Source organism: Bos taurus, chromosome 29 (assembly GCF_002263795.3).
Source record: "Bos taurus isolate L1 Dominette 01449 registration number 42190680 breed Hereford chromosome 29, ARS-UCD2.0, whole genome shotgun sequence".
Taxonomy (NCBI): domain Eukaryota; kingdom Metazoa; phylum Chordata; class Mammalia; order Artiodactyla; family Bovidae; genus Bos; species Bos taurus.
Genome location: NC_037356.1, coordinates 38,081,467 through 38,153,555, shown reverse-complemented (window position 1 = coordinate 38,153,555; position 72,089 = coordinate 38,081,467). Strand labels below are relative to the sequence as shown.

Sequence of the window (72,089 nt, the reverse complement as noted above, 5' to 3'; positions counted from 1 at the left end):
AGAGACACATAAAAACATGCATAGCTAGTCATAGACACACACACAGAGACACATAAAAACACACATACAAACAAGCACACAAGCACATGGATACACAAGCAACCCATGGGTTCATAATCCCCAGGCCTTCTGAGCAAGGCTCTGACCAGGGTCCTAAAAGGGTCTAGAGAGGTCTGTGCAGCTGGGAGAGGGCTGCACCCACTGCCCTTTGAGGTGGGGAGCATGATTAGAGGACTTTACAGTGTGGTGAACAGAGAATCAGGGAGAATTTCACCAGCCTGAACAGAGTTATGATAAGATGACCAACAGTCCAGGGCTACCTAGGACATAGGAAGTTCACAGTATAGTTAAATGTCATTTTAAAAACAGGGACAGCCCTCAGAAAATGGGAAAATCTGGTCTTCTTAAGGATCAGCTACCCAGCACCAGTGGAGAGAGGTTGGCTGTAGTCTTAAGATGTGAAACCAACTAATTAAAAAGGCACCCCACGTTCTTGGGCACATAATGGGACAGGGGATATAACAGAGAATCAGGAAGGGGGGATCCAGGAGTGACCTGAGGACAAGAGGCATAATTGATAGGATTCTGTGTGATACCCTCAGACAAAAGCTGACCTATTCTTTGGAGTTTCTGTGGGCTAGTCATGTATTTCCTGGCCAGGGTCTCAGGGTCTGAGCTGGTTGTAGGAGCAGTGCTGGAAGACACCCTCTCCCAGAGGAGCTCCTCTCTCCCCCTACTATGAGAATCTGCTGCCCTGCAAAACTCCATCTTCACTCTGCATGCAACCTGTTATTTGTTCCCCACCAGCTACAACTTTCTGGATGTTTCTCATTGTTTTATCAGTCTTCATTCACTCATTGAACAGACAAGCATTGGGCATTCACTGTGTGCCAGGCACTTTAGGGAGGAAAGGAGAATAAAACGCCCTCACATCTAAGAAGGCAGATGTACATGAAGTGACTCACCCACATAGTGAATGGTAATGTTGGTACATCCTAGACATGAAGAGGAGAAGACAGTGGCAACCCACTGCAGTACTCTTGCCTGGAAAATCCCAGGGATGATGGAGCCTGGTGGGCTTCCCTCTATGAGGTCACATAGAGTCGGACACGACTGAAGTGAGTTAGCAGCAGCAGCAGACATGAGGAAGGGTCTACAGAGAGTGACCAAGACAGGAGACTGATAAACATCAGGGGAAAGACTTCCCAAAAACAGTACAATTAAGGTGGAATCTGGAAGACAAGAATAAATTTGCTAGTCAAAGTGGAGTGGAGTCTTCTAGGAAGGAAGACCAGGTTGTGTGAAGGTGCAAAAAATCCTGGTGTATTCAAGTACTGCATTCGAGGATGTCAAGAAAGGTGCTGTGTCGAGAGAAAAGGAAAAGAGGGCAAGAAATGAAGGGCTGTTTAGGAAACAGTCGGGAAGGGGACAACTCTCAGAAGACTCAGAGTGACCTTGATGTCTGCTTTCTTCCATTGTCTCTCAGCATTTCCATGGGAAGAAAGGTTATTGCTTATTCTAGCGGCTGTGAGGCCATTGTTGACACTTGGACATCACTGATCCAAGGCCCAAGAAGACTGGTCAATAACATGCAGAAGCTCTTCGGCACCGCGCCACGGGTTCCAAGGTGAAGAGTCATACCCCAGGGTCACCCCCAGTCTCCACACACAACAAGGATCTCCAGGGCCAACCTCTCACCCCCTCTCTCTAACAGCACTACATTTCATGTTCTGTGGTCAATACCCTGCCCTCTATTATCTTCACCATCAACAGCATCAACTACCCGGTGATGGCTCGGGCCTACATCCTCAAGGTGAGGGGACAATACTGAGGGTTGGTTCTCAAACTGGAGCTTGCAGGAACCCTTGGGCTGCTGCTGGGAGGAGGGTGCCCTCTGCAGGCCATGTCATACCATTGTAGATACTGCTGAGCCCTGTGGCTGGGCCAGTGCCTCCCACAAAACCAATCACTTGGGAGTAAAGGGCTGTGTGGGACACAGATCTTCCTGAAATAAATGTGGAGACGCCACACCGTGCTGGCATGGTGGAAGTCAGAAGGGGAGGGGAACACTAAGGTCCTCAGTCCTCAAAGAGCTTCAATTCAATCTGAACCCTTAGGTGCATGAACATGAAATTCAGTTCTAGCAGTCCCTGAAATAGGCCATCTTACAAGGAGAATGGCTGGGGACAGTTTCAGTATGATGTTCCAGCATAAGTTAACAGTTTCCCTTCCTTTCTCAGTTTTCCTGGTTTGGATGATGAATTACATGGTCAGCCTAGTTCTCGGCTGCATTTTCCCCTTGCTCCGGCTTGGTGCCTCCTTTGTGAGTTGGAATACCCGACCCCTCTGTGGGGAGGTTGGATGCTAATGTTATTAAAGGGTGCTCAGTGACTGCTCAGCCCCAGCACAGGGTGGAGGTTTCATGTCAGCTCCCTGTGGGAGTTCACAGCAAGCTGATGTGAATTTCAGGAATTCTAAAACCACAACTCATAGAGCCATATGGAGGGTTGTTTGGTTCTAGGCAAAACTGAACTGGATTCCATGCAAATGGCATCTCAAGGTGGTCTGCACTGGGGCACTCGGGACTTACTAGGGGTGATGAGGGTTACGGATGGACCAGTGAGGATGGGGAACCAGAGTAAGTTTCCCAGCCAAACCTGGAGAGGCCAAAGAGGGTGAGACTGGCAGATGGTCTAGGCCATGGAAGAGTTTGTGATGACCCACCAACTCCACCACCTCCTAATTCAGAGGAATTAATTATAAGGGGTAATGAAATAGATTCTCTTCGTCCCATCTCAGATGATCTTATCACTGGGCTTTTCCTCCAGGGGATTTTGGCAGAGGTACTTCAGCAGAGCTTGTTCCCTCTTGTTCCCACACCCCAGTCACCAGCTCTATGCCACAAATGCCTGCTCTGTCCTTTCCAGTCCTACTTGGTAAGTGGTGGCACTAGTGGATCCCTGAGCCATCCCACACCTCCAGGGGCCAGAATGCCCCTTCTTTGACATTCAATGCTGCTGGGGAGAATGCAGCGCATGTATCAGGGGACCCAGGGTACACAGAGCCTTCAGCCTTTCTGAGCTTCCTCCAGGGGTGGAGCTACAAACTATTTAATTGGCGCTGCCATGGTTAGGCACTTTTGCAGTGGAAGCATCCCTTCTTTCCACCTGGAGGCCCTCAGTACATGCCTCAGCTGAGTCAGCAGGGGTCAGAGGTTGATTTCCTTTCAGATTGACTGGTTTGATTTCCTTGTTTTATAAGGGACTCTCAAGAATCTTCTCAAGAACCACAGTTCAAAAGCTCAGTTCTTTGGCATTCACCCTTTCTTATGGTCCAGATCACACATCTGTACATGATTACTGGAAAAATCCTAGCTTTGACACTACAGACCTCTGTAGCATAGTGAGTCTCTGGTTTTTAATACACTGTCCAGGTTTTTCATAGCCTTTATTCCTTCCAAGGAGCAAGAGTCTTTTAATTTTGTGGCTGTAGTCAAGGTCCATGGTGGTTTTGGAGCCCAAGAAAATAAAATCTGCCCCTATTTCCACTTTTTCCTCATCTATATGACATGATGTGGTGGGACCAGATGCCATGAATGTTGAGTATATTTTTGTGAATAGTTTTTTGAATGTTGAGTTTTAAGCCAGTCTTTGCATATCTTCTCCTCAAGAGGCCCTTTAGTTCTTCTTTTCTTTCTGCCATTAGGGCAGTGTCATCTTCATATCTGTGGTTTGTTGATAATTCTCTCAGCAATCTGTATTCCAGCTTGGTAATTATGCAGTCCAGCATATCAAATGATGTATCCTATATAGAAGTTAAATAACCAGAGTGAGAATGTACACCTTGTCATGCTTCTTTCCCAATTTTAAACCTTTCAGTTGTTCTGTGTCTGATTCTAACTCTCGCTTTTTGGCCTACATACAGATTTTTCAGGAGACAGGTAAGGTGATCTGGTACTCCCATTTCCTTAAGAATTTTCCACAGTTTGTTGTGGTCCACACAGTGAAAGGCTTTGGCATAGTCAGTGAAGCAGATGGAAATGTTTTCAGGGATTCCCTTGCTTTCTCTATGATCCAATAGATGTTGGCAATTTGATCTCTGGTTCCTCAAACCAGTTTGTATATCCAGAAGTTTTCAGTTCATGTAGTGTTGAAGCTTAGGTAGAAGGATATTGAGCATTACCTTGTTAGCAAGTGAGATGAGCGCAATTACATAATAGTTTGAACATTCTTTGGAATTGCCTTTCTTTTGAACTGGAATGAAAACTGACCTTTTCCAGCACTGTGGCCACTGCTGAGTTTTCCAAATTTGCTGACATACTGAATGCAGCAATTTTACAGTCTCATTCTTTAGGATTTTTAAATAGCTCAGCTGGAATTCCATCACCTCTCCTATCATTGTTTGTAGTGATGCTTCCTAAGGCCCATTTGAATTCATAATCCAGTATATCTGGCTTTACATGAGTGACCCAAGCATCATCTCTTTCCCGGTCTTTATGACCATTTTTGTTCAATTCTTCCGTGCATTCCTGCTACCTCTTCTTAATCTCATCTCCTTCTGTTAGGTCTTTGACTTTTATGTCCTTTAGTGTGCCCATCCTTGCATGAAATGTTCCTCTGGTAGCTCCAATTTTCCTGAAGTGATCTACACTCTTTACAATTCTATTATTTTCCTCTAATTCTTGCACTTTTCACTCACAAGGACTTTCTTATATCCCCTTGCTATTCTCTGGAAGTCTGCATTCCATTGAGGACATCTTTCCCTTTCTCCTTTGCCTTTCACTTCTCTTATTTTCTCAGCTGTTTTTATGGCCTCCTCAGGCAACCCCTTTTCCTTCTCACATTTGTTTTTCTTGGGGATGGTTTTGATGACCACCTTCTGTACAATGATACAAACCTCCATCCATAGTTCTTCAGGCTACCAAACCTGATCCCTTGAATCTATTTTTCATCTCCACTATAAAATCCTAAGGGATTTGATTTATGTCATAGCTGAATATTCTACTGGTTTTCCTTACTTACTTCAATTTAAGCCTGAATACTGCTTTCTTCTGCCTAAGCATTCGTGCCAGATCACCACCCACCACTCCCAGTGGATGTGGAGCAAAAACACACAATTTGAGGACTGTTACCCTGGATTTGTGCATGGCTTTTCACGTGCTTAGCTGTTTGACCTTCATCAAGTCCCTTAACCTCAGTTTTCTCACCTGAAAAATGGGCACCATGATGATACTTCAACCTTTTAGATTGCATATGTGCCTGCAAAGAGCAGCTGGCCCTGAGACGCCTTTCTGTGTTCCTGAGTCTGGAACAAATATGAATTATTCTGCCACCTGGGGAGAAGGAAATCTTCTGTTTAGAGGTTATGGCTGCCATCACCAAGGCTAAATATTGATTCAAGCCAAATGGCATCTATCTCTGAACCCTGACCAAAACTCTGACTGAGCTGATGCTTCTGTTATCAGGGCCCCAACAAGAGCTAATGATTACTGGCTCATATTCCTCCCTTCTTCAGCCTTACCAGTCAGCCTTTCCTTGTCAACTACTTCTAGCCTGAAACCACCCTGCAAGGAGAATTGTAAGGCTTTTTGTCTCTTTTCAGTTTCCCACATCTCCAGCATAGCAAAAAGTAGCTGTTATTGCTACTTGTCATAGCAACAACTATGGCAACCTGTACAGTCCAGTCTCAGCCTGTTAAATGAACCTGTCCCCATTTGGACCCTCATGTTTTAATTACCTACAGCTGCCTTAGAAACCTTCCTATGCTTGCTGTTTAATGACCAAATATGTGTGGACTTGATATAGTTTTCTTTCCCAAGTATGATTCCAACCATGCAATGAAGTAACCAGACATTTAGTCATCTAACTACCCACAGGAATTGGCAAAAGCAAACCACCCATCCATTTCTTGCTTGCCCCAAAACAACATTAAAGTGATCTGCTGAAACAATGTGATATATTGGCATGTACACTCCAGAAGGGACAGTTTTTCTGGATTCGTTTACCACCTACTGCAGAATGTTTATCACAAACCTTGCCCTCTAGCAGCTGGTCACCTGGTTTTTGCAGACTCAGCCCACTCCTGATCCCTTCGACATCCCTCAGTAAAATCTAGAGAACAAACTCAGTTAAAGCTCTCTCTCCTGTAGAAAACAGTTTTTTGTTTTTTCAGAAAACAGTGTTTGGTAACACATTCAAAATATTGTGCTCCTTGCCTTGGGTTCAAGGACCTGCACCAGAGAATGGGAAGGCTCCCCTTCCAACTCAATTTTTCTCCACTCCAACAAGGACAAGAGCCTTCACTGGACCCTGTGTCCTCATTGGTATTGTTCAGTTGCTAAGTCAAGTCTGACTCTTTGTGATTACATGTTTGGCAACAGAACAGACTTCCCTGTCTTTCACTACTTGTGTACTTTCCTCAAACTCATGTCCTTTGAGTATGCGATGCCATCTCACAATCTCATCCTATTGTTCCCTATTCTTCTGCCCACAGTCTTTCCCAGCGTTAGGGTCTCTTCGAATGATCTGAGTCTTCACATCATTGGCCTAAATGTTGGAGCTTCATCTTCCTCATCAGTCCTTCCATTGAATATTTCTCTACCACTTCCAAAACAAAACTCATGTTTCCAATCACCTAACAGTATTGGGCATTGGTAAAGTTTAATAGAAAAGGGATCTAGTCCTCTGAGAAATCCCAGCACTGCCGCCCTGCCTTTCTCTTACCATTCTCTCCCCCTGGCATAGAATTGCTTCCCTACAGCTTCTCCAGCTTGAAATGTCCTGTTGACAGAAAATCGTCAACTATCCAGGAATTTTTCCTTCCTCCTTCCTTAAAGACTTCTGCCTGTTCCCTGATTGTCCTCTGTACATCAGTTCAGTTCAGTCTCTCATTAATGTCCAACTCTTTGCTATATCATGGGGTTCAGCATGCCAGGTTTCCCTGTCCATCACCAACTCCCGGAGCTTGCTCAAAAACTCATGTTCATCAAGTTGATGATGCCACCCAACAATTTCATCTTCTGTCTTCCCCTTTGTCTCCTGCCTTTAATCTTTCCCAGCATCGGGGTCTTTTATAATAAGTCAGTTTTACCCATCAATTGCCCAAAGTAATGGAGGTTCAGCTTTAGCATCAGTCCTTCCAATTTATATTCAGGACTGATTTCCTTTAGGAAGGACAGACTGGATCTCCTTGCAGTCCAAGGGACTCTCAAGAGTCTTGTCCAACACCACAGTTCAAAAACATCAGTTCTTTGATGCTCAGCTTTCTTTATGGTCCAACTCTCACATCCACTCACAACTTCTGGAAAAACCATAGCTTTTACTATACAGACTTTTTTAGTAAAATAATGTCTCTGCTTTTCAGTATCCTGTCAAGGTTTTTTGTAGCTTTTCTTCCAAGGACCAAGTGTCTTTTTTTTTTTTTTTTCCCACAGCTGCAGTCACTATCTGCAGTGATTTTGGAGCCCAGGGAAATAAAGTCTGTCACTGCTTTCATTGTCTCTCCATGTTTTTGCCATGAAATAATGGAACTGGATGCAGTGATATTTGTTTTTTGATCGGTATGTACCTCATTAAGACCATCCCCAAAAAAATGAAATGCAAAAAGGCAAAATGGTTGTCTGAGGGTGCCTTAGAAATAACTTAGAAAACAAGAGAAGCAAAAGGCAAAAGAGAAAAGAAACACATACCAATCTGAATGCAGAGTTCAAAAGATAGCAAGAAGAGATTTATAAAAAGCCTTCCTAAGTGATCAGTGCATAGATATAGAGGAAAACAATAGAATGGGAAAGACTAGAGATCTGCTCAAGAAAATTAGAGGTAGGGAAGGATCATTGCATTCAAAGATGGGACAAATAAAAGAAAGAAATGGCATGGACCTAAGAGAAGCAGAATATATTAAGAAGAGGTTGAAAGAATATATAGAAGAACTATACAAAAAGGATATTAATGACCCAGATAACCACAATGGTGTTATCACTCACTTAGACCTTAGACATCGTGAAATGTGAAGTCAAGAGGACCTAAAAAAGTATCACTACGAGTAAAGCTAGTGGAGGTGATGGAATTGCAGTTGAGCTATTTCAAATCCTAAAAGATGATGCTGTTTAAGTGATGCACTTAATATGCTAGCAAATTTGGAAAACTCAGCAGTGCCCGCAGGATTGGAAAGGTCATTTTCATTGTAATCCCAAAGAAAGGTGATTTCAAAGAATGTTCAACTACCACACAGTTGCACTAATCTCACATACAACCAAAGTAATTTCTCCAAGCAAGTCTTGAACAGTACATGCACTGTGAAATTCTGTATGTTCAAGCTGGATTTAGAAAAGGCAGAGGAACCAGAGATCAAATTGCCATCATCCACTGGATCATAGGAAAAGCAAGAGATTTCCAGAAATACACCTACTTCTTCTTTATTGACCATGCAAAAACCTTTGACAGTGTGGATCACAACAAACTGTAGAAAACTTACTGAGATTGGAATACCAGAGCATCTTACCTGCCTTCTGAGAAATCTGTATGCAGGTTAAGAAGCAACAGTTAGAACTTAACATGGAACAGCTGACTGGTTCCAAATCAGGAAAGGAGTACATAAAGGCTGTATATTATCACCCTGCTTATTTAAATTATATGCTGAGTACATCATGCGAAATGCCCAACTGGATGAAGCACAAACTGGAATCATGGTTGCTGGGAGAAATGTCAATAACCTCAGATATGCAGAAGACACCATTCTCATGGCAGAATGTGAAGGGAAACTAAAGAGCCTCTTGATGAATGTTAAAGAGGAGAATGAAACATCTGGCTTAAACTCCCCATTCAGAAAAATGAAGATCATGGCATTTTGTCCCATCACTTCACAGCAAATAGATGGAGAAACAATGGAAACAAGGGGAGACTTTATTATGGGGGGGGGGGGGCTCCAAAATCACTGCAGATGATGACTGCAGCCATGAAATTAAAAGATGCTTGCTTGTTTGAAGAAAAGCTATGACAAGCCTAGCAACATTTTTAAAAGCAGAGACATGACTTTTCTGAAAAAGTTCAGTATAATCAAAGTTATAATTTTGCCAGTTGTCAGGTATGGATGTGACAGTTGGAGCATAAAGAATGGTGAGTAATGAAGAATTGAACCTTTTGAACTGTGGTGTTGGACAAGACTCTTGAGAGTCCCTTGGACTACAAGGAGATCCAACAAGTCCATGCTAAAGGAAATCAATCCTGAATATTCATTGGAAGGACTGATGCTGAAGCTGAACTCCAATACTTTGGCCAACTGATGTGAAGAACTTACTAATTAGAAAAGACCCTATTACTGGGAAAGATTGAAGGCAGGAGGAGAAGAGGACGATAGAGGATGAGATGGTTGGATGGCATCACCGACTCAGTGATGTGAGTTTGTGCAAGATCCAGGAGTTGGTGAAGGACTGAGAAGCCTGGCATGCTGCATTCCGTGGGGTTGCAAACAGTCGGACATGACTGAGCGACTGAACTGAATTGAACATACCCCATAGCAAATGCTATTTGTAATTGTCATGTTTCTCCAGCAAGATGGGGCTCCCCAAAGCCCCAACACATATCCTTAGTCAGCACCCATGCACAGAAGTCAGTGCCTAGCATTCACAAGATATTCAGTGAGTTCTGATTGCAGGGGGACCTCCATTTTGGTAGACGTAGAGGAGCAAAGGACACATTTATCCTCCTGTCTCAAACAACTTGAAAGTAGAAGAGATAAATGAAAGAGCAGTTTTACATCAAATGTCAGGCAGCAGAGAATGGATTCCTGAGGCGGGGAGTAAGCACGGTGAATTCTACAATTGCCCCAACTCTAGAAATAGTTTCCAACACATACATGGAAGGGCTATCTAGGCAGAGACAAATGGTCCCCTCAAGAAGAGAGATTTGAGACTCTAGGTAGTTAGAGTTTACAGGAGAGAGCTACACACAGAGAACTGTGGGAGTGTACAGGTGATACCTTTCCAGTTTACAGCAGAGAGTTGATAGTGCTGGTCAGTATTATAGGGAACAATCCTTGAGTCTCAAATTGAGCCAAGTCTAATGGTGTCCCCACCCACCAGCATGGAAATTACTCATAATTCCCATGACATCACTATGGCCCTGAAGACAATATTGCCTCACTAGTGGGGAATAGTAAACCTGGTCTAAAGACTGGTCTTATATCAGCTAAAAAACCTGAACAGCAAGCCTTGAAAAAATATAATTGTTTCCAAGAAATTAACAGTGTTTGCAAACAGTTCCAGGAATAATTTATAAAAATAAAAAGTATCCAGCAACCAAAGGGTAAAAATTGCCATATCCAATATCCAATTTAAATTTTCCGTATGAATTGTGAAAATATTTGTCCTAGGTCAATCAAAATATTGTAAAGTAATTATCCTCTAATTAAGATAAATTTATCAATTTAAGAAGGAAAAAAGTTCCAATCTGAAAAGAAGCAAGAAAATATCCATAATGAGGGGAAAATCAATTAGTAAAAACACAGTTAAAATATATATTACATAATTAGTAGGGAAGGACATTAAAATGCTTCTTAGAATAATAATCTTTATATTCATGAAGCTGGAGACTATCGAGTATGTTAAATAGAGACATGGAAAATAAGAATGAAAAGACTATGGGAAAAAATTAATTGTCTATAAGAATACTGAAATATATGTAAATGGAATCCCACAGGAAGTAAAAGAAGAATAGAGAAAAGAACTTCATAATTCCTAGCTGAAAATTTTCTAGATATGATGAAAGCTTTAAACCCATTAACACAGAAGTTCAATTAACTCAAGTACAAGAAATATGACAATTATTCAAAGGTGCATGATAATTCATTGTTTAAAACAATCAACCAAAGAAATGTAACCAGAAGGAAAAACAGACACAGTAGAACAAAAAATGGGAAAGACAGCAGATTAGGATATGAAACAATGTTAGGCAGAGGACACTGTCTTAGAGTGCTGAGAGAAATAGAATTGACTCAGAATTCTATACCCAAGAAAAATATATATCAAAAACAAGATAAAATACTTTCTCAGACTTAGAACAACTATGAGACTGCATAACCACCAACAGACCAATGTAACAAGAAATTTTTTTAACGCCTCAAATGTGAAATCTCCATAATTCTAGCCATCTCAGTCCTTCAAAAGACCTTGATCAGAGCAGATCAGTCACTCAGTCATGTCCGACTCTTTGTGACCCCATGAATTGCAGCATGCCAGGCCTCCCTGTCCAACACCAACTCCTGGAGTTCACTCAGACTCACGTTCATCGAGTCAGTGATGCCATCCAGCCATCTCATCCTCTGTCGTCCCCTTCTCCTCCTGCCCCCAATCCCTCCCAGCATCAGAGTCTTTTCCAATGAGTCAACTCTTCGCATGAGGTGGCCAAAGTACTGGAGTTTCAGCTTTAGCATCAATCCTTCCAAAGAAATCCCAGGGCTGATCTCCTTCAGAATGGACTGGTTGGATCTCCTTGCAGTCCAAGGGACTCTCAAGAGTCTTCTTCAACACCACAGTTCAAAAGCATCAATTCTTCGGCGCTCAGCCTTCTTCACAGTCCAACTCTCACATCCATACATCACCACAGGAAAAACCATAGCCTTGACTAGACGACCTTTGTTGGCAAAGTAATGTCTCTGCTTTTTAATATGCTATCTAGGTTGGTTATAACCTTCCTTCCAAGGAGTAAGCGTCTTTTAATTTCATGGCTGCAGTCACCATCTGTAGTGATTTTGGAGCCCAGAAATAAAGTCTGACACTGTTTCCCCATCTATTTCCCATGAAGTGGTGGGACCGGATGCCATGATCTTCATTTTCTGAATGTTGAGCTTTAAACCAACTTTTTCACTCTCCACTTTCACTTTCGTCAAGAGGCTTTTTAGTTCCTCTTCACTTTCTGCCATAAGGGTGGTGTCATCTGCATATCTAAGGTTATTGATATTTCTCTCGGCAATCTTGATTCCAGCTTGTGTTTCTTGCAGTCCAGCGTTTCTCATGATGTACTCTGCATATAAGTTAAATAAAACAGGGTGACAATATACAGCCTTGACGTACTCCTTTTCCTATTTGGAACCAGTCTGTTATTCCATGTCCAGCTCTAACTGTTGCTTCCTGACCTGCATACAGATTTCTCAAGAGGCAGATCAGGTGGTCTGGTATTCCCATCTCTTTCAGAATTTTCCAGTTTATTGTGATCCACACAGTCAAAGACTTTGGCATAGTCAATAAAGCAGAAATAGATGTTTTTCTGGAACTCTCTTGCTTTTTCCATGATCCAGTGGATGTTGGCAATTTGATCTCTGGTTCCTCTGCCTTTTCTAAAACCAGCTTGAACATCAGGAAGTTCACGGTTCACATATTGCTGAAACCTGGCTTGGAGAATTTTGAGCATTACTTTACTAACGTGTGAGATGAGTGCAATGGTGTGTAGTTTGAGCATTCTTTGGCATTGCCTTTCTTTGGGATTGGAATGAAAACTGACCTTTTCCAGTCCTGTGGTCACTGCCGAGTTTTCCAAATTTGCTGGCATATTGAGTGCAGCACTTTCACAGCATCATCTTTCAGGATTTGCAATAGTTCAACTGGAATTCCATCACCTTCACTAGCTTTGTTCGTAGTGATACTTTCTAAGGCCCACTTGACTTCACATTCCAGGATATCTGGCTCTAGGTCAGTGATCACACAATCGTGATTATCTGGGTCATGAAGATCTTTTTTGTACAGTTCTTCTGTGTATTCTTGCCATCTCTTCTTAATATCTTCTGCTTCTGTTAGGTCCATACCATTTCTGTCCTTTATCGAGCTCATCTTTGCATGAAATGTTCCTTTGGTATCTCTGATTTTCTTGAAGAGATCCCTAGTCTTTCCCATTCTGTTGTTTTCCTCTATTTCTTTGCATTGATTGCTGAAGAAGGCTTTTTTATCTCTTCTTGCTATTCTTTGGAACTCTGCATTCAGATGTTTATATCTTTCCTTTTCTCCTTTGCTTTTCGCTTCTCTTCTTTTCACAGCTATTTGTAAGGCCTCCCCAGACAGCCCTTTTGCTTTTTTGCATTTCTTAAAAGACCTTGATAAGGACAAACAAATATTAAAGTAGAAATAGTCATTGTGTTTCTACACACTTCTAGAAAGTATTGCTAACTCCTCAATAATGGATCTTGCAATGCTGGTGGACTGAATGGAGAAATGATGTGAACATAAATAAGGAAGGTGAGACAGGTAGGTCAGAATGTGAGGTAACAAAGACAACGTATTTAGAAGCTGAAGAATTGAGAGAGATTTGGGACCTGAGTTGGAAAAGCAGTTTTCAAAACAAATTGGGTCATGTGGTATGTATAATCCTCACTTCCGTCCTTAGAAGATCTCTACTGACCAGTCTGCCTCTTTTCACTTGAGCACAGTTCAGGTCCATCTCCCTATTTCTCATTGCTGTTCCTTCCACTTGGCTTCCACACTGTGCCCAACCATTCACCCTAATCCATTCCAAAAAGGTTTTTATTTAAGGCTGGCACTGCAGGCTACCTAAAATGATCTATTCTCTGCTTCTCTTTTAAAACTGAAAATAGTTTCTTATATAGCCATCAACCCAGTAGCTACAGGACTGCACATCCTGCCCACCTGTGCTCTTAGTCATGACTGGTGGCTGAGATGCAAGCAGACCTGTAAGAGGGATTTCTTTAAAGACTGCTTTCAAGGAGCTGATTTAGCTGAGAGATGGGACTCTTCCCTTCCCTACTTTCTTCCTAATGGTTCCCTGGACTTTAGTTGTGATGTCTGGAACTCCTGTAGTTGTATTGGACAATCATGTTACCTTGGTGATGGATAGCACCCAAGCTCTGGCTGGCCCACCTGCAGCTTTTTTCAGTGGGAGAGAAAAATCAAGTTTATCTTGCTGAATTTATAGTCGTTTTAGTTTTTGGCAATGTGCATCCACACTTAGTCCTGATACTACAATGTGTTTAATACGATATAGCCTTATTATTTTGTTGGTTTTAGTGACTATATTTGTTTTAAATTTCTCTAATTTTTAATAAATTGATTCATCAACCATTATACCTAAATTGTATAACTGCAAAATTTGATTATAAGCATGCTTTCCTTTAGATTTTGCATTTTTATACTTTCTTATCTTCTTTGCTTTCTTGTTTTCTCCATATTTGTAGACCATGTCCTCTCTTATAACCTCATCAATATCCATATCTTCAGGCCAAAACAGACAGAGAGCTGTGTGGGGAGAACCAAAGAATGAATACAGGGATATGAATGAAGTGTGGTGGCCCCTGTTACTCATCATGAATGTTCTGAAGTAGGATCACATTCCCCTACCCTTCTGTGTGCCCACAACCCCCAGGTTTGCCATGAACATGGAAGATACTTTGGCCAGTGGAATTTGAGTAGAGGTGATATGTCACTTTCATATTAATTTCTGTCCCACTAGCTGGAATGCAGATGTAATGACAGGAGCTGGAGCAGCCATGTTAGACCAGAGGTAAGTAGCACAGGTGGAAAATGTGACAAGAAAGAAGTGGGCCCTCATCTCTGTGGAGAGACCTGCACTAACATTATATGAAAGAGAATTGAAATTGTATTGTATTTAAGGTAATGTTATTTAGGGATTGATTACAGTCGTTGAACCTGTAACCTAACACTCATAACAGAATAACTGATCTTTGTGTTAGCCTTGTCTTGACATTAGGGTCTGAATGAGACAATATCTACTGACGTATACTTATAAGTGAGTCAAGTGACAGCCCTGCCCTCTGGAAGCTGTGGTGTAGTGTGGGATTCAGAAACTGAATCAAGAACAAAGCCACATGGCAGGAGAGCTTCAAGATCCTGTAGAAACCCTTGGGAGGGGAACCTCAGTCCTGATCTCAGGAGGTTGCTTGAAGCAGGGACAATCCTCTATCAATCTCCTAATAAATAGACCATGGTGCCAAGTTTCATGTAAAAGTGATTTATTTAAAATTCCTTCCAGAGTGCTCTCCCTTTTGATCCAGTGCATAAGATATGTGTTTGAGACCTGGTTAGGGAAGATTGTAAATGCCCCAGGGCAACTAAGCCGGTGGGCCACAACTACTGAGCCTGAGTGCCCTAGAGCCTATGATCTACATCAAGAGAAGCATAGGATTGAAAAGCCAGTGCACTGCAATTACAGAGTAGCCCCTGCTCACTGCAAATAGAGAAGTCTTGAGTAGCAATGAAGACCTAGTGCTGCCAACAACAACAAAAAAATTCTCCCAGAGAAACCAGTGAGGTCTCAGGGGAAGCAGGACATGAAAAACGATGAAACCAGTCTGGGTCTGATTTCATGCAAGTCATGGAGAGGGAACCTACAGCCTGTTTTCACAGGGAACTTGGGATATAAGTTGTGCCTCAAACGTGCTTAAACCTAAGGCTAGGGAGCTGGGATTTCACTCTCCCACTAACGCCTCCCTCTCATCCTTCAACTAACACCCAGCTGGTGTCTCCAAGCCCTTGTATTAGATCCTCCAAAGACAAAGACACTAGAATGAATAGACACCAAAGCTCAGGAAAATACAACCTCAGATAATGTCTAGATTTCTGCACCGACTCTGCCATCTCCAGTATCATATCTGAAATCCTGTGAGTATAAAGAACTCCATGGATCTCTACATGTAAGCTTTTTTTTTTTTAATTCAGGTTTTAATTTATATAGGAGAGTAGTTGATTTACAGCATTGTATTAATATTAGTTGTATGGGAAATAAATTATTTTATACATACATATGCATCCATTCTTTCTTAGATTCTTTTCCATACAGGATATTCCAGACTATTGAGCAGAATTGCTGTGCTGTACAGTAGGTCTTTGTTGATTATCTATTAAATAAAGTAGTATACATATATTAATCTCAAGCTCTCAATTTATCCCTCTCCCACCTTTCCACTTTGGTAACTGTAATTATTGTTTTGATGGAGGGATGTGTCTAGGCACTATTTGGATGAAGCTCTGTGCTTGTGAGAGTGCAGTGGCCAGGGAAAGCAAGGTTGAGAGAGAATCATTTGAGATTGTGCTAAATGTTGAGAAGGACCCAGCCATGCAAAAAGCTGGGAGAAAAACATTCTAGATGTGGGAAGTGGCCCCTGCTAAGGACCAAGGTAACCAAGTTTAATAAATGGCTACCCTTCCACTGACAACCTTCCTTCCATGCTTGGAACTTGGCATACCTGTCAACCATCATGACCTGATCCCATGCTTCAGTTGTGAAGCATCAATGAGGCATGTCAGCCTTCCCAAGAAGGGATAACCTGGGGCTATCATGAGGGATGTGTTCACAAACTGGTTATCACCAGGGACATCACCTGCCAGGGGCACCATCAATGCCTCTGACTATCTCCATGTACTTGTTCTCAAGAGTAGAAATGCCAAGGAACTGAGAGCAAATAAAAAAGAAATCATTCTTTTTTCATCTTGCCCCATGTGATTCCAACGGACCTTTGACCACACTGCTCTCTGTCCAAAAGCTATTTCTTCCTTTGCTTCTTCAAAGTTGGCTAGTGAATAACATCAGTACCTGACTGTCAAGCCTGATGGCTGGAACTCAACTCACAGTCAGCTGGGACCCAGAGATGTACAGCCTCATCCTGTGTTTCTGTCCTTTCTCTCCAACCAGATTCATAAAAGCAAAGTCCCTGCAAAATATAAGGGTGATTGTAATTCTCTCAAGGCCTTTGAATCTCCAAGGTCTATTTGGAGCATCAAAGTGGGAACACATCCACTTCATTCAAGCTAGTCCCAGACCCCAAGCTCACTCTGCCAGGGGTTCCCTGAAGAAACATCAGGCACTTATCTAAGTTTCAAGAAGACTGAGAAGAGAATGTTTCTTGTTGTGAATGCAGGTTCATGTTACCCAGTCAGTCAAGGGTCTGTCTTGTGTGAAGGAGGAGTGGGAGCTCTGGGGATCTGAGTTGGGAGTGAGTCAGTCACCACGTGCATGACTGCCTTCTAGGGTCACTACACCTGGGGCTCTCTCACTGTGCCTGGTACCCAGAAGAAGCAGCCCTGAATATTGCTTTCCTGTTCCTACATGGAGGCAGGTCTGCTGATAAAATCAGAACCAGACTTGAGGGGCTACGGGAAAAAACTTCCCCTCTGGTGCTTGCAGACATCTGAGAGCTACCCAGGAGTGGATGCAATTGAGATTTCTCTCATCTTTCCCTTCCTGGAAGTCTCCAAGCCCGGGAACCAAAGTTCCTGGGTCCCAAGTCTTCACTAACTTACCTTCAGCCTTAAGATGAGTCATACACCCCAGGGTTCAGTTTCCCATCTCTTGGATGAGGGAGACTGGACTTGCTCCAGAACATTTGTTTCAGACTGAGTCTCAGTGCCAATCAGTGGACAAGTGGCTCAGAGGTGGGTGTTGCTGAGGATGCTGAGGCTGCCTCTGGTGGGCAGGGGGCTGTAACTGTCTGGTGATGTTCATGGGTCCTGGGCTCAGGACTGGGAGTGGTAGGCCACTTGGCACATAGCTGCTCTGACACCGAGGACCTTAGAGGACTTGCCCACTGGAACTTACCATCATTTAGGTTTTGTGGGATAAGATCAGGTAGTTATAAGTCAGAAGTTACCAGTGGGGAAGCTTGTAGATTCCTCAGCAGAAACCCCAATTAGCCTAATGAATCATCTCTCCAAAAAATCTCTGCAAACTAGATTTGCCAGGACTCTTAGACAAATATTGTTATATTTTAAATACTATTTAAAGTAGGTCATATCTGGATGATCTGCCATTTGCTCTCTGGCTTGGGATGATACCCACAGTTAGAGTGGAATCAAAGGGCCTCTGGGGGAGGCTGTTCCTCTCCCTGTGACTCATTAGGAGTGAGTACAGCTCTCTCCCCTCCACATCTGAAGCAAGAATTACAGCAGAAAGGACGTGACATAGAATTTTAACCAAAAGACTCAAGAAGGTCTGGCCCTCAGGTAAGCACTAATCTTTTCCCAGTGCTTCTTCCACCCCTCCTGGGTCCTGTGCAAGCTGCCCACCTCCTGGTTACTGAATTCCTCCTTCCTTCACTTTCAGATATCTATACAGTCCCATTTGTGGCACCCTCCCTACCCAGGCCCAATCCCTCACCTGCAGATCCCACTAAAGAAGGGAAAACCAAGATGGGTCTGCCCAGTTCATTCTTGCTAAAAATGTCTGCATTCCTTCTGCTTCCAGACCCTGTCCTGAATCATCAACATCTACAGCTAGATGACTCAGCTTATCAGAATAAGGAGATGCAGATGTCGGGGAGGGGATGTTAAGGGTGTCAGGTGTGGGGACAGTTTTCAGATGACAAGAGATGATTTGGAGTAAGGAGCATGTGGTCCTCCAACCACTCATTCATTGGGGATCTGCCTGAATCTGCTATCTTGGGCTCCTCAGGGTATCACTAAGACAGAAACTTCAAAATGGACTTGCTGTAAACTTCTTGCTGCAGCTCCTGCTGCTAAGTCACTTCAGTCGTGTCCAACTCTGTGCAACCCCATAAATGGCAGCCCAACAGGCTCTCCCGTCCCTGGGATTCTCCAGGCAAGAACACTGGAGTGGGTTGCCATTTCCTTCTCCAATGCATGAAAGTGAAAAGTGAAAGTGAAGTTGCTCAGTCATGTCCGACTGTTCCTGACCCCATGGACTGCAGCCTACCAGGCTCCTCCATCCATGGGATTTTCCAGGCAAGAGTACTGGAGTGGGGTGCCATCACCTTCTCCGGTAAACTTCTTACTGCAAAACAATTTCAAACATAACAAATATAGAAAAGAAGAGTGTCATGAACCCTATATTTCATCATTCAGCATCAATAACTACAAAACTAACCTCTTAGTCCCCCAGGTTGTCATAGACTGGAGACTATGTAACATCAAGATGATGGCCAATTGAGTTCCCAGTGAAGACATTCTTGACTTGCATTAGTCTTTCTCTTCATGCTATGTTCTCATATGTGCTGGTTGAAGGGAAGGAAGAAGAGGGACAATAAGAGATATAAAGATGGAGAGGCTAATCCTATCATGAGGGGCCACCATCAAAACCCCATGTCAACCTAATTACCTCACAAAGGCCCTACTTCCTAATACCATCACATTGGGATTCAAGGATGGGCACAATTCAATCCTTAGTAATATGTATAGCATAGCAGCTATCTGTTTTTAGTTCAAGACAAACCCTCATTTCATTATCTCTTTTACTCCTTATTCATTTTTCTGAAGTATTTTAGGAAAAAGATGAACATTTCACAAAATGTACATAATGAGTATTTGTGGTAAAATGATAGGATATGAAAAAAATGCTCTTTTGTTCCCAATAAAATGAACATTTAATATCCAGTTCATGTACAAATTTCCCAGATCTCAAAAAGCAGATGTCTTTTCACAGTTTATTGAAAGAATGTAGTCATATGTTGCACTTTGTTGTTCACTTTTAAGATGAAATAACTGTTCCTCTCCCAATTTTAATGCCATTTATTTGTTCAGAAACTGGGTGGAAGCAGGGTTGTCTGTCTTACAGAATGTCCCACTACTGGGTTTAGAGCAGGAGTCCACAATACCAGAACAGTAGATCAGGAACAGTACCAGTCCTTAGTCTATTAGGAAACAGACCTCCACAGCAGGAGGTGAGCTGCAGGCCAGTGAGTGAAGCTTCCTCTGTACTATAGCTTGTCTCCATTACTCTCTCATCACCCCCAAAAGGGACAGTCTAGCTTGTTTTCCTGGAACTGTTTGTAGTTACATAACCTATGCTTAATAGAAACAAAAAGAGCAAACAAATTTTTGTTTACTCTTCAAAAAAGAGTAAACAAATTTCTTTACCCAGTCCTGAAATCAGCCATCTCTAAGCATTCATGCATCGTTTGATGGGAAATGTATTTAGAAGTTACATGTTAGACCTCAGAATAGTCACTGTTATCAAGTTGTCATTGCTTGTAGGCTTTACATTGGTCAGAGTAGGAAGGACACATTTTCCTTGAAAAATAAAATAAAAAGGAATATAACAGTTGATACAAATTTATGCTTTCAGTTTGAGATTTAAGACAGCATGGTTTTAATTAAAGTTCCTTATATTATGAGTGAACCGCTTTTTCTAGCCACTGAAAGGCTTACTTCAGAACATTAGTTTTAATTATTGTCTTGCTTTTACCTGTTAACATATTTATGATTCTGTCATAATAACCGAAGCAATATGAGGAACAATAAGTTGTTGAATATAGTTTCAGATTTATTTCCTGTATTTCTTTTTATTTTCTTTGGTTTTGTTTTGGATGGGCAGTGTTTTTGTTTTTCCTTAGAAGATATTCCACTCTGAATATAGTCATAATTCTGAATTTTAAAGCCACTTAAATAATGTGTTGTTATGGGCAGCTAGTCACCAACTTGATGCAATTCGATTTATCAGCCTTTGTTCTCAGTTTGTTCAGTTCAGTTCAGTCCTTCAGTCGTGTCAGTCTCTTTGCAACACTATGGACTGCAGCATGCCAGGCTTCCTTATCCATCACCAACTCCTGGAGCTTACTCAAGCTCATGTCCATCGACTTGGTGATGCCTTCCAACCATCTCATCCTGTCTTCCCCTTCTCTCCCTGCCTTCAATCTTTCCTAATATCAGGGTCTTTTCCAATGGGTCAGTTCTTCCCATCAGGTGGGCAAATAATTGGAGCTTCAACTTCAGCATCAGGTTTTCCAGTGAATATTCAGGACTAATTTTTTTTTTTTTTTTTTTTAGGATGGACTGGTTTGGTCTCCTTGCAGTCCAAGGGACTCTCAAGAGTCTTCTCCAACACCATAGTTCAAAGGGCATATATGTGTGTCATTTGTCAGTGACGTGTTATTCCCCCTGTTTGTATTTAACCACCAAAATTGAATTTAAACAATGTGCAAAAATGAGTGTTAAGACACAATGCCACATCTACATATATCTGGTGATTAGGAGAGGCTCCTGTTGTATTCAAGGGACAGTCATTGATAGATCTCATGCAGGAATAGGCCCTGGGAGTCCTGGATGAGTCATTAAACATGATGTCTTTACTTGGCTGCCACAGTTGTTTTGTCTTCTTTGATTGGGAAGACATTTCACAATTTTTTTTTTTTTTGTATGTTTGGTTTGGCAGATAAAATTTTTCACGGCATAGACCCTAGGAGGAAATTATATCAGAAATATATCCATTTATCTTCAAAAGTTAAATTCATTGGTTTGTATGTCCCTGGTGATATTTCTTTTTAAATAAAAAGGAAACACAAATGTTCAGTACGCATCCAATCTCTTTGTAAACCAACCAACATGAATTAAATTCCTCTCTGTCCCCACTGCACTCCCAACTCTAGGCAAGAAATAAAAACCTGCAGAGACTGAAGGCTGATTCCAGCACATTGCTGTGGATATTTCATTTCCACTGTTTTTGTTTTTTGGTGTTTTTTTGTTTTTTTTGTTTTTTTGGTTTTTTTTTGGTGGGGGGGAAATTAGTTGTTAACATTAAAATCAGTAGATTGTACATAAATATCCAAACTTCTGACTTCTCTTGAAAACATGGCCAACTGGCCTGCTTTCACACATGGTTGAAGTGTAGGAAAGGCTGCTCCCAGTGGTAAGGCCTGTGCTGCCCAGGGTCCAACATGGCAACCTAGTCCTAGTATCATTTCTCTTGCCTCCTGGGGCCAAGAGTTTGTGAGAGCTAGACTGCTAGCTATCTTAAGAGAAAGATTACTTTTGTCTTGATTAACTTTGAATTTGTAGCCTTTAACCCAGAACCCAGAACACACTTCTTCCTTGTTTGTTTTTGGATGATATACAATATCTTATGGATGCATATGACATTTCTTCCAATACTTAAACCATGCAATTGAAGTACTACTCTGCCCTAAATCTTTGATGCAGCCTGGCATCATAAGTGCCCCCTGATGTCTGCCATTAGACCCACTACCTAAAGCCTGTTCTATGTCCCTGGGCTGTCCCTGAAGTCTTCACATTGCCATTTGACAACTTATCCTCCTAGAAAACTCCTCTCCAATGAAGACAACAGTGCATATCTCATGAAGTGGCTAGAAAGATGGCATGAAACCAAGAATGTCAAGCATGGCCCTTAGTATCCATTTGCATGATGTTTCTTCGAAGTCTTTTTCTCCAAGTATGCAAGGTTCTCCATCTTCTTAGATGTCCATGCAGATCAGTTTGATTTTCCAACCAAGCTTCAAGGAAGAGATTACAGTTCAATTCTCTGTATTCTGTGAAGCTTCAGAGTACACTCGCCAAGGACACTAATGAAGGTAAAGATATTATCAAGACCTTTGTGTTTTTTTCAGACCTATTATTGGCCTAAAGGGCTAAACTAGGGCATGTCAGAGCATATATAACTAGAGGCTCCTGGTCACCACTACATGCTAAGAACCTGAACTTCCCTGAGTACTTGGAGCCAAGAAAGAAGCATGAAGTGGCTTGTGCTCCTTGGGCTGGTTGCCTTCTCAGATTGAAGAGTCATGTAATTATGGAGACTGTAAGCCACATCATCTTCCTTTCTGTGATTTCTCTTTTCATCTGATTATTCTATTCATCAATTTTAGAAGGCAATAGAATATTTCCCTGACAATGTTAAAGTTCTACACATACTTATTGATAAGTACATTGCTATAGGAAATTTGGGTCCCAAGGGACTTGGTGTAGATTTGCATAGCTGCACAACTCTTGGGGTCCAGTCATGTCATGACCTATTGAAATTGGAACTCCTTGCAATTGTTTAGTGCACAGTCAATGCAGACGTAGGTGTTGTCCTGTGGAATAGCACTCTTCTACATTTTATTTAGCATGTTCTCTTTGTTCCCTCTCTACTTCAGTGTGTATATGTCTATGTCTGCATCTCTGTATCACTGTCATTTATCTCTCCATCTCTTGGAGGGCTCTGAGTGTACTTCTCTCTGTGCTGTTTTCTTTTAATTTTTCATTTGACTCATCCTTCCTTCTCAAGCCTCTACATTTCCTTAACTTGTTCCCTATCTCCTGGATTCTTTTTTCAACTCTCTCTTCTCTTTCAACTTGGAGAAAAATTGGGAGAGCTATTTATACACTGTTTTATATATGACAAGCAGTGTGACCACAGCCAATTCACAAACCTCTTGCATTTCAAATTCCCCCCTTGTAAAAGAGGATAGGAATCCCACTTCTACCTATTTCCCTGAGCTTCTATGAGAAGGATACAGTGGGATGGCAACAGCAATGCTAGTGGCTGCCATTGTTGAGACTTCCTATTTATCAGGTACCTTATATCCATCACTTCACTTATGCCCAAGATATCCTATTTGGAGGGTTTGAATCATTACATTCCACCATTTTACTGAGGGGAGACTGAGACCCCACAGGGTCATATGGCTTACGCAACATTACAGAACAGAATCTTTATTCAAACCTATGCCTTTGCCATAGTATATGCATAAAATTCTGATAACAAGGTGACTCATAAAGATTATTGGAAAATACACAGTGCCATTACAATGACAGTTACACCTTAACACAGACAGCTAATTGTAGCTTCTTCTTTGTTTTCTTTGTCAAATGCTCAACGAAAGAATACCTCTAACAAAAGTGAAGACCATGAGAAAAACCCTCAGTGAAAAAAAAAACATGCTGAACAATTTCCTTATGGAACATGCTTACAGACTGTCCTAGATTTCTTCTCGTGGCTCAAATATAAATATTCACCCCATGAGCAACATCATGGATGTGAGGTTTTGGGAGAATGGTACTCCACAGCGCCCCCTGGTGCTCTACTTTAGCACTGGGGCTCATCTGGAGGTGACAGGAGGGATGCTGGGGCTCAGGCTCCTGCAGGAGGCAGAAACCTTGGGTAAAAGAGGCCCCACACATAGGAGAAGGCACTATCATCCTCAACTCTTGGTCTTGGTGACTGGGCCAGAAATTACCAAGTGGCAGGTAAATGTCCATTTCTGTGTCAAAGATGTGTCATTAGTTAGATGGAGATTGTCCTTCTGCGGAGAAGGCAATGGCAACCCACTTCAGTCCTCTTGCCTGGAAAAACCCAAGGATGGAGGAGCCTGGTAGGCTGCAGCCCATGGGGTCACTAAGAGTAGGACATTACTGAGCGACTTCAATTTCACTTTTCACTTTCCTGAATTGGAGAAGGAAATTACAACCCACTCCAGTGTTCTTGCCTGGAGAATCCCAGGGATGGGGGAGCCTGTAGGCTCCTGTCTATGGGATTGCACAGAATTGGACATGACTGAAGCGACTTAACAGAAGCAGCAGCAGATCCTTCTGAACTAACGGAGTCAGTCAGTTACAGATGAAGAGTGAACCATCCCTGATCAAAGGGTAGAACTAATTGCAAAGCAATTGTGAATCCCCAGGCAGAGGAATTCAGTTTCCACAGATGCAAGAACCACAGCAGTAAAAAGTTACTGAACCTGTATTCCATGTAAGGCCATAAAAATCTAACACAGTGCTTACAGTTTTTAGATAAGAAAATGGGTTATTTTGTCTTCAAGAATGCCCATGCCAGCCTGAATGATAGGCAAAGAGTAAATACATTTCAAATGAAAAGGTCACCTATGTGGTGTTGATTGGATGTGATCTGAGTTTGGAGGTAGTGGATGGGGTTGATCAAGAAGGACCTCCTGGAGAAGGGGATGCTAAAGCTGGGTTTGAAGAGACTACAGAATTTCTCAAATGAAGGCACCAGGACTTCCCTGGGTGTCCAGCAGTCCTGGAGGCCTGGTGGTTATGCCTCTGGGCTTCCCATACAGGAGATACCACTTCAACACCTGGTCATAGAATCAATATCCTGCATACATTGTAGCACAGGAAAAAAAAAAATCAAATGCAAGCACCTCTGTGATCAAAGGCTGGGAGCTGCACAGTGGTTAGAAAGTGATCTCAAGATATATGTGACACCCAGAAAGAGGCATCAGTGCGGGAATAGAGGGCAGCCAGTTCTGCACTAACCCACTCCCTCCTTCTCCCTGTAGATATTCTAAGTTGGTAACATCACCATTGGAACACCCCTCAGGAATTCCAGGTTATCTTTGACACAGGCTCATCTGACTTGTAGGTTCCCTCCCTCTTTTGCCCCAGTCCAGCCTGTTGTGAGTACAGACACCCCTACCCGGACCATCCTTCACTTGCCCTGCCACCCTGTTTCCATCCTTGGCACCTGATAACACTCATATCTTGTGTCTGCAGCTACACACGTTAGGTTCAGACATCTTCAGTCTTCCACATTCCGGTTTACCAATAAGACCTTCAGCATAGCCTATGGATCTGGGACAATGAAAGGAATTGTTGCTCATGACACAGTCTGGGTAACAGTGTAACATATGCTGAGTCAGGACTGGCTATGGAGTGACCACTTCTGGCAAAACAGATGCAGGACCACCTGCCAGGACCCTTCCTATCCTAACTCCCATAGATATTGGCCATCTTATCCACAGGATCATGTCTCTGGGGAGGAAGTGCCTGTGGTGACACAGGAGCAAACAAATTAGCTAACCCAGAGAGTGGCTTCAGGTGTGGACTTGCAGGTCCTCTGCCCATGAGCACTTCAAGGTCCATTTTGCTGGGACCCAGAAGAGGGGATAAAAGTGCCCACTTTTATTTTCACAGACTGTTCCATGCACTTTCAGGTGATGGCTGGTTTAATCCTGCAACAACCCCACACATCAGGGGGTGTGATTAGCTCATGAGACATATGAGGAAAGTGAGGTACAGACAGCAAGGGCCTTGCTGAGGTCACACATGTGGTAAGTAATGGAGCTGGGCTGGCATTTCAGGACTGCAGTTGCTGTGGGGTGTTTGGGACAGGATAAAACTGATCTGGGCACCCTGGGGGCAGTCAAGGGCATCAAGTATTCAGAGTGGGAAACTGGAGGCCAGAGATATCAGGGGGCCTGATAAATGAGTTCTCACTCTAGGGGACCTTTGAGAGTCTAATAAAACCTATGGCCTGCCACTCCAAAGTACTTGAGTAGTTCCCCTCTCTTTCTCTTTCATACATACTCACAGAAATGCATACATATCACCAAAAATGAATTTCGCCGGCAGTAATTTCATAGAACCCTGCAAGCAAGATTGTGTTTTCTGCTTCTGTCTTCTTGGACAGTTGCAGAATCCACAGTATCTTACAGAGAATGCAGTCCATCCCTGGGATTCTCCAGGCAAGAACACTGGAGTGGGTTTACATTTCCTTCTCCAATGCATGAAAGTGAAAAGTGAAAGTGAAGTCGCTCAGCCATGTCCGACTCTTAGGGACCCCATGGACTGCAGCCCACCAGGCTCCTCCATCCCTGGGATTCTCCAGGCAAGGATACTGGAGTGGGTTGCCATTTCCTTCTCCAATGCATGAAAGTGAAAAGTGAAAGTGAAGTCACTCAGTCGTGTCCAACTCTTAGCGACCCCATGGCCTGCAGCCCACCAGGCTCCTCCGCCCATGGGACTCTCCAGGCAAGAGTCCTGGAGTGGAGTGCCATTGCCTTCTCTGATTCTTGTTATTAGGTAATGCCAAAGAGAAGGCTATCTTGCTCTCAATCATGTTGTCCACAAGGTGGCACCAGTGGGTCCTGGCCTGACTCTTGGTTGCCCCACCTGGACACAAGGCCAATTTACCTCACTCAGGTGGTGTTTTTCAGAGGGGCAGATGTTTTAAAATTCACAGCCTCTCACAAATGGAACCCAAATTCCCCTCCCAGCTTGGTCTAACTGTCTGAGGTCCACCTAAGACACAGCCCAGGCTCAATTCTTCTTTGAAGATCTAATGGCAATGCACTCCAGCCCAGTTCTAGCCCCACTTCATGTATCTATAAGTGGGAACACTCTTCTCTCCCACAGATTGGGGACGTTTTAAGTACTGACCAGCCGTTTGGTCTAAGCATGGCGGAATACGGGTTTGAGGGTATACCTTTTGATGGCTTCTTGGGCTTGAACTACCCCAACATATCCTTCATTGGACCATCCCCATCTTTGACAACCTGAAGAATCAAGGTGCCATTTCTGAGCCTGTTTTTACATTCTACTTGAGCAAGTAAGTCTGAGATGCACAATCCCTTTCTCCAAATTAGCTGTAAGATGCTTTCAGTTACACGAAAATTATAGAACACTTGATAAAGAAGTATTCTGAGAGATAAACTAACCCAGGATAACTAGGGCCCTCCCTTGCCTCACTGCTGGTTTTTATAAATAATGTTTTATTGGAACACATCCCTGCTCCTGGGCTCAAGACCAGTAACTTAGTCTAGAGGGGTGAGTGAGAAGGAAGATTAATGGAAAGCAACAGGAAGCAAGTTGAAGGAAAAAGCAATATGATTTGTTTATGAATTTGATAAAGAAGGAAAGAGAAGGATGGTGGATGTCTTTCCTTTCTCATTAGCATTCCACTGCGAATCCAGGACCACCTACTCAATATGCAGGAGCCAGTTAAAAATAAGTGTGGGACACAAACAAAATGTGGGATCCCTTGTTCAAGAAATATTAGTCATTTTAAGACAGGGAGAGCTGAGGTGAGGTCTCTTCTGAGTGTGGGGCCCTTTGGACAGTAGAGGTCACAGGCCAGCGGAGCCAACTCTGGGTGACCTGAACCCACATCCTTAGAACTCCCAGGCTTTATTTTCCTGAAAAATGACAAGCTGGACAAGGGGAAAGCAAAAACTCTTCAACATCCTGTTGTCTGAGGGTTTCTAAGCACACAGGTAGCAGGAGGTCCTGGGCCTCTTCAGAAGACATAGTGGGTGGAGCCCAGCCATGTGACTCAGCTTCTAACCTCCTCTGTGCCACTCATTAGCTAGTTACTGACCTCAGTCTGGATCTCAATCGCTCCCAGCCTCGATTTTTGCATCTGTAAATGGAGACCTTATTAGGGCCTTGATGGGTAGACAAGCGCAAACACAAGCTCTCAAACAGTGTTGTTGTTACTGTCCTTCAAAGATCTCCCCCTCTTTTCTCTCTACAGATGCAGGGGAAGGGCAGTGTGGTGATGTTTGGTAGGGTGGACAAAGCCTACTACCAGGGAGCGCTCAACTGAGTACCATTGATCCAAGCGGGAGACTGGCGTGTACACCTGGACCGGTAAGCCTCTCCCTCTGAGGGTCAGCCCAAGTGATGCTCCACATCTGTACACAGACACAGACAGACACACACAAATGGATTCTCAGACAAATAGTTACATAGACATATACACCACCCACAACGACACAGATAGACACACAGAAACATGAAAACACACAAGCAGACACATATAAATAGACACATATAAACATGTATAGCTAGTCAGAGACACAAAAGCACAATTAGAGACACATACAAACACATATACAAACAAACACATAAACACATAGATATGCAAACAACCCATGGTTTCATAATCCCCAGGCCTTCTGAGCAGGGCTCTGACCAGGATCCTAAAAGGGTCTGGAGAGGTCTGTACAGCTGAGAGATGGCTGCACCCACTGCCCTGTGAGGCGTGGAGCATGGTGAGAGGACTCTACAGTGTGGTAAACAGAGGATCAGGGAGGATTACAACAGCCTGAACAGAGTTATAAGATGACCAACTGTCCAGGGCTACCCAAGATCAAGGAAGTTCTCAATAAAGATAAATGTCAGTTTAAAAATAGGGTAAGTCCTGAGCAAATGGGGAAAACTGGTCTCCTTAGGGAGCAGCTACCCAGCAGTGGAGAGAGGTTGGCTACAGTCTTAAGACTTGAAAGCAACCAATAAAAAAGACACCCCACGTACGTGGGCACACAGTGGGGCAGGGGCTATAACAGAGAATCAGGAAGGTGGGATCCAGGAGTGACCTGAGGACAGAGGCATAATTGATAGGATTCTGTGTGATACCCTCATACAAAAGCTGACCTGTCCTTTGGAGTTTCTTTGGGCTAGTCATGTATTTCCTGGCCAGGGTCTCAGGGTCTGAGCTAGCTGTAGAAACAGTGCTGGGAGACCTCCTCTCCCAGAGGAGTCCCTCTCTCCCACAATTATGAGAATCTGTTGTCCCCGTGAATCTCCATCTTCACTCTGTGGCTGACCCATTATTTGTTCCCCACCAGATATAGCTCTCTGGATGTTTCTCATTCATTATTTTCACAGTCTTCATTCACTCATTGAACAGATAAAGCATTGGGCATCCATTGTGTGCCATGCACTTTAGGGAGGCAATGAGAATCAAACTTGCCCTCACATCTAAGAAGGCAGATGCACAGGAAATGAGACACACACATAGTGAATTGTGACTTTGGTATATGCTAGACATGAGGAAGTGTCTACAGAGACTGTCAAGAAAGGAGACTGATAATCACCGGGAGAAAGACTTCCCTGAAACCATGACAATTAAGCTGGAATCTGGAAGATGAGAAGAAATTTGCTAGTCAGAGGGGAGGGGGCTCCTCTAGGAAGAAGACCAGCTTGTGTCAAGGTGCAAAAGAGCCTGGTGTATTCAAGTACTGCATTCAAGGGTGTCAAGGAAGGTGCTGTGTCAGGAGCAAAGGAAAAGAGTCAGCGCAAAACATGAAGGGCTGTTTAGGAGACAGTCAGGAAGGGGGCAGCTCTGGGGAGACTCAGAGTCTCCCCAGACCTTGATGCCTGCTTGGTCACACTGTCTCTCAGCATCTCCATGAAAATAAAGATTATTGCTTTTTCTGGCAGCTGCAAGGCCTTTTGGATACCGGGACATCACTGATCCTTGGCCCAGGAAGACTGGTCAATAAAATCCAGAAGCTCATCGGCGCCACGCCACTGGGTTCCAAGGTGAAGGGTCATGCCACAGGGTCACTCCCAGTCTCCACACATAACAAGGATCTCCAGGGCTAACCTTTCTCCCTCTCTCTAATAGCACTACATTTCATGTTTTGCAGTCAGTACCCTGTCCTCTATTATCTCCACTATCAATGGTGTCAAATACCCTGTCCCAGCTCAAGCCTACATCCTCAAGGTGAGGGGAGGACCCTGAGGGGTGGTTCTCAAATAGGAACTTGCAGGAACCCTTGGGCTGCTGCTGGGAAGAGGGTGCCCTCTTCAGGCCATCTCACACTATTGCAGATGCTGCTGAGCCCAGGGGCTGGCCAGAGCCTCCCGCAAGACGAACCACTTGAAAGTAAACAGCCGTCTGAGACACTGATCATCCTGAAATAAATGTGGAGACACCACGCCATGCTGGCATGGTGGGAGTCACAAGGAGAGGGGATCAGTCAGGTCCTCAGTGTTCAAAGAGCTTCAATTCAATCTGAACCCTTAGATGGATGCACACGGAAAGTCAGCTCTAGCAGTCCTTGAAATAAGTCATGTGACAAAGAGAATGGCTGAGGACAGTCCCAATGTGCTGTCCCATCATAGGGATTAACAGTCTCCCTTCCCTACTCACACTTTTCCTGGTTTGGATGATAAATTACATGGTCACCCTAGTTCTCAGATGCATCTTCCCCTAACTCTAGCCAGGTGCCCCCTTTGTGAGTCAGGCTACCTGACCCCTCTGTGGAAAGGCTGGATGCTAATGTGTATAAAGGGTGCACAGTGACTGCTCAGCCCCAGCACAGGGTGGAGGCTTCATGTCAGCTCCCTAGGGGAGTTCAGAGCTGGCTGATGGGCTCAAAGAAGACTTTGAGGAAGGGAGGGAATATCAGGAATTTTAAAACTGTAAACTCATTGAGCCATATGGAGGGTTGCCTGGTTCTAGGTGAAACTGCACTGGATTCCATGCAAATGGCATTCCAAGGTGCTCTGCATTGGGGCTCTGGGTACTTACTCGGGGTGATGAGGGCTTGGGGAACCAGAGTACATTACCCAACCAAGCCTGGAGTGGCCAAAGAGGGTGAAGGCGGGCTAAAGGAGGATTCTCAGAGTTCTAAGTTAAGTCTTCAAGAACGTGTTGTGGGCACTGCTCTATTAGGATGGATAACCAACAACAGGTTACTGTGTAGAACGGGGAACTCTGCTTAATTATATTACAACCTGGATGGTTGGGGTATTTTTGTGACCAGGATACATGGATATATATGGTTGAGTCCGTTTACTGTCCACCTGAAACTCAGAATATTGTTAATCAGCTATACTCCAATACAAAATAAAGTTTTTTAATAAAGTACAGATTGTGGGGACGCAGGAGGAGAACCAGCATTCTCTGCAGAGAAAACAAGGAGCAGGAGTCAGAAGGAAAGAAATAGGGAGAGAGGAGAACTATGGACACTCTTTTTCTTTCCTAAAAATTTTATTGAAGTGTGGCAAAACTTCAGTATTGCGTTAAGTTCTGCTGCACAGCAATGTGACTCAGTTATACACATATAGAAATATATATTGTCTTATTCTTTTTCATGTGGTTTATGACTTAATATTTAATGTATTTCCTTATGCTCTACAGTAGGACTTTGTTGTTTATCATTCCTCTGTATCCCCAACTCCCAGTCCTCCCCTCCCCCACACCCTTCCTCATGGTAACTTCATGTCTTGGCCCTTTTTGGTTGTGGATGAACTCTCATATCCCCTGCTAAGGAGAAAATCCCTTGATACTTACCAAAAGAAGGAAATAAAACCAAGAATTGTGCTGGGTCTGGACATTTGTGGGAGTCACAGGTAAGGGCTCAGGCTGACTGGTGTGTGTCTCTGACTCCTCCAGGATTCTAGAGGCCACTGCTATACCATCTTTAAAGAAAACACAGTGAGGACATCTAGAGAGGCATGGATGCTGGGTGACGTCTTTCTGAGGCTGTATTTCTCAGTCTTTGATTGAGGAAATGACAGGATTGTCCTGGCACAGGCAGTATAAATGCTTGGTGTGGCTCAGGAATCAGTAAGGTCTCTCCGAGCAAACACTAAATCTCATTTAGGGTACTCCTTCCCAGGATGCTGGTGAACTGTGTTTGGTGGTCTGCACACCCTACTCTCAATAAAGAATAAAGGGTTTCACTCATAATGGTGCTGAAACAAACAGGTGCCTCTGTTTGTGTCTTGGAGGTGTACAATGATCAGGAAGGATCTAGAACAAAGTCTGAATCACAGTTGAGAGGAGCCCACCTCCAACTGGCTTCAAGGAAAGAGGAGACTCACTGAAATGATTCTGGGAATCCAGGACACAAGACTCAGAGCAAATACAAACATCTCAGTGACTGGACCCAAGAAATCAGAAGTAATCAGTTCTCTATTTCACACCTTCACTCTTTCATTCCCTCTTCTTTGATGGTCTTAGCCTGACAACTTTCTTCCTTAAGGCTTCTACACCTAGTGAGGGAGTCCAAGATACCTGCCCTAGGGTTTTATATCCTGAAGGCATCTCCAATAAGGAAAGAAAAGATTGAAGACATCAGAGTTCAAGGGTGGTCTCTGAATGACCCACCTCAAATCACATGTACAGTCCTAGATCAGCCATCCTGGTAGGGCCATGGGGTCCTATGATTGGCTTTACATGGTCATTGGCCCTGACCAGGCAGCACACATGATTGTCAATTTCCTCCAGAACTACATGACTGAAGCTGGGGAGAGGCAGCCCCAATGAAAGTGACTGGGAGATAGTCTAGGCCATGGAAGGGTTTGTGGTGACCCACCAACTGCACCACCTCCTCATTCAGAGCAATTATAAGGGGTAATGGAATAGATTCTTTTCATCCCATCTGAGATGATCTTATCAATGGCTTCTCCTCCAGGGGAGTTTTGATGTGGTACTTCATGCAGAGCTGGTTCCCTCTTGTTCCCACACCCCAGTCACCAGCCCCTGCCACATAAGCCTGCTCTGTCCTTTCAAGGCCTACTTGGTAAGTACTTGCCCCAGTGGATACCTGAGCCACCCCCTCCTCCATGGCGCAGAATGCCCATTCCTTGGCCTCCAATGCTGCTGGGGAGAATGCAACACATGTATCAGGAGACCCAGGGTACACAGAGCCTTCAGCATTTCTGAGCTTCTCCATGGGTGGGGCTACAAATTGTTTGCTTGAAGCTGCCATGGTTAGGCACTTTTGCAGTGAAAGCATCTGTTCTTTCCCCCTGGAGGCCCTCAGTAGATGCCTTAGCTGAGAAAGCAGGGGTCACAGGTTGATTTCCTTTCAGATTGACTGGTTTGATCTTGTTTTATAAGGGACTCTCAAGAATCTTCTCAAACACTGCAGTTCAAAATCTTACTTCTTTGGCATTCACCATTTCTTATGGTCCAGATATCACATCTCTACCTGATTACTGGAAAAACCATAGCTTTGACTCTACAGACCTCTGTAACAAAGTGAGTCTCTGCTTTTTAATACATTGGACAGGTTTTTCATAGCCTTTCTTCCTTCCAAGAAGCAAGTGTGCTTTAATTTTGTGGCTGCTGTCAAGGCCCATAGTGATTTTGGAGCCCAAGAATATAAAATCTGCCACTGTTTCCACTTCTCACTCATCTATATGCCATGAAGTGGTGGGACTGGATGCCATAAATATTAAGTATCTTTTTGTGAATAGTTTTTTGTGTTGAGTTTAAGCTTGTTTTTTCATTTCCTCTCCTCATCGAGATGCTCTTTAGCTTTTTTTTTTTTTTTTTGCTTTCTTTTATTAGGGTAGTGTCATCTTCATATCTGTGGATGTTGATACTTCTCCCAGAAATCTTGATTCCACTTTGGGATTTATCCAGACCAGCATATTGAAAGATGTATCCTACATATACGTTAAATAACCAGAGTGACAATGTATACCTTGTCATTCTGCTTTCCCCATTTTAAATCTTTCAGATGTTCCATGTCTGATGCTAACTGATGCTTTTTGACCTACATACAGACTTGTTAGGAGAAAGGTAAGGTGATCTGGTACTCCCATTTCCTGAAGAATTTTCCACTGTTTGTTGTGGTCCACACAGTGAAAGGCTTTAGCATAGTCAGTGAAGCAGATGGAAATGTTTTTCTGGGATTCCCTTGCTTTCTCTATGATCCAATGGATGTTGGCAATTTGATCTGTGGTTCCTCAAACCAGTTTGTATATCTGGAAATTCTCAGTTCATGTACTGTTGAAACTTGGCTTGAACGATTTTGAGCATTGCCTTGCTAGCAATTGAGATGAGCACAATGGCAAGATAGGTTGAACCTTCTTTGGAATTGCCTTTTGTTTGAATTGGAATGAAAACTGACCTTCCCAGCACTGTGGCCACTGCTGAGCTTTCCAAATTTACTGACATATTGACTGCAACACTTTGACAACCTCATTCTTTAGGATTTTTAAACAGCTCAGCTGGAATTCCTTCACCTTCCCTAGCTTTTCTTGTAGTTATGCTTCCTAAAGCCCACTTGATTTCATATTCCAATATATCTGGCTTTATGTAAGTGACCCCAGCATCATCCCTATCCCAGTCATTATGACCAGTTTTGTATAGTTCTTATGTGCATTCTTGCCACCTCTTCTAAATCTCATCTGCTTCTGTTAGGTCTTTGACTTTTCTCTCCTTTATTGTGCCCATCTTTGCATGAAGTGTTCCTCTGGTATCTCCACTTTTCTTGAAGAGATTTATACTCTTTACAATTCTGTTCTTTTCCTCTAATTCTTGCACTATTTACTTATGAAGGCTTTCTTATCTCTCCTTGATATTCTCTGGAAGTCTGCATCCCATTGGTTATATATTTCCCTTTCTCCTTTGCCTTTAATTCTCCTATGTTCTCAGCTATTTATAAGGCCTCCTCAGGCAACCACTTTGCCTTCTCACATTTGTTTTTCTTGAGGTGGTTTTGATGACTACCTCCCATACAATGTTGCAAACCTCCATCCATAGTTCTTCAGGCTACCAGAACTAATCCCTTGAATCTATTTTTCATATCCACTATATAATCATAAGGGCTTTGATTTAGGTCATAGCTGAATGTTCTAGTTGTTTTCCTTACTTTCTTCAATTTAAATGTGAATATTGTTTGCTTCTGCCTATGCATTGCTTCCAGATCACCACCCACCACTCCCAGTGGGCGTGGAGCAAAAACACACAATTTGAGGACTGTTACCCTGGGTTTGTGCTTGGCTTTTCACATGCTTAGCTGTGTGAGCTTGATCAAGTCTCTTAACCTCAGTTTTCTCATCTGGAAAATGGGCACCATGATGATAATTCCACTTTCTAGATTGCATGTGTGCCTGCAAAGAGCAAGTGGCCCTGAGAGGGCTTTCTGGGTTCCTGAGTCTGGAACAAATATGAATTATTCTGCCACCTGGGGAGAAGGAAATCTGTTTAGAGCTTATGGCTGCCATCTCCAAGGCTAAATATTGATTCAAGCCAAATGACATCTATTTCTGAACCATGACCCAGAACTCTGACTAAGCCGATGCTTTTGTTTTCTGGACTCACAAAAGAGCTAATGATTACTGTCTCAGATTACTCCCTTCCTCAGCCTTACCAGTCAGCCTTTCCTTGTCAACTACTTCTTCCCTGAAATCATACTGCAAAGAAAGTCGTAAAGGCTCTTGGCCTCTTTCCAGTTTCTCACATTTCCAGCGTAGCAACAAGTAGCTGTTATGGCTACTTGTCATAGCAACAACTATGGCAACCTGTATAGTTCAATCTCAGCCTGTTAAGTGAATCTTTCCCCATATAGCCCCTCATGTTTAAATTACCTATAGTTGCCTTAGTAACATTCCTATTGGTTCAGTTCAGTCACTCAGTCGTGTCTGACTCTTTGCAACCCCATGAATCACAGCACTCCAGGCCTCCCTGTCCATCACCATCTCCCGGAGTTCACTCAGACTCACGTCCATCGAGTCAGTGATGGCATCCACCCATCTCATCCTCTGTCGTTACCTTCTCCTCTTGCCCCCAATCCCTCCCAGCATCAGAGTCTTTTCCAATGAGTCAACTTTCACATGAGGTGGCCAACAGTCCTATGCTTGCTGTTTAAAGTAAAAATATATGTGGACCTCATCTAGTTTTCTTTCCCAAGCATAATTCCAACCATGCAATTAAGTAACCAAACTTTTAGTCATCTAACGACCCACAGGAATTGACAAAAGCAAACCACACATTATGCAGTTCTTGCTTGACCCCAAACACCATTTAATTGATCTGCTGAAACAATGTGATACATTGGCATGTACACTTCAGAAGGGACATTTTTTCTCTGGATTTGTTTTCCATCTAGTGCAGAATGTCTACCATAAGCCTAGCCCTCCAGAAGCTGGTCACCTAATTTTTGAGGACTCATCTCACTACAGATCCCTTCCACATCCCTCACTAAAATCTAGAGAACAGACTCAGTCAAAGTTATCACTCCTGCAAAAAATGTTTTTATGTTTTTTTTTAGAAAACAATATTTGGTAACACATTCAAAATCTTGTGCTCCTTGCCTTGGATTCAAGGACCTCCATGAGAGATGGAAAATCTCCCTTTCCATCTAAATCTTTCACCACTCCCACCAGAGCCATTGGCTTGACTGGATCCCAAAGACTTTTGCCTGCTCCCTGATGCCCTCTGTACATCAGTTCAGTTTAGTCTCTCAGTCATATTCTACTCTTTGCTATATCATGGGGTGCAGCTTGTCAGGTTTCCCTGTCCATCACCAACTCCTGAGCTTGCTCAAACTCATGTTCATCAGGTCGGTGATGCCACCCAACAATTTCATCTTCTATCTTCCCCTTTGCCTTCTGCCTTTAATATTTCCCTGCACGAGGGTCTTTTCTAATGAGTCAGTTCTTCAGTTGGCCAAAGTACTGGAGGTTCAGCTTCAGCATCAGTCCTTCCAATGAATATTCAGGACTTATTTCCTTTAGCATGGACTGGTTGGATCTCCTTGCAGTCTAAGGGATTCTCAAGAGTCTTGTAAAACATCACAGTTTAAAAGCATCAATTCTTTGCTATTCAGCTTTCTTTATGGTCCAACTCTCACATCCATCACAACTTCTTCTAGCAAAACCATAGATTTGACTATACAGACCTTTGCTGTAAAGTAATGTCTCTGTTTTTAGTATGCTGTTTGGGTTTTTCATAACTTTATCTTCCAAGGATCAGTGTCTCTTTTTTCATAGCTGCAGTCACTATCTCCAGTGATTTTGGAGCCCATAAAAATAAAACCTGTCACTGTTTTCATTGTTTCTCCATGTATTTGCCATGAAGTAATGGAATAGGATATCATGATCTTCTTTTTTTTTTTGATCTGTACATACCATATCAAGACCATCCTTAAGAAAAAGAAATGCAAAAAGTTTGTGTGAGAAGGCCTTACAAATAACTTACAAAAGAAGAGAAGCAGGAGGCAAAGGAGAAAAGAAAGACATACCCATCTTAATGCAGAGTTCCAAAGAATAGAAAGAAGAGATTTTTAAAAAGCCTTCCTAAGTGATCAGTGCAAAGAAATAGAGGAAAACAACAGAATGGGGAAGACCAGAGATCACTTCAAGAAAATTCGAGATAGGGAGGGCATGTTTCAGGCAAAGATGGGCACAATAAAAGAGAGACATGGGATGGACCTAACAGAAGCAGAATATATTAAGAGGTTGAAAGAATACATAGAAGAATTGCAAAAAAAAAAAAAAGATATTAATGACCCAGATAAACACGATGGTGTGATCACTCACCTAGAGCTAGACAATCCTGAAATGCGACGTCAAATGGGTCTTCAGAAGAATCCCTAAGAGCAAAACTAGTGGAGGGGATGGCATTGCAGTAGAGCTATATCAGATCCTAAAAGATGATGCTGTTAAAGTGCTGCACTCAATATACCAGCAAATGTGGAAAACTCAGCAGTGGCCACAGGACTGGAAAGGTCGTTTTCCTTGCAATCCCCAAGAAAGGTGATTTCAAAGAATGTTCAACTACCACACAGTTGCACTCATCTCACATGCTACCAAAGTAATTTCTTCAAGCAAGTCTACAACACTACATGAACTGTGAAATTCCATATGTTCAAGCTGGATTTAGACAAGGTAGAGGAACCAGAGATCAAGTTGTCAACATTCGTTGGATCATAGAAAAAGCAAGAGAATTCTAGAAAAACACCTACTTCTGCTTTACTGACCATGCAAAAGCGTTTGACTGTGTGGATCACAACAAACTGTAGAAAACTTACAGAGATGGGAATACCAGACCATCTTACCTGCCTTCTGAGAAATCTGTGTGCAGGTCAAGAAGCAACAGTTAGAACTGAACATGGAAGAGCAGACTGGTTCCAAATCGGAAAAGGAGTATATAAAGGCTATATATCGTCACCTTGCTTATTTAACTTATATGCAGAGTACGTCATGTGAAATGCCGAACTGGATGAAGCACAAGCTGGAATTAAGATTTCTGGGAGAAATATCAATAGCCTCAGATATGCAGAAGATGCCACCCTCATGTCAGAAATTGAAGAGGAACTAAAAAAAAGGAAAAGAAAAGAAATTGAAGAGGAACTAAAGAGCCTCTTGAGAAAGTGAAAGAGGAGAGTGAAACATCTGGCTTAAACTTCATATTCAGGAAATGAAGATCGTTGCATTTGGTCTCATCACTTCATGGCAAATAGATGGGGAAACAATGGAAACAGTGAGAGACTTTATTTTCAGGGGCTCCAAAATCACTGCAGATGATGACTACAGCCATGAAATTAAAAGATGCTTCCTCGTTTGAAGAAAAACTATGACAAACTTATACAAATTTTTTTTAAAGTAGAGACATTATTTTGCTGAAAAATTCAGTATAATCAAAGCTATGATTTTTCCAGTTGTCAGGTATGGATGTGACAGTTGCACCATAAAGAAAGGTGAGTGATGAAGAATTAGTGGTTTTGAACTGTGGTGTTGGACAAGACTCTTGAGAGTCCCTTGGACTGCAAGGACATCCACCCAGTCATCCTAAAGGAAATCAATCCTGAATACTCATTGGAAGGACTGATGCTGATATTGAACCTCCAATACTTTGACCAACTGATGTGAAGAACTGACTCATTAGAAAAGACCCTGTTACTGGGAAAGATTGAAGGCAGGGGGAGAAGAGGATGACAGAGGATGAGATGGTTGGATGGAATCACCAACTCGATGGAAATGACTTTTCCCAAGCTCCAAGAGTTGGTGAAGAACAGGGAGCCCTGGCGTGGGGTTGCAAAGAGTCGGACATGACTGAGCGACTGAACTGAACTGAACATACCACATAGCAAATACTATTTGTAATTGGCATGTTTTTCCAGAAAGACTGGGGCTCCCTAGGCCCCAACAAATATCCCCAATTAAGTTTGTACCCATGCACAGAAGTCAGTGCCTAGCATTCACAAGGCATTCAGTGAGTTCTGATTGCAGGGGAACCTCCAATTTAGTCGACATAAAAGAGTAAAGGACACATTTATCCTCCTGTCTCAAATAACTCCAAAGTAGAAAAGACAAATGAAAGAGCATTGTTTTACATCAAACATCTGGCAGCAGAGAATGGATTCCCGAGGCGGGGAGCAAGCAAGGAGAGTTCTATAATTGCCCCAAGTCTAGAAATAGTTTCCAACAAATACATGGAAGGTATACCTAGGCAGAGAAAACAGTCTCCCCAAGAAGAGATATTTATGACTCTATATAGTTAGAGTTCACAGGAGAGAGCTACATACAGAGAACTGTGGGAAGGTACAGGTGATATCCTTCCAGTTTTTAGCAGAGAGTTGATAGTACTGGTCTGAATTATAGGGAACAATCCTTGAATCTCTAATTGCACCAAGTCTAATTGTGTCCCCACCCACCAGAATGGAGATTACTCATTTTTTAATATAAATTTATTTATTTAATTGGCGGCTAATTGCTTTACAATATTGTATTGGTTTTGCCAAACATTGACATAAATCTGCCACTGGTGTACACGTGTTCCCCATCCTGAACCTCCCTCCCACCTCTATCCCCATACCATCCCTCTGGGTCATCCCAGTGCGCCAGCCCCGAGTATCTTGTATCATGCATTGAAACTGGACTGGCGATTCATTTCATATATGATAATATACATGTTTCAATGCCATTCTCCCAAGTCTTCACACCCTGCCCTCTCCCAAAGTCCAGAAGACTGTTCTATACATCTGTGTCTCTTTTCCTGTCTCTCATACAGGGTTATCATTACCATCTTTCTAAATTCCATATATATGCATTTAGATCAGATAAGATCAGATGAGTCACTTAGTCATGTCCAACTCTTTGCAACCCATTGAATCGCAGCACACCAGGCCTCCCTGTCCATCACCAACTCCCAGACTTCACTGAGATTCACATCCATCAAGTCAGTGATGCCATCCAGCCATCTCATCCTCTGTCGTCCCCTTCTCCTCCTGCCCACAATCCCTCCCAGCATCAGAGTCTTTTCCAATGAGTCAACTCTTCCCATGAGGTGTCCAAAGTACCGTAGTTTCAGCTTTAGCATCATTCCTTCCAAAGAAATCCCAGGGATGATCTCCTTCAGAATGGACTGGTTGGGTCTCCTTGCAGTCCAAGGGACTCTCAAGAGTCTTCTCCAACACCACAGTTCAAAAGTATCAATTATTCGGCGCTCAGCCTTCTTCACAGTCCAACTCTCACATCCATACATCACCACAGGAAAAACCATAGCCTTGACTAGATGAACCTTTGTTGGCAAAGTAATGTCTCTGCTTTTGAATATGCTATCTAGGTTGGTTATAACCTTCCTTCCAAGGAGCAAGCATCTTTTAATTTCATGGCTGCAGTCACCATCTGTAGTGATTTTGGAGCCCAGAAAAATAAAGTCTGACACTGTTTCCACTTAGTATACTATATTGGTGTTTTTCTTTGTGACTTACTTCACTCTGTATAATAGGCTCCAGTTTCATCCACCTCATTAGAACTGATCCAAACGTGTTCTTTTAAATGGCTGATAATACTCCATTGTGTATATGTACCAAAGCTTTCTTATCCATTCTTCTGCTGATGGACATCTAGGTTGCTACCATGTCTTGGCTATTATAAACAGTGCTGCAATGAACATTGGGGTACACATGTCTCTTTCAGTTCTGGTTTCTTTGGTGTGTATGCCCAGCAGTGGGAGTTCTGGGTCGTATGGCAGTTAAATTTCCAGTTTTTAAAGGAATCTCCACACTGTTCTCCATAGTGGTTGTACTAGTTTGCATTCCGACCAACAGTTTAAGAGTGTTCCCTTTTCTCCACACCCTCCCCAGCATTTACTGCTTGTAGACTTTTGGATAGCAGCCATTCTGACTGTCGTGAAATGGTACCTAACTGTGGTTTTCATTTGCATTTCTCTGATAATGAATGGTGTTGACCAACTTTTCATGTGTTTGTTAGCCATCTGAATGTCTTTTTTGGAGAAATGTCTGTTTAGTTCTTTGGCCCACTTTTTGATTGGGTCGTTTATTTTTCTGGAATTGAGCTACAGGAGTTGCTTGTATATTTTTTAGATTAATTCTTTGTCAGTTGCTTCTTTTGCTATTGTTTTCTCCCATTCTGAAGGCTGTCTTTTCACCTTGCTTATAACTTCCTTTGTTGTCCAGAACCTTTTAATTTTAATTAGGTCCCATTTGTTTTCTTTTTGCTTTTATTTCCAATATTCTGAGAGGTGGGTCATAGAGGATCCTGCTGTGATTTATGTCAGAGAGTGTTTTGCCTATGTTCTCCGCTAAGAGTTTTATAGTTTGTGGTTGTAAGTTTAGATCTTTAATCCATTTTGAGTTTATTTTTGTGTATAGTGTTAGAAAGTGTTCTAGTTTCATTCTTTTACAAGTGGTTGACCAGTTTTCGAGCGCCAGTTGTTAGAGATTGTCTTTTCTCCATTGTATATTCTTGCCTCCTTTGTCAACATAAGGTGTCCATAGTTTTGTGGAATTATCTCTGGGTGTTCTATTTTTTTCCCATTTATCTATATTCCTCTCTTTATGCCAGTACCATACTGTCTTGATGACTGTGGCTTTGTAGTAAAGCCTGAAGTCAGTCAGGTAGATTCCTCCAGTTCGATTCTTCTTTCTCAAGATTGCTTTGGCTATTCGAGGTTTTTTGTATTTCCATACGAATTCTGAAATTATTTGTTCTAGCTCTATGAAAAATACCATTGGTATCTTGATAGGGATTGCATTGAATCTATGGATTATTTTGGGTAATATACTCATTTTCAATATATTGATTCTTCCGATCCATGAACAGGGTATATTTCTCCACCTGTTAGTGTCCTCTTTGATTTCTTTCACCAGTGTTTTATAGTTTGCTATATATAGGTCTTTTATTTCTTTCGGTAGATATAGTCCTAAGTATTTTATTCTTTCCTTTGCAATGGTGAATGGAATTGTTTCCTTAATTTCTCTTTTATTTTCTCATTATTAATGTATAGGAATGCAAGGGATTTCTGTGTGTTGATTTTATATCCTGCAACTTTACTATATTCATTGATTAGCTCTAGTAATTTTCTGGTGGAGTCTTTAGGTTTTTCTATGTAGAGGATCATGTTATCTGCACACAGTGAGAGTTTTACTTCTTCTTTTCCAATTTGGATTCCTTTTATTTATTTTTCTGTTCTGCTTGCTGTGGCCAATACTTCCAAGACTATGTTGAATAGTAGTGGTGAGAGTGAGCACCCTTGTCTTGTTTCTGACCTTAGGGGAAATGCTTTCAATTTTTCACCATTGAGGATAATGTTTGCTGTGGGTTTGTCATATATAGCTTTTATTATGTTGAGGTATGTTCCTTCTATTCCTGCTTTCTGGAGGGTTTTTATCATAAATGGATGTTGAATTTTGACAAAGGCTTTCTCTGAATCTATTGAGATAATCATATGGCTTTTATTTTTCAATTTGTTAATGTAGTGTATTACATTGATTGATTTGCGGATATTGAAGAATCCTTGCACCTCTGGGTAAAAGCCCACTTGGTCATGATGTACTATCTTTTTAATGTGTTGTTGGAGTCTGATTGCTAGAATTTTGTTAAGGATTTTTGCATCTATGTTCATCAGTGTTATTGGCCTGTATTTTTCTTTTTTTGTGGCATCTTTATCAAGTGTTGGTATTAGGATGATGGTGGCCTCATAGAATGAGTTTGAAAGTTTACCTTCCTGTGCAATTTTCTGGAAGAGTTTGAGTAGGATAGGTGTTAGCTCTTCTCCAAATTTTTGGTAGAATTCACCTGTGAAGCTGTCTGGTCCTGGGCTTTTGTTTGCTGGAAGATTTCTGATTACAGTTTCAATTACTGTCCTTGTGATGGATCTGTTAAGATTTTCTATTTCTTCCTGGTTCAGTTTAGAAAGTTGTACTTCTCTAAGAATTTGTCCATTTCTTCCACGTTGTCCATTTTATTGGCATATAATTGTATATAGTTGTCTTTTATGATCTTTTGTATTTCTGTGTTGTCTGTTGTGATCTCTCCATTTTCATTTCTAATTTTATTGATTTGATTTTTCTCCCTTTGTTTCTTGATGACTCTGGCTAAATGGTTTGACAATTTTATTTGTCCCGTCATAGAACCAGCTTTTGCCTTTGTTCGTCTCTGCTATGGTCTCTTTTGTTTCTTTTGCATTTATTTCTGCCAGAATTTTGAAGATTTCTTTCCTTCTACTAACTCTGGGGTACTTCATTTCTTCCTTTTCTAGTTGCTTTAGGTGTAGAGTTAGGTTATTTATTTGACTTTTTTCTTGTTTCTTGAGGTATGCCTGCATTGCTATGAACCTTCCCATTAGCACTGCTTTTACAGTGTGCCACAGTGTTTGGGTTGTTTTGTTTTCATTTTCATTCGTTTTTATGCATATTTTGATTTCTTCTGTGATTTGTTGGTTATTCATCAGCGTGTTGTTCAGCCTCCATATGTTGGAATTTTTAATTGTAATTGAGATCTAATCTTACTGTATTGTGGTCAGAAAAGATTCTTGGGAACGATTTCAATTTTTTTTACTTTACCAAGGCTAGATTTATGGCCCAGGATGTGATCTATCCTGGAGAAGGTTCTGTGTGCACTTGAGAAAAAGGTCAAATTCATTGTTTTGTGGTGAAATGTCCAATAGATATCAATTAGGTCTAACAGGTCTATTGTATCATTTAAAGTTTTTGTTTCCTTGTTAATTTTCTCTTTAGTTGATCTAGCCATAGATGTGAGTGGGGTATTAAAGTCTCCCACTATTATTGTGTTATTGTTAATTTCCCCTTTCACACTTGTTAGCATTTGTCTTACATATTGCAGTCCTCCTATGTTGGGTGCATTTATATTTATAATTGTTATATCTTCTTTTTTGATTGATATTTTGATCATTATGTAGTGTCCTTCTTTGTCTATTTACGCAGCCTTTGTTTTAAAGCCTATTTTATCTTATATGAGTATTGCTACTCCTGCTTTGCTTTCTTTTGGTCTCTATTTGCGTGAGATATCTTTTTCCAGCCCTTCACTTTCAGTCTGAATTTGTCCCTTGTTTCGAGGTGGGTCTCTTGTAGACAACATATATAGGGGTCTTGTTTTTGTATCCATTCAGCCAGTCTTTGTCTTTTGTTTGGGGCATTCAACCCATCTACATTTAAGATCGTTATTGATAAGTATGATCCCATTGCCATTTACTTTATTGTTTTGGGTTCAAGATTATACACCCTTTTTGTGTTTCCTGTCTAGAGAATATCCTTTAGTATTTGTTGGAGAGCTGGATTGGTGCTGCTGAATTCTCTCAGCTTTTGCTTGTCTATAAAGCTTTTGATTTCTCTTTCATATTTGAATGAGATCCTTGCTGGGTACAGTAATCTGGGCTGTAGGTTTTTCCTTTCATCACTTTAAGTATGCCCTGCCATTCCCTCCTGGCCTGAAGAGTTTCTATTGAAAGATCAGCTGTTATCCTTGTGGGGATCCCCTTGTGTGCTATGTGTTGCTTTTCCCTTGCTGCTTTTAATATTTGTCCTTTGTGTTTGATCTTTGTTAATTTGATTAATATGTGTCTTGGGATCTTTTGCCTTGGGTTTATCCTATTTGGGACTCTCTGGGTTTCTTGGACTTGCATGATTATTTCCTTCCCCAATTTAGGGAAGTTTTCAACTATTATCTCCAGTATTTTCTCATGGTCTTTCTTTTTGTCTTCTTCTGGGACTCCTATGATTCGAACGTTGGGGAGTTTAACATTGTCCCAGAGGTCTCTGAGATTGTCCTCATTTTTTTTAATTCTTTTTTTGTTTTCCCTCTGTTTCACTGATTTCTACCATTCTATCATCTACTTCACTTATCCTATCTTCTGCCTCTGTTAGTCTACTCTTTGTTCCCTCCAGGGTGTTTTTGATCTCATTTATTGCATTATATATTGACTCTTTTTTATTTCTTCTAGGTCCTTGTTAAACCTTTCTTGCATCTTCTCAATCCTTGTCTCCAGGCTATTTATCTGTAATTCCTTTTTGTTTTCAAGATTTTGGATCATTTTCACTATCATTATTTGGAATTCTTTATTAGGTAGATTCCCTATCTCTTCCTCTTTTGTTTGGTTTGGTGGACATTTATCCTGTTCCTGCACCTTCTGAGAATTTATCTGCCTCTTCATCTTGTTTATATTCCTGTGTTTGGGGTCGCCTTTCTGTATTCTGGCAGTTTGTGGAGTTCTCTTTATTGTGGAACTTCCTTGCTGTGGGTGGAGTTGGATGGGAGGCTTGTCAAGGTTTCCTGGTTAGGGAAGCTTGTTTCGATGTTCTGGTAGGTGGAGATGGGTTTCTTCTCTCTGAAGTGCAATGAAGTGTCCAGAAATGAGTTATGAGATGTCAATGGGTTTGGAGTGACTTTGGGCAGCCTGTATATTGTTCCAATGTTAGGGCTATGTTCCCATGTTGCTGGACAGTAGGTGTGGTATGTCTTGCTCTGCAACTTTTTAGCCCTTTGGTGGTACTTGAATAAAGTGTAGGTAAGGAGGCGTTTGATGAGCTCCTATCAATTAATGTTCCCTGGAGTCTGGAGTTCTCTGGTGTTCTCAGGATTTGGACTTAAGCCTCCTGCCTCTTTCAGTCTTATTCTTACAGTAGCCTCACAACTTCTCCATCTATACAGCACCAATGATAAAACATCTAGGTTAAAGATGAAAATTTTCTCCACAATGAGGGACACCCAAAGAGGTTCACAGAGTTACATGGAGAAGAGGAGAGGAGGGAGGGAGATAGAGGTGACCAGGAGTAGAAGATGGATAATCAAAAGAGGAGAGAGCAAGCTAGCCAGTAATCACTTCCTTATGTGCTCTCCACAGTCTGAATCCCTCAGAGATGTTCACAGAGTTATACAGATAAGAGAAGAGGTAGGATGGAGATAGAGGTGACCAGGAGGAGAAGAGGAGGAATCCAAAGGGAAGAGAGCATGCTAGCCAGTAATCACTTCCCTAAAAAAGGAGTATGTCAAGGGTGCATATTGTCACCCTACTTATTTAACTTATATGCAGAGTACATCATGAGAAATGCTGGGGTCGCAAAGAGTTGGACATGACTAAGTGACTCATCTGATCTTATCTGATCTAAATGCATATATATGGAATTTAGAAAGATGGTAATGATAACCCTTCCAAATTCAGATAAAAAGACTGAAGATTTATCCAAAATTTGCCAGGCACCAGATGAACCATATCAGGATTTTGTTGCCCGCCTGCTTGAGGCAATTGGTAAAATGATAGGGGATGAGCAGGCGGGGATGGTGTTGACTAAACAGCTTGCTTATGAAAATGCCAATTCAGCTTGTCAAGCTGCCCTGAGACCTTACAGAAAGAAGGGAGGCTTATCCGATTATATACGGATTTGTGCTGATATCGGCCCTTCGTATTCAAGGCATAACTTTGGCCGTGGCATTACAAGGAAAGACAGTCAAAGAAGTATCAACAACAAAAGCGGGATAAGACTAGTGGTTGGCTTCGAGTCCCTGGCTCTGGCTGCTTTTCTTGTGGCCAGATGGGTCATCAGGCCACCCACTGCCCGCAGAAACAGGCCCAGAGACCTGCTCAAACCCCTAACCTTTGTCCTAGGTGTAAGAAAGGCAGACACTGGGCGAAGGATTGCCACTCTAAAACTGACTTATGGGGAAAGCCACTTCCTCTGGTCTCGGGAAACTGGGTGAGGAGCCAGCCCCAGGCCCCGAAACAATGTTATGGGACAATGTAAAATCTGACCAAATTGGAGATGCTTCAAGGCCAAAACGCAGAACTGTTACCAAGTTGTTCAGAGCAACTGCAGGGAGTGCAGGATTAGACCTCAGTTCCTCCACCTACACAGTATTAACTCCAAAAATGGACATGCAGGCTTTGCCAACTGAAATTTTTGGCCCTCTTCCGAAGAACACTATGGGCCTCCTATTGGAGAAAAGCAGTACTACAATGAAAGGTTTATAAGTAGCCCCTGCTCTGATTATATGGGTGAAATAAAAATTATGGCCCATTCACCACAGGGCATAACAGTAATACAATCTGGTCAACGTGTTGCTCAATTAATTCTACCTCCTACAATTCCAGTTGGAAAAGCCATTAAGCAAGAATGAGGATCCCGAGGTTTTGGGTCTTCAGACACTTATTGGATTCAGGCCATTAAAAAGCAGCGCCCTGAGCTTCTACTGTATATTCAAGAAAAGGCTTTTAAAGGTATTTTGGATACTGATGCAGATGTTTCCGTCATATCTCAAAAACATTGGCCTGATGAATGGCCTAAGCAGGTTGTAATTTCTACTTTGCAAGGCATTGGGCAATCACACAACCCAGAACAGAGTTCAACCTTTTTAAAATGGAGGGACGAAGAAGGACATGAAGGACATTTTCAACCTTATATTTTGCCAGGATTGCCGGTTAATCTATGGGGGAGAGATGTTATGATGAATATGGGGGTATATCTTTATAGTCCAGATAAAAAGATTAGTAATCAATTGTCAGACCAAGGCCTTTTGCCCCATCAGGGGTTGGGGATAAATTCACAAGGGCCTTTACAACCCCTGATCCCTGCAGTTAAGAATGATAAAAAAGGTATAAGATGTTTTTAAGAGGGGTCATTGATCATCCTGCAATCCATGCTGATCCGATAAAATGGAAGTCTGACGATCCGGTATGGGTTGATCAGTGGCCCCTATCAATAGAAAAGATCACAGCCGCCAATCAGCTTGTGCAGGAACAGCTTGCTCCCGGCCATATTACCCCCGCAAATTCACCTTGGAATTCACCTATTTTTGTCATTAAAAAGAAAACAGGTAAATGGAGGCTATTACAAGATTTACGAAAGGTTAATGAAACAATGGAATTGATGGGCCCCCTTCAGCCGGGGTTGCCTACCCCCATGGCCATTCCAAAACATACTTACAAAATTATTATTGACTTCAGGTGATCTTCCTGACCCGGAGATGGAACCCACATCTCTTGGGTCTCCTGCATCCGTGGGTAGGTTCTTAACCACTAGCATGACAATCCAGTATTCTTGCTGGGAGAATCTTCTGGACAGAGAAGCCTAGCAGACTATAGTCCATAGGGTCACAAAGAGTTGGACACAACTGAAGCGACTTAGCACACACGTATGTACATGTATGATTGATTCACTTTGCTGTACACTGGAAACAAGCGTTGTAAATAGTACGTTGTAAATCAACTAAACTCCAATAAAAGTTTTTAAAAAGAAAAAATATATATTATTGACTTAAAAGATTGCTTTTATACTATTCCCCTTGCCACTAATGACTGTCAAAAATTCGCTTTTAGTGTCCCTTCTACAAATTATAAAGAACCTATGCAAAGATATCAGTGGCAAGTTTTACCTCAGGGAATGGCTAATAGTCCTACTCTCTGTCAGAAATTTGTTGCTCAAGCTTTAAAAACCACCAGGTCCTTGTACTCCCAAGTATATATTATTCATTATATGGATGATATTCTTTTGGCATGCCAAGATGAGGAGTTGCTATTAACAACATTCACTTATATGCGAACTGCATTACAGGATTATGGTTTGATTATCACAGCAGAAAAGGTGCAGCGCTTCCCCCCCCCCCCCATTCTTATTTGGGGTTTTTTTTTTTTTTTTTTTCTGGAAAAAGAATGGTTTTGAGCTCAGAAGATAGAGATTCATAAAGATAACCTGGTTACCTTGAATGATTTCCAAAAACTGTTAGGAGATATTAATTGGATAAGACCTTACTTGAAGCTAACTACAGGGGAAATGAAGCCTCTTTTTGATATTCTGAAAGGTGATCCTGATCCAACTTCCCCCCAAACTCTGACTCTGGAGGGAAGGCAAGCCTTAGATAAAGTTGAATAGGCCCTGTCTAAACAACAAGCTACTTATTGTGACTATACTCAGGAATGGGGTTTATATATTCTTCCTACTAAACATGCTCCTACAGCAGTCTTATTCCAAGGATGGCTTCACTTGCCTGCCTCTCCCTCTCGGGTACTAACCCCCTATTATGATTTGGTTGCTGCCCTAATAGCTCTTGGGCGGTCAGAACCCACTGTATGTCTAGGAAGAGACCCACATTTTATATGTGTTCCATTTTCTAAAATTCAGCAGGACTGGCTGTTTCAGTTTAGCGACAATTGGGTTATTGCCTTAGCTGGTTTTAGTGGAGGGCTTGATAATCATTATCCCTCAGATAAAATTTTACAATTTGCTCACTATCACCAATTTCTCTTCCCAAAATTCGTTGTTTCTCAGCTCCTTGCTGACGCCCTAACTGTATTTACTGATGGCTCTTCTAATGAAATATCTAGTTTGATTATACAGGACAATACTTCCGCCTGGCGTACTAATTATAAGTCTGCTCAAGAAGTAGAACTATTTGCCATTTTTCAGGCTCTATTACAAATCTCTGCTCCATTTAATTTATATTCTGACAGTCAATATATCATAAGAGCCTTAAACACTATTGAGACTGTTCAACTCATTGGTACCCTGAATTCTACTATTCAAACTCTTTTTCATGATATACAACATTTAATTTGTTCCAGAGTTAATAAATGCTATTTTGGTCATATTCGTGCTCACTCTGGGCTTCCTGGACCTTTAACACGAGACAATGCTTTGGCTGACGAAGCTACACTTATGATATTTCCTTCATTGGAACAAATGGCAAAAACTTCTCACAGCTTACACCATCAAAACAGCAATAGCTTAAGACTTCAATTTGGCATTACTCGAGAAGCTGCCAGACAGATTGTTAAGCAATGTCAAACATGTCCTCAATTTTTTAGTCCCCCATGGGAGTTAATTCCCAAGGATTGTTGTCAAACGATATATGGCAAATGGATGTTACCCATATTCCTGAATTTGGTAAACAAAAATTTGTTCATGTTACCATTGACACCTTCTCCGGCTTTTTACATGCCTGTCTACAATCCGGAGAAGCTAGAAAACATTGTATAGCTCATTGCATTAAATGTTTTGCTGTTATGGGAACCCCTAAAACCATAAAAACAGACAATGGTCCAGGATACACTGGAAAAAATTTTCAACTATTTTGTATGCAATTGTCTATCTCACATAAAACGGGTATCTCTTATAATCCTCAATGTCAAGGAATCATTGAACGGGCACATCAAACTCTCAAACATCAATTGCAAAAACTAAAGAAGGGGGAATTGTATCCCAATACCCCCTCCAACTCTCTAAACCATGCTTTATTTGTTCTAAATTTTTTACAATTGGATATAAGTGGCCATTCAGCAGCACAGCGATTTTGGAACTTTGATGCACAAACAATAAGACCTAAAGTCTTCTGGAAAGACCCACTTGTGGGAAAATGGTATGGACCAGATCCTGTACTAATTTGGGGATGAGGGCAGGTTTGTGTTTTCCCACAGGATGCCGAAGCACCGCGCTGGCTGCCGGAAAGTTTGGTACGCATGGCGGAGATGATGTCTAGTAAACCAGATGAAGAGATTGACGATTCAAGAGCATGATGAATTACCATCTCGGCAACAACTTCAGGCATTGATGCGAGAGGCACAGAATCGTGTTGCTGTGCAGGGCGATCCGATATCGCCTTTAAGCTTCCTGATAACCTTATTAATTATCTTAAATCAGATTAATACTGCACACTCTGACGAATATTCAAGTGCTTACTGGGCTTATTTTCCCGACCCTCCCCTTCTCCAACCGGTGGCCTGGGAGAGTCGGTCTATTCCCATATACACTAATGATACTGTGGCTTTGGGTGGTTTTTCAGATAAACATATTATTCCTAATCAAGTTAATTTCTCTTATCATGGAGTGTTTGATCGCTTACCTATTTGTCTGTCTAGATATTTTAATTCAACAGGATGTCTTTTTGTTGGGGAGTCAGGATATGCTGATTATGACAATGGTTGGAGCCTGTATATTCCTGGAGTAACAAAAGAATCTGGAACTCCTCAACGTCATAATGGAACCGGTCCTTTAGATATTCCTTTCTGCGACTTTGGAACAAGGGGAAGAGTCACTGCTGCACCATGGGAACTGTGTCGAGATGGAACTGCTACGGTTTATAACATATTTGGGACAAATGAGTCATTGTGGGACTGGTCTCCAGACTCAGCCCGAAACCCTGGAGCTCAGGATAATAGAAACTTTGCATCCCGTATTTGGAACTTCGGCGGCTCTAAAGTGTTCCAAACAGAAATCTGGAAACTAGCTGCCGCCCTTGGATGTGAGGGTTCCTACCTTCAGGTGGGATCGAAAGTGAGACACGGTTATTTGTGGAATCTCATCATGAGGTGCCCTAATGCATATGTGCCTCACCCTTATGCTTTACTAGTAGGATCTGTAAAAATACAACCTGGGTTATGAAATTATAATGTAACTTGTAACAATTGTACCTTAACTAACTGTGTCAGGGGAATTACTAATCAAACTAGGGTTCTAGTCTTAAGACAGCCTGCTTTTGTTATGGTTCCTGTAAAGATTAATAGGTCTTGGTATGATGGAAGGGAACTTGAACTTTGGAGAGAAGTAGAGGGTGCTTTAATGCGTTATCGCAGGGGAATAGGGTTAATAATTTTGGGATTTGTAGCTTTGGTAACTCTTATTGCTTCCTCGATTACTGCAGCCCTGTCCTTGGCACAATCAGTGCAAACTGCAACTTTTGTTAATAATCTGGCACAAAATTTATCCATTGCCCTGGGGACTCAAGAAGATATTGACAAAAAGCTAGAGGATCAATTGAATGCCCTTTATGATGTTGCAAAATGTTTAGGTGAAGAGGTTCAAAGTATAAAGTTGAGATTATGGGTACAATGTCATGCTGATTTTTGATGGATCTGTGTTACTCCAAAAAATATAATGATAGTTGCTTGGGATAAGGTGAAAGCTCTTTAGAAGGTATTTGGCATAATGAAAATATTTCCTTAGATTTGCTGCATCTACATCAGGAAATAATGTACACTGAAAATGCACCCAGACCTGATTTGGATGTTGTAAAAAGAGCTGAGTCTTTTGTTTAAGAACTTTTTTGATATGTACCTACTGTCAATAGTATTTGGTACTTGGGAGCAGCCATAGGAGGACTATTCTTAATAATTTTAACTGTTTTATTTCTTGCACCTTGTTTAATTAAAAAACTGATTGATGATCTATGGATGATAAAGGCTTCCATCTATGGAAATGGTCTGCGGTTAAAGGAACATACGCGTGCGCCTATATAAAAAGAAAGGGGGAGATGCGGGGAGCTGCCCATGAGAACGGGGTCCTTTGTCTGAAGGACACAAGCTCTGGGAGCTGCCTCAGTCCTTGAGGGTTTGCCTGCAAACATAGCTCTCTGTCCCGCCACCCCAGAGTTTAGGCACTTATTTACTGCAGACACCTGGAGTTTTGTGCAAACTTCTCATGCACAGAGAAATGTTATCTGGTGTAAGAAATAATAACAGGGTGCCATTCCCATGCTCTCAAGATTTCTTGTGACTGTTTGTAAGATGTATAGGTCAACCAAGAAAAAATGTCAACTGTCTTGTCTTTCTCACGCTCTTCTGTATAAATATAAGATGCTGAATAAAGTTGGTGTCAGACTGCATCCCTTCATGGAGACGTGTCTGAACCTCTTGACCCCATCTTTGTTGTAGTCTCTTGCTGTAGTTTCCTTTCTTAGCCCCGCCGTGCACGTTCTTGGGACCTGATCAACTTTGCTGGCTCGCACGGGCACCCCCGCTTGCTAGTGGAGGATGCAGTTGTCGGTGCTGCTTCTCCACTGGAAGTTACCATTGGGCATGTAATCTGTGGGTTTAAATTATTTATTTATTTTTCCTCCCAGTTATGTTGCCCTCTAAGGTTCCAAGGCTCGCCATAGACTCGCCAGTGAGAATGTTTCCTGCTGTTTGGAAACTTCTCTCTTTTGTAAGCTCCCTTCCCGGGACGGATCACAATCCCTACTTCTTTTGTCTCTCTTTTTATCTTTTACATTTTTTCCTACCTCCTTTCAAAGACAATGGGCTGCTTTTCTGGGTGCCTGATGTCCTCTGCCTGCATTCAGAAGTTGTTCTGTGGCATTTACTCAGCGTTCAAATGTTCTTTTGATGAATTTGTAGGGGAGAAAGTGGTCTCCCTGTCCTATTCCTCCGCCATCTTAGGATTGCCCCCGAAATTACTCATAATTTCCATGAGATCAATAAGGCCCTGAAGACAATATTGCCTTTCTAGTGGGCAATAGTAAACCTGGTCTAAAGGCTGGTTTCATCTCAGCTTTAAAAACTTTACAGCAAGCCTTCAAAAAATGCAATTGTTTCCAAGAAATTAACAGTGTTTGCAAACAGTGAAAGGAATAATTTATAAAAATTAAAAAAATATCCAGCATCCAAAGGTAAAGTGACCACATCCACAATCCAATTTAAAATTTCCATATAAATTGTGAAAGTATTTGTCCTAGTTTCATCTCAATATTGTAATTATCCTCTGATTAAGATAAATAAATAAATTTAAAAATAAAAAATCCAGATGTGCAAAGAAGAAAGAAAATATCCATAATGAGGGGAAAATCAATTAGTAAAGACACAAGTAAAATATATACTACCTAATGAGCAGGGAAGGACATTAAAATGTTTACTTCATCAAAAATGCTTATTTTCATGAAGCTGAAGAATACTGAGTATGTTAGAGACATGTAAAATAGAAATGCAAAGACTATGGGGAAAATATTAATTGTACATCAGAGAGATTTGAAGTAAGTTTAAGAGTGCTAAAATATATGTAAATGGAATCCCACAGGAAGTGAACAGCAGGAGAATAGAGCAAAGAACTTCATAATTACTGGCTGAAAAATTCCCAGGTATAATGAAAGCTTTAAACCCATTAACACAGAAGGTCAATTAATTCAAGGACAAGAAATATGACAACTATACAAAGGCACATCATAATTCATGGTTTAAGACAATAAACGAAAGAAATGTAACCAGAAGGAAAAACAGACACAATAGAACAAAAAATAGGGATGACAGCGGATTAGGCAAATGAAACAATGTTATCCAGATGACACTGGCACCAGATCTTAAATGCTGAGAGAAATATAATTGACTCAGAATTCTATACCCAAGAAAAATACATATCAAAAACAAGATAAAATACTTTCTCACACATACAACAACTACAAGACTGCATCACCACAAGCAGACCTTTTATAAAAGGTCTCAAGTCAGAAGGAATTTAAAACGAAGTGAAAATCTGGTTCCACAGGGGGAATGAATACTACCCAAAATAATAAGAGAGAAAAAGAGGGAGAGGCTAGCCCCATCATGAGGGACCACCATCAAAATTCCATGTCAAACTGGGTACTTCCTAAAGACCCTACTTCCTAATATCATCACATTGAGAGTCAAGGGTGGACACAATTCAGTCCATAGCAGCTATGCACATCATAGTAGCTATCTGTTTTTAAACCAAGACAGACTGTCGTTTCATTCCCTCTTTTACTCCTTATTCATTTTTCCAGAAGTATTTTAGGGATAAGATGAACATTTCACAAATGTACATAATGAGTATTTGTGGTAGAATTATAGAATATGAAAAAATTGCTCTTTTGCTCCCAATAAAAGAAACATTTAATATCCAGCCCATGTGCAGATTTCCCCGATTCTCAAAAACCAGATGTCTTTTCACAGTTATTGAAAGAATGTAGTCATACGTTGCACTTGGTTGTTCTCTTTAGAATGGAATAACTGTTCTTTTCTTAATTTTAATGCCATTTGTTTGTTCAGAAACAGGGAGGAAACAGGGTGGTTTCTCCTACAGAATTTACCACTATTGGGTTTAGAGCAGGAGTCCACAAACAGTCCAGAACAGTGGGTCAGGACCAGTACCAGTCCTTGGTCTATTAGGAACCAGACCTCCACAGCAGGAGGTGAGCTGCAGGCCAGTGAGTGAGGCTTCATCTGTATTATAGCTGCTCCCCATCACCCTCTCATCACCCCCAGAAGGGACAGTCTAGCTTGTTTCCCTGGAACCATTTGTAGTTACATAACCTATGCTTAATAGAAACAAAAATAGCATAAATATTGATGATTATTTTTCTTTCTCAGGGCTTAGAATGGTGAGTTGGTGTCCTAGCAGTCTATCACAGTGACAATTTAGATATTGACTATTAACATTTGGACACATTCGGCCAGCTTAAATTTAAATATTTAAAAACTAAGATAATGGGATCCAGCCCCATCCTGCATGGCAAATAGAAGGAGAAAAGTTGGAAGCAGTGACAGATTTCTTCATCTTAGCTTCTAAAACAACAGTGGATGCTGCCTGCAGCCATGAAATCAGAAGACGTTAGTTTCTTGGCAGGAAAGCTTTGGGAAACATAAACAGTGTGCTGAGAAGCAGAAACATCATTCTGCCCAACAAACTGGTAGATGTTTGGCGTTTTCACTTGGATTCCTAAACTTTCTGTCCAGTCCCCATTGGTCTTTGAAGTCCCTCAGCTTTCTGGTCCTTCAAGATACCCAAGATTATTTTGAGCATTTCTTTACCCAGTCCTGACATCAGCCATCTCTTTAAGATCTTCTGATGAGAAATGTATTTAGAAGCTAGATGCTAGGCCTCAAAATAGTCCCTGTTATCAAGTTGTCATTCCTTCTAGGCTTTACAGTGGTCAGAGGAGGAAGTACACATTTTCCTTAAAAATTAAAATAAAATGGAATATAATTAGTTTGTAGAAACTTATACTTTCAGTTCAAGATTTAAGACAGCAGGGTTTGAATTAAACTTCTATATGTTATGTGTGAACTTCTTTTTCTAGCCACTGAAAGGCTTACTTCAGAACGTTAGTTTTAATTATTGTCTTGCTTTTACCTGTTAACATACATACGGTTCTGTCACAATAACAGAAACAATATGAGGAACAATAAGTTGTTGAATTATTGCTCTCTGCAGCTGTGATGGTGGTGCAGATGCATGGTGGATGCAACGGGAGCACAGACGCACGGCAGAGATGAACTACTGCATGTCCAAATCAGGGGCGGCAGCCAAGAGGAGCTACCTTACTTCCAAGGTAAGGAGCAGCGGCTGCACTTTGCTGGAGCAGCCATGAAGAGATACCCCACATACAAGGTAAGAGAAACCCAAGTAAGATGGTAGGCACTGACAGAGGGCAACAGAGGGCAGACAGACTGAAGCCACAATCACAGACAACTAGCCAATCTGTCACATGGACCGCAGCCTTGTCTAACTCAATGGAACTAAGCCATGCCATGTGGGGACACCCAAGATGGACGGGTCATGGTGTAGAGATCTGACAGAATGTACTCCACTGGAGAAGGGATTGGCAAACCACTTCAGTATTCTTGCCTTGAGAACCCCATGAACAGTATGATAAGGCAAAAAGATAGGACCCTGAAAAATGAACTTCCCAGGTCGGTAGGTGCCCAATATGCTACTGGAGATCAGTGGAGAAATAACTCCAGAAAGGCTGAAGGGATGGAGCCAAATCAAAGACAACACCCAGTTGTGGGTGAGACTGGTGACAGAAGCAAGATTCAATGCTGTAGAGAACAATATTGCATAGGAATCTGGATTGTTAGGGCCATGAATCAAAGCAAATTGGAAGTGGTCAAACAGGAGATGACAAGAGTGAACATAGACATTCTAGGAATCAGTGAACTAAGATGGACTGGAATGGGTGAATTTAACTCAGATGACCATTATATTTACTACTGTGGGCAGGAATCCCTTAGAAGAAATGGAATAGACATCATAGTCAACGAGAGTCTGAAATGCAGTACTTGGATGCAATCTCAAAAATGACACTGTGATCTCTGTTCATTTCCAAGGCAAACCATTCTATATCACAGTAATCCAAGTCTATGCCACAATCAGTAACACTGAAGAAGCTAAAGTTGAACAGTTCTATGAAGACCTAGAAAACCTTCTAGAAAACACCTAAAAAAGATATTATTTTCATTATATGGGACTGAAATGAAAAAGTAGGAGTCAAGAAACACCAGGAGTAACATGCAAATTTTGCCTTGGGAGTACAGAATGAAGCAGGGCAAAGGCTAATAGAGTTCTGCCAAGAGAACGCACTGGTCGTAGCAAACATCCACTTCTGACAACACAAGAGAAAACTCTACATATGGACATCACCAGATGGTCGACACCAAAATCAGATTGATTATATTCTTTGCAGCCAAAGATGGAGAATCTCTATACAGTCAGCAAAAACAAGACTGGGAGCTGACGGTGGCTCAAATCATGAACTTCTTATTGCCTAATTCAGGCTGAAATTGAAGAAAGGTGAGAAAAGCACTAGACCATTCAGGTATGACCTAAATCAAATCCCTTAGGACTATACAGTGGAAGTGAGAAATAGATTTAAGCTACTAGATCAAATAGACAGAGTGTCTGATGAACTATGGATGGAGGTTCATGACATTGTACAGGAGACAGGAATCAACCATTTCCAAGAAAAATAAATGCCAAAAAGCAACCTGGCTGTCTGAGGAGGCTTAACAGATAGCTGTGAAAAAAGGGAAGCAAAAAGCAAAGGAGAAAAGCAAAGATATAACCATTTGAATGAAGAGTTGCAGTGAATAGCAAGGAGAGATAAGAAAGCCTTTCTCAGCAATCAATGCAAAGAAATAGAGGAAAACAATAGAATGGGAAAGACTAGAGATCTCTTCAAGAAAATTAGAGATACCAAGGGAATATTTCATGCAAAATGAGCTCAATAAAGGACAGAAATGGTATGGACCTAACAGAAGCAGAAGATATTAAGAAGAGGTGGCAAAAATACACAGATGAACTGTACAAAATAGATCTTCAAGACCCAGATAATCACGATGGTGTGATCACTCATCTAGGGTCACACACTCTGGAATGTGAAGTCAAATGGGCCTTAGGAAGCATCACAAAGTGTTGCACTCCATATGCCAGAAAATTTGGAAAAATCAGCAGTGGCCACAGAAATGGAAAAGATCAGCTCTATTCCAATCCCAAAGAAAGGCAGTGCCAAAGAATGCTCAAACTACAGCACAATTGCACTCATCTCACATGCTAGTAAAGTAATGCTTAAAATTCTCCAAGCCAGGCTTCAGCAATACATGAACCATGAACATCCAGAAGATCAAGCTGGTTTTAGAAAAGGCAGAGGAACCACAGATCATATTGTCAACATCTGGTGGATTATCAAAAAAGCAAGAGATTCCAGAAAACCACCTACTTCTGCTTTACTGACTATGCCAAAGCCTTTGACTGTGTGGATCACAATAAAATGTGGAAATTTCTTAAAGAGATGGGAATACCAGACCCCCTGACCTGCCCTTTGAGAAACCTGTATGCATGTCAGGAAGCAACAGTTAGAACTAGACATGGAACAACAGATTGGTTCCAAACAGGAAAGGAATACGTCAAGGCTGTATATTGTCACCCTGCTTATTTAACTTACATGTAGAGTACATCATGAAAATGCTGGGGTGGAGGAAGCGCAGGCTGGAATCAAGATTGCCGGGAGAAATATCCATAGCCTCAGATATGCAGATGACACTACCCTATTGCAGAAATGAAGATGAAAAAGAACCTCTTGATGAAGGTGAAAGAGGAGAGTGAAAAAGTGGGCTTAAAGCTCAACATTTAGAAAACTAAGATCATGGCATCCGGTCCCATGACTTCATGGCCAATAGATGGGAAACAGTGAAGACAGTGGTTGACTTCATTTTTCTGGGCTCCAAAATCACTGCAGATGGTGATTGCAGCCATGAAATTAAAAGACACTTACATCTTGAAAGGAAAGTTGAGACCAATCTAGACAGCATATTGAAAAGCAGAGACATTACTATGTCAACAAAGGTCTGTGTAGTCAAGGCTATGGTTTTTCCAGTGGTCGTGTATAGATGTGAAAGTTGGACTATAAAGAAAGCTGAGCCCTGAAGAATTGATGCTTTTGAACTGTGGTGTTGGAGAAGACTATTGAGTGTCCCTTGGACTACAAGGAGATCCACCCAGTCCATCCTAAAGGAAATCAGTCCTGAATGTTCACTGGAAGGATTGATGTTGAAGCTGAAACTCCAATACTTTGGCCACCTGATGTGAAGAGCTGACTCATTTGAAAAGACCCTGATGTTGGGAAAGATGGAGGGCAGGAGGTGAAGGGAATGACAGAGGATGAGATGGTTGGATGGTATCACCAACTCAATGGACATGGATGTGTGTGGATTCCGGGAGTTGATGATGGGCAAGGAGGCCTTGCGTGCTGCCATTCATGGGCTCACAAAAGTCAGATGCGACTGAGCAACTGAACTGAACTGACGTTGTTGAATATAGTTTCAGATTTCTTTCCTTTTTTTCTTTTGGTTTTCTTTCGTTTTGTTTTTGATGGGCAGTATTTTTGTTTTTCCTTAGAAAATATTCCACTCTCAATGTAGAGTCATAAGTCTGAGTTTAAAAGCCACTTAAGTAATGTGTTGTTATAGGTAGCTAGTCAACAACCTGATGCAATTAATTTATTAGTCTTTGTTCTCAATTTGTTCAGTTCAGTTCAGTCCTTCAGTTGTGTCCGTCTCTTTGCAACGCCATTGACTGCAGCATGCCAGGCTTCCCTATCCATCATCAACTCCCGGAGCTTGCTCAAGCTCATGTCCATAGACTTGGTGATGCCACCTAACCATCTCATCTTCTATCTTCCACTTCTCCTCCTGCCTTCAATCTTTCTTAATATGAGGGTATTTTCCAATGAGTCAGCATGTTTAGTATGCATTCAGTACCTTTTTAAATCAACCAACATGAATTAAATTCCTCTCTGTCCCTACTGCATTCCCAATTCTAGGCCAGAAACAAAAAATTGCAGAGACTGAAGGCTGATTCCAACACATCGCTGTGGATATTTTGTTCCCACTTTTTTTTTTGGGGGGGGGGGGGGGGGGGGGACATGGAATTAGTTGCTAACATTAAAATCAGCAGATTGTACATAAATATCCAAACTTCTGATTCTCTTGAAAACATGTCCAACTGGCCTGCTTACCAGCATGGGAGAAGTAGAGAAAAGGCTGCTCCTAGTGGTAAGGCCTGTGCTGCCCAGATTCCAACATGGCCATCTAGTCCTAGTGTCATATCTCCTGCCTCCTGGGGCCATGAGTTTGTGAGAACTAGACTTCTAGCTCTCTTAAGTTAAAGACTACTTTTGTCTTGATCAACTTTGTCTTTGAAGCCTTTAACCCAGAACCTAGCACACAGTTCTTCCTTGCACAGTTGTTGGATGATATAAAATATCTCATGGATGCATACGGCATTTCTTCCAATACTGAAATGATGCAATTGAAGTATTGCTCTGCCCTAAATCTTTGATGCAGACTGGCATCATAGGTGCCCCCTCTTTGATGTCTGTCATTAGACCCACTACCTAAAGCCAGTTCTCTGTCCCTGGGCTGTCCTTGAGGTCTTCACTTTGCCATTTGACCACTTATCCTCCTAGCAATCTCGTCTCCAATGAAGACAGCAATGCATATCTCATGAAGTGGCTAGGAAAATGACATGAATCCATGAATGTCGATCATGGCCCCTAGTATCCATTTTCATGATGTTCTTAGCAGTTTTTTCTCCATGTAGGCAAGGTTCCCTGTCTTCTTAGATGTCCATGCAGATTAGTTTGATTTTCCAGCCAAGGTTCAAGGAAGAGATTGCAGTTCAATTCTCTGTATTCTGAGAAGCTTCAAAGGCTACTCACCAAGGACACTGATGAAGGTAAAGATTTTATCTAGAGCTTTGTGTTTTTTCAGATCTTTTAGTGGCCTAAAGGGGAAAACTCGGGTAGGTCAGAGCATATATAACTTGGGGCTCCTGGTCACCACTACATGCTAAGAACCCAAACTTCCCTGAGTACTTGGATGCAGGAAAGAAGCATGAAGTGGCTTGTGCTCCTAGGGCTGGTGGCCTTCTCAGAGTGCGTAGTCAAGTAAGTATGGGGACTGTAAGCCACATCATGTTCCTTTCTCGGATTTTTCTTTTCATCCGATTATTCTTCCAGCCATCAGGTTTAGAAGGGAATGGAGTATTTCCCTAAGAGTCTTAAAGTTCAACTCTTATGTATTGACAAGTAACTTGCTATAGGAACTGTGGATCCCAAGGTCTTGGTGTAGATTTGGGTTGCACAATCTTGGGGTCCAGTCATGTCACGACCTATTGAAAATGTAACTCCTTTCAACTGTTCAGGGCACAGTCTATGCAGATGTCGATGTGGTCCTGTGGAATAACACTTTTCTACATTTTATTCAACACATCCTCTTTTTTCCCTGTCTACTTCAGTGTGTGTATGCCTATGTCTGCATCTCGGTATCGCTGTCATTTATTTCTCCATCTCTTTGGAAGTCACTGGGAGTGTATTTTTCTTTGTGTTGTTTGCTTTTAATTGTTCATTTGACTCTTACTTCCTTCTCAAGCCTCTGAATTTCCCTTATTTGTTCCCTGTATCTTGGATTCTTCGTTCAACTCTTCTCTTTCAACTTGGAGAAAGATACACTGTTTTATATACACTGTTTTATATCTGACAAGCAGTGTGACCACAGCCAATTCAGAAACCTCTTGCATTTCAAATTGCTCCCTTGTAAAAGAAGATAAGAGTTCCCCTTCTACCTCCTTCCTTGAGGTTCTATGAGAAGGAATGAGTGGGATGGCAAAAGAAATGCTAATGGCTGTAATTTTTGAGACTTCCTATTTATCAGGTACCTTATATCCATCACTTCACTTATCCCCAAGATATCCTATTTGGAGGGTTTGTATCATTACATTCCACCATTTTACTAAAGGGGAGACTGAGACACCACATGATCATATAGCTTACCCAAGATTGCAGAATGGAACCTGTATTCAAGTCTATGTCTTTGCCATGGTATATGCATAAAATTCTGACAATAAAGTGCCTCATAAAAATGATTAGAAAATACACAGGGCCATTACAATGACAGTTATACCTTAACACTGACAGTTTGTTGTAGCATCTTCTTTGTTTTTTTGTCAAATGCTCGGTGAAAGAATACCTCTAAGGAGAGTGAAGACCATGACAAAAACCCTCAGTGGGAAAAACATGCTGAACAATTTCCTGAAGGAGCATGCTTACAGACTGTCCCAGATTTCTTTTCATGGCTCAAATCTAACTATTCACCCGCTGAGAAACATCAGGGATGTGAGTATTTTGGGAGGATGGTGCTCTACAGCGCCCCCTGGTGCTCTAGCCTAGCACTGGGGCTCATCTGGAGGTGCCAGGTGGGATATTGGGGTTGGGGTTCCTGCAGGAGGCAGAGACATTGGAAAACAGGGACCCCCACCAGAGGAGAAGTCACTCTCATCCTTAACTGTTGGTCTTTGTGACTGGGCCTGGCAATTACCAGGCGGCAGGTAAATATCCATTTCTGTGTCAAAGATGTGTCATTAGTTTGAGGGCGATTGTTCCTTCTGAACTAAGTGAGCCACTCAGTTACAGATGAAGAGTGAACCATCACTGATCAAAAGGTAGGGCCAACTGCAAAGCAATTGTGAATCCCCAGGCAGAGGAATTCAGTTTTCATAGATGCAAGAAAGACAGCAATATAAAGTTACTGAACCTGTATTCCTTGTATGGCCATAAGAATCACTGTGGTTACTGTTTTCAGATTAGACAAAGGGCTTACTTTGTCTTCAAGAATTCCATGCCAGCCTGAGAGATAGGCGAAGAGTAAATACATGTCAAATGAAAGGGTCACCTGTGTGGTGTTGATTGGATGTGGTCTGAGTTTGGAGGGAGTGCCTGGGTTTGAGCAAGAAGGACCTCCTGGAGAAGCGGGTGCTAAGGCTGGGTTTGAAGAGATACAGAGCTTCTCAAATAAAGGCACCAGGACTTCCCCAGGTGTCCAGCGGTCCTGGAGGCCCAGTGGTTATGCCTCTGGGCTTCCAATGCAGGAGGTACCACTTGAATGTCTGGTCATAGAGTCAATATCCTGCATACAATGTAGCACAGGACAAATATATCAAATGCAGATACCTCTGTGACCAAAGTCTGTGAGCTTCACGGTGGTTAGAAAGTGATCTCAAGAGATATGTGACACCCCGAGGGAGGCAGCAGTGTGGGAATAGAGGGTAGCCAATTCTGCACTAACCCACTCCCTCTTTCTCCCTGTAGTTGTTCTACATGGGTAACATCACCATTGGAACACCCCCTCAGGAATTCCTGGTTGTCTTTGACACAGGCTCATCTGACTTGTGGGTTCCCTCCGACTTTTGCACCAGTCCAGCCTGTTGTGAGTACAGACACCCCCTACCCGGACCATCCTTCACTTGCCCTGCCTCCCTGTTTCCATCCTTGGCACCTGATAACATTCATATCTTGTGTCTGCAGCTAAACACTTTAGGTTCAGACATCTTCAGTCTTCCACATTCCGGCTTACCAATAAGACCTTCAGCATTGAATACGGATCTGGGACAATGGAAGGAATTGTTGCTCATGACACAGTTCGGGTAACAGTGTAACATATTCTGAGTCAGGAGTGGCTATGGAGTGACCACTGCTGACAAAACTGATGCAGGACCACCTGCCAGGGCCCTTCCTATCCTAACTCCCATAGATACTGACCATCTTATCCACAGGATCCTGTCTCTGGGGAGGCAGCGCCCATGGTGACACACGAGCAAACAGATTAGCTAATCCAGAGAGTGGTTTGAAGTGTGGACTTGCAGCTCCTCTGCCCATGCGTAGTTCAAGGTTCATTTTGCTGGGAGCGAGAAGAGGGGGGAAAAGCACCCACTTTTATATTCACAGACTGTTCCAGGCACTTTCAGGTGATAACTGGTTTAATCCTGCAACAACCCCACACAGCAGTTATTCTGATTAGCTCATGAGACATATGAGGAAACTGAGGTGCAGACAGAAAGGACCTTGTTGAGGGCACACATGTGGTAAAAGATGGAATTAGGCTGGCTTTTCAGGACTGAAGTTGCTGTGGGGTGTTTGGGGACAGAATAAAACCGGTCTGGGGACCTTGGGGAAGTCAAGGGCTTCAGGTATCCAGAGTGGGAAACTGGGGACCTGAGAAGTCAAGGGGCCTGATTAATTAATTCTCACCCTAGAGGACCCTTGAGAGTCTAATAAACCTATGGCCTGCTTCCCCCAAAATCCTTGAGTAGTTCCCGTCTCTCTCTCTTTCTCTCCCATACATACTCACAGAAGTCTACACATATCCCCAAAAGTGATTTCCCCAGGCAGTAATTTCATAGAACCTTGCAAGCAAGATTGTGTTTTCGGCTTCTGTCTTCCTGGACAGATGCAGAATCCACAGTACATCACAGATAATGCAGTCCATTCCTGTCATTAGGTCACAGTGATGCCAAAGAGAAGGCTATCTTGCTCTCGATTGTTTTGTCCATAAAGTGGCACCAATGGGACCTGGCCTGACCCCTGTTGCTCCACCTGTAGAGAAGCCAAGAGGCCAATTTGACTCATTCAGGTGGTATTTTACAGAGGGCCAGATGTTATAAAATTCACAGCCTCTCTCAAATTGAACCCAAATTCCCCTCCCAGCTTGATCTAACCATCTGTTGGCCACCAAAGACAGAGCCCAGCCTCAATTCTTCTTTGAGGATCTAATGGCAATGCATCCCACTGCAGTTCTAGTCCCACTTCACGTATCTGTAAGTGGGAACACTCTTCCCTCCCACAGATTGGGGACCTTGTAAGCACTGACCAGCCGTTTGGTCTAAGCATGACAGAATCCGGGTTTGAGGGTATACCTTTTGATGGCGTCTTGGGCTTGAACTACCCCAACATATCCTTCTCTGGAGCCATCCCCATCTTTGACAAGCTGAAGAATCAAGGTGCCATTTCTGAGCCTGTTTTTGCCTTCTATTTGAGCAAGTAAGTCTGAAATGGGCAATCCCTTTCTCCAAATTAGCTATAAGATTCTTTCAGTTGCACAAAAATGTATACAACACTTGAATATGAAGTATCTGAGAGATAATCTAACCCAGGATAACTATGGACCCAAGACCCTACCTGGCTTCACCCCTGGCTTTTATAAATAAAGGTTTATTGGAGCACAACCCTACTCCTGGGGTCAGGACCAGTAGTGTGGTCTAGGGGGTGAGTGAGGAGGAAGGCTAATGGAAGGCAACAGGAAACAAGTTGAAGGAAAAGGCATTAGGATTTGCTTATGAATTTGATAAGGAAGGAAGGATAAGGATGGTGGATATCTTTCCTTCCTCATTAACATTTCATTGGGAGCCCAGGACCAGCTACCCAATTTGTAGGACCCAGTGAGAAGCAAAAGTATGGGACACAAAAGTGTGGGACCCGTTGTTCAAGAAAATATGAGGCATTTCAAGAAAGGGAGAGCAGAAGTGGAGTCCCTTCTGAGCTTGGGGACCTTTTGACATTAGAGGTCACATGCCATTGGAGCCAACACTGGGTGACTTGAACCCACACCCTTAGAACTCCGAGGCCTTGATTTTCCTGAAAAATGACAAGGTGGACTATGGGAAAGCCAAAACACTTCAGCACCCTGTCCTCTGAGGGTGTCTGAGCACTCAGGTCGCTGGAGGTCCAGGGTGTCTTCAGAAGACAGAGTGGGTGGAGCCCAGCCAAGTGATTCAGCTTCTAACCTCCTCTGTGCAACTCATTAACCAGTAACAGACCTCAGTCTGGATCTCAATCTCTCCTAGACTCGATTTCTGCATCTGCACATGGGGATCTTATTAGAGCCTTGATGGGTGGACAAGCGCAGCTCTCAGAAAGTGCTGCTGTTACTGTCCTCCTAGGATCCCCCCATCACTTCTCTCTACAGAGACGAGCAGGAGGGCAGTGTGGTGATGTTTGGTGGGGTGGACCACCGCTACTACAAGGGAGAGCTCAAATGGGTACCATTGATTGAAGCGGGTGACTGGATTGTACACATGGACTGGTAAGCCTCTCCCTCTGAGGGTCAGCCCAAGTGATGCTCCCACTTCTGTACGTGGACACAGGCAGACACACACAAATGCATTCGCAGACACACAGTCACACAGACATATACACCACCCACAACAACACAGACAGATACACAGACACATGGAAGCATACAAGCAGATACACATAAACATACACAGCAACACATAAAATCATGCATAGCTAGTCAGAGACACACAAGCACACACAGAGACACATACAAACACACATACAAGCAAACACACAAGCACATAGATACACAAACAACCCACGGGTTTATAACTCCCAGGCCTTCTGATCATGGCTCTGACCAGGGTCCTAAAAGGCACCAAAGAGGTCTGTGTAGCTGAGAGAATGCTGCACCCACTGACCTTTGAGGTGGGGAGCATGGTCAGAAGACTCTACAGTGTGGTGAATAGAGGATCAGGGAGAATTTGTCCAGCCTGAACAGAGTTATGATAAGACGACCAACTGTCCAGGGCTACCTAGGACATAGGAAGTTCTCAGTACAGATAAATGTCATTTTAAAAACAGGGACAATCCTGAGAAAATGGGGAAAACTGGTCTTCTTAGGGAGCAGCTACCCAGCAGTGGAGAGAGGTTGGCTGCAGTCTTAAGACGTGAAAGCAACTAAAAAAAAGACACAAGTTCTTGGGCACACAGTAGGACAGAGGCTATTACAGAGAATCAGGAAGGTGGGATACAGCAGTGACCTGAGGACAAGAGGCACAATTGATAGGATTCTGTGTCATACCCTCAGACAAAAGCTTTGGAGTTCCTGTGGGCTAGACATGTATTTCCTTGCCAGGGTCTCAGGGTCTGAGCTGGTTGTAGGAGCACTGCTGGGAGACACCCTCTCCCAGAGGAGCCCCTCTATCCCATCATTATGAGAATCTGCTGCCCCTGTGAATCTCCATCTTCACTCTGTGTGCGACCCATTATTTGTTCCCCATCAGATACAGCTCTCTGGAGGTTTCTTATTGTTGTCTCAGTCTTCATTCATTCATTGAACAGACAAGCATTGGGCTTCCACTGTGTGCCAGGCACTTGAGGGAGGCAAGGAGAGTAAAACTCACCCTCACATTTAAGAAGGCAGATGTACATGAAGTGACTTGCCCACATAGTGAATTGTGACTTTGGTACACGCTAGATATGAGGAGGAGAAGGCAATGGCAACTCACTCCAGTACTCTTGCCTGGAAAATCCCAGGGATGGTAGAGCCTGGTAGGCTGCCCTGTATGAAGTCGCACAGACTCAGACACGACTGAAGTGAGTTAGCAGCAGTAGCAGCAGCAGACACGAGGAAGGGTCTACAGAGAGTGACTAAGACAGGAGACTGATAAACACCGGGGGAAAGACTTTCCAAAAACAATACAATAAAGCTGGAATCTGGAAGATGAGAAGAAATTTGCTAGTCAAAGTGGAGTGGAGTCTTCTAGAAAGGAAGACCAGCTAGCTTCTGTCAAGGTACAAAAGATCCTGGTGTATTCAAGTACTGCATTCGAGGATGTCAAGAAAGGTGCTGTGTCTAGAGCAAAGGAAAAGAGGCCAAGAGATGAAGGGCTGTTTAGGATACAGTCGGGAAGGGGACAACTCTGGGGAGACTCAGAATGACCTTGATGCCCACTTTCTTCCTTTGTCTCTCAGCATCTCCATGAGAAGAAAGGTTATTGCTTGTTCTGGCGGCTGTGAGGCCGTTGTTGACACCGGGGTATCAATGATCAAAGGCCCAAAAACACTGGTTGATAACATCCAGAAGCTCATCGGTGCCACTCTACGGGGTTTCAAGGTGAAGGGTCATGCCCCAGGGTCACTCCCAGTCTCCACACACAACAAGGATCTCCAGGGCCAACCTCTCACCCTCTCTCTCTAACAGCACTACGTTTCATGTTCTGCAGTCGATACCCTGCCCTCTATTACCTTCACCATAAACGGTATCAACTACCGAGTGCCAGCTCGAGCCTACATCCTCAAGGTAAGGGGAAAATACTGAAGTTTGGTTCTCAAACTGGAGCTTGCGGGAACTCTTGGGCTGCTGCTGGGAGGAGTGCGCCCTCTGGAGGCCATGATAAACCATTGCAGATGCTGCTGAGCCCTGTGGCTGGGCCAGTGCCTCCCACAAAACCAATCACTTGAGAATAAAGGGCCGTGTAGGACACTGATCTTCCTGAAATAAATGTGGAGAGGCCACACCATATCTCATGGTGGGAGTCAAAAGGAGAGGGGAACACTAAGGTCCTTAGTCCTCAAAGAGCTTCAATTCAATCTGAACCCGTAGGTGCATGAACATGGAATTCAGCACTAGCAGTCCCTGAAATAGGCCATGTTACAAGAAGAATGGCTGGGGATAGTCCCAGTGTGATGTTCCAGTATAAGTTCACAGTTTCCCTTCCCTTCTCAAAGTTTTCCTGGTTTGAATGATAAATTATATGGTCAGCCTAGTTCTTGGCTGCATCTTCCCCTTGCTCCAGCCAGGTGCCCCCTTTGTGAGCTGTGGGGGTATCCGACCCCTCTGTGGGGAGGTTGGATGCTAATATGAATAAAGGATTCACTGTGACTGCTCAGCCCCAGCACTGGGTGGAGGCTTCATGTCAGCTCTTAGTGGTAGTTCAGAGCAGGCTGATGGGTTCAAAGAAGGCTCTGAGGAAAAGAGGGAATTTCAGGAATTCTAAAACCAGAAACTTATTGAGCTTTATGGAGGCTTGCTTGGTTCTAGGCAAAACTGCACGGGATTCCATGCAAATGGCATCTCAAGGTGATCTGCACTGGGGCACTGGGGACTTACTAGGGGTGATGAGGGCTACAGACTGACCAGTGGGGATGGGGAACCAGAGTACGTTACCCAACCAAGCCTAGAGTGGCCAAAGAGAGTGACTGTGGGCTGAAGGAGGCTTCACAGCATTCCTGAGTTAAGTCTTCAGGAACGTGTTTGGGCACTGCTCTATTTAAGATGGATAACCAACAATGAGTTACTGTGTAGCACCAGGAACTCCGCTCAGTTATATGACAGCCTGGATGGGAGTGGTGTCTTTGGGACCAGGATACTTGGATACATACGGTTGAGTCCCTTTACTGTCCACCTGAAATTCAGATTATTGTTAATCAGCTGTACTCAAATACAAAATAAAGTTTTTTAATAAAGTATGGATTGTGGGGATGCAGGAGGAGAACCAGCATTCTCTGCAGAGAAAACAAGGAGCAGGAGTCAGAAGGAAAGATATAGGGAGTGAGGAGAGCTATGGACTCACTTGTTCTTTTTGAAAAAATTATACTAAAGTGTGGCTAATCTTCAGTGTTGCACTAAGTTCTGCTGCACAGCAATGTGACTCAGTTATACACATAAAAATATATATTTTCTTATTCTTTTTCATGTGATTTATCACTGAATATTGAATATAGTTTCTTATGCTCCACAGTAGGACTTTGTTTTTCATTCCTCTGTTTCTCCACTCCCAGTCCTCCGCTCCACCACACCCTTTCTCATGGCAACCTCATGTCTTGGCCCTCTTTGGTTTTGGATGAACTCTCATATCCCCTGATGCTGAGAAAACCCCTTGATACTTACCAAAAGAGGGAAATAAAACAAAGGATTGTGCTGGGTTTGGATATTGGGGGGAGTCACCCATAAGGGCTCACGCTGACTAGTGTGTGTCTCTGACTCCTCCAGGATTCTAGAGGCTGCTGCTATAGCAGCTTTCAAGAGACCACTGTGAGTCCATCTACAGAGACCTGGATCCTGGGTGACGTCTTCCTGAGACTGTATTTCTCAGTCTTTGATCGAGGAAATGACAGGATTGGCCTGGCACGGGCAGTGTAAATGCTTGGAGTGTTCAGGAATCAGTAAGGCCACTCATAACACACACTCACTCACACTTTGGGCACTCCTGCCCACGATGCTGGTGAACTGTGTTTGGTGGTCTGCATACCCTATTCTCAATAAAGAATAAAGGGTTTCACTCTTAATGGTGCTGAAACAAATGGTTGTCTCTATTTGTGTGTGGGAGTGAAGGATCTAGAACCAAGTCTGAACCAAAATTGAGAGGAGCCCTACTCCAACTGGCTTCAAGGAAAAGGGAGACTCATTGAAATGATTCTGGGAATCCAGGACACAAGACTCAGAGCAAACACAAAGATCTCAGTGACTGGACCCAAGAAATCAGAAGTCATCAGTTCTCTCTTTCTCACCCTCAGTGTTTCCCTTCCCTCTTCTTTGATGGCCTTAGCCTGACAACTTTCTTCCTTGAGGCTTCTACACCTAGTGAGGGAGTCCAAGCTACCTGCCCTAGGGTTTTATATCCTGAAGGCATCTCCTAGTAAGGAAAGAAGCTTGGAGCCATCAGAGTTCAAGGGTGTTCCCTGAATGATTCACCTCAGTTCATCTGCACAGCCCTAGATCAGCCAACCTGGCAGGGACATGGAGTCCTAAGACTGGCTTTACATGGTCACTGGCCCTGACCCAGCAGCACACATGATTGTCAATTTACTCCAGAACTACATGACTGAAGCTGGGGAGAGGCAGCCTCAAGGATAGCGACTGGGGGATGGTCTAGGCCATGGAAGAGTTTGTGATGACCCACCAACTCCACCATCTCCTCATTCATAGGAATCATAAGGGGTAATGAAATAGACTTTCTTCATCCCATCTCAGATGATCTTATCGCTGGACTTCTCCTCCAGGGGTTTTTGGGTGAGGTACTTCATGCAGAGCTGGTTCCCTCTTGTTCCCACACCCCAGTCACCAGCTCTCTGCCACATATGCCTGCTCTGTCCTTTCCAGGCCTACTTGGTAAGTGGTGGCTCCAGTGGATCCCTGAGCCATCCTCCTCCTCCAGGGCCAGGAATGCCCCTTTCTTTGCTTCCAATGCTGCTGGGGAGACTGCAACACATGTATCGGGGGGCCCAAGGTACACAGAGCCTTCAGCCTTTCTGACCTTCCTCCAGGGGTGGAGCTACAAACTATTTGCTTGGAGCTGCCATGGTTAGGCACTTTTGCAGTGGGAGCATCCTTTCTTTCCTCCTGGAGTCCCTCAGTAGATGTCTCAGCTAAGACAGCAGGGGTCAGAGTTTGATTTCCTTTCAGATTGACTGGTTTGATCTCCTTGTTGTATAAGGGACTCTAAAGAATCTTCTCAAGCATCCCAGTTCAAAAGCTCAATTTTTGGCATTCACCCTTTTGTATGGTCCAGATCTTACATCTGTACATGATTGCTGGAAAAATCATAGCTTTGACACTACAGACCTCTGCAGCAAAGTGAGAATCTGCTTTTTATTAAGCTGTGCAGTTTTTTCATAGCCTTTCTTCCTTCCAAGGACCAAGTGTGTTTTAATTTTGTGGCTGCAATCAAGGTCCATAGTGATTCTGATATCCAAGAAAATAAAATTAGTTTCAACTTTTCCATCATCTATATGCCATGAAGTGGTGGGATTGGATGCCGTGAATGTTGAGTATATTTTTGTGAATAGTTTTCTGAATGTTGAGTTTTAAGCCAGCTTTTTTCATCTCTTCTCCTTATCAATTTGTCTCTAGTTCTTTGCTCTCTGCTATTAGTGTGGTGTCATCTTCATATCTGTGGATGTTGATATTTCTCCCAGCAATCTTGATTCCATCTTGGGATTTATGCATTCCAGAATATCAAATGATCTTTCCTACATACAAGTTCAATAACCAGAGTAACAATGTATACCTTGTCATGCTGCTTTCCCAATTTTAAATCTTTTAGTTGTTCCGTGTCTAATTCTAACTGCCACTTTTTGACATACACACAGACTTTCAGGAGACAGGTAAGGTGATCTGGGACTCCCATTTCCATAAGAATTTCCCACAGTTTGTTGTGGTCCACACAGTGAAAGGCTTTAGCATAGTCAGTGAAGCAGATGTAGATGTTTTTCTGGAATTCCCATGCTTTCTCTATGGTCCAATGGATGCTGGCAATTGGATCTC

General features: G+C 42.5%; 1 protein-coding gene, 1 long non-coding RNA gene and 2 pseudogenes across 3 annotated transcripts; 3 read left to right on the top strand and 1 right to left on the bottom strand.

The window, feature by feature from the left end:
• LOC100336057 (pregnancy-associated glycoprotein 1-like) overlaps nt 1–2,258 on the top strand; it is a 7,557-nt pseudogene extending 5,299 nt beyond the window's left edge.
• An 11,803-nt stretch (nt 2,259–14,061) lies between these two features.
• Nucleotides 14,062–51,138, bottom strand: LOC132344200 (uncharacterized). Its single transcript, XR_009493359.1, has 5 exons — nt 51,050–51,138; nt 18,837–18,963; nt 16,587–16,668; nt 15,760–15,855; nt 14,062–14,236 (listed from the first exon to the last, which is right to left on the bottom strand). It is a non-coding gene; the product is annotated as an uncharacterized lncRNA (long non-coding RNA).
• Nucleotides 22,432–31,757, top strand: LOC524202 (pregnancy-associated glycoprotein 1-like; annotated as a pseudogene).
• On the top strand, nt 51,010–70,126 carry PAG15 (pregnancy-associated glycoprotein 15). Of its 2 annotated transcripts, XM_059882761.1 has the most exons (11): nt 51,010–51,468; nt 56,146–56,263; nt 60,811–61,156; nt 62,233–62,383; nt 63,356–63,473; nt 63,572–63,690; nt 64,890–65,083; nt 66,009–66,125; nt 67,796–67,937; nt 68,025–68,123; nt 69,816–70,126. In XM_059882761.1, the coding sequence occupies exons 3-11, from the start codon at nt 61,056–61,058 to the stop codon at nt 69,963–69,965; spliced, it is 1,191 nt and encodes a 396-aa protein (XP_059738744.1). In that variant the 5' UTR covers nt 51,010–51,468; nt 56,146–56,263; nt 60,811–61,055; the 3' UTR covers nt 69,966–70,126.
• Nucleotides 70,127–72,089: the final 1,963 nt, after the last annotated feature.

Coding starts and splice junctions, on each gene's coding strand:
- PAG15 (XM_059882761.1), top strand. CDS start 61,056: ATGCTAAGAACCCAAACTTCCCTGAGTACTTGGATGCAGGAAAGAAGC. Junction 61,157..62,232: donor TTCTCAGAGTGCGTAGTCAA/GTAAGTATGGGG, acceptor GCTCGGTGAAAG/AATACCTCTAAGGAGAGTGA. Junction 63,691..64,889: donor TTGCTCATGACACAGTTCGG/GTAACAGTGTAA, acceptor TCCCTCCCACAG/ATTGGGGACCTTGTAAGCAC.